This window comes from Benincasa hispida, chromosome 9 (assembly GCF_009727055.1).
Source record: "Benincasa hispida cultivar B227 chromosome 9, ASM972705v1, whole genome shotgun sequence".
NCBI lineage: Eukaryota > Viridiplantae > Streptophyta > Magnoliopsida > Cucurbitales > Cucurbitaceae > Benincasa > Benincasa hispida.
In genome coordinates this window covers 54,173,331-54,245,419 of record NC_052357.1, presented here as the reverse complement: position 1 = coordinate 54,245,419, position 72,089 = coordinate 54,173,331, and the positions used below count along the sequence as shown (strand labels likewise).

Sequence of the window (72,089 nt, the reverse complement as noted above, 5' to 3'; positions counted from 1 at the left end):
TAAATGAGATTTACTATAACGACCTGACCCCCTAGGACTTAAGTTAGGCCGTTACTAAATACATGCTTGCATGGAACTCAAAACAACATTCGTTCATGGCAAAATAAATGCTAATTAAATAAGGTAAGTTCGAAAGACTTTCATTAAATTCAAACACTAAAACAATAGTAGTCTACCCATAAATCATAAAGGTTAATAAATAAGTCTGAAAAACAATTCTTAAAAGTAAGTTTAAACACCAAACTAAAAGTTAATAGAAACATGAAAAGAACTTCAAATCTCATGATGCGGAAGCGTAAAAACTAGTCCCAGTGGCTCGATCACAAATTCCGCTTGTCCATCGCGGGTGCATCTCTACCCTTACCTAAAACAACAACATGAGAAAGAATGAGTATAAAATACTCAGTAAGTAACCCCACTATTGGGGTCAGGCTGGGCATCTATGTCCTCTAGATACCCACCTCTAGTGAAACACATACCCACCTCTGGTGAAACATATAAACTGCTCGAGTCCTATCCTACTGTAGTTAAGTATGCCCACTACCTCTGGTGAATCCTGAAGGAGAAACAAACTGGTGAATCCCGAAGGAAACACAAAATCTAATGGGCATCTAACTAATCGGTAAGGACATTTGCACAGTCTCAACATCATAATCATCACTGTACGAATCTATGACATACATATAAAACTCAACATCATGGCTCTACAATATACATATACCTCAACATCATGGTTCTACAATATACATGTGTACCTCAACATCATCAGATCAAATATAATCATATGGAAGCACATACCATCTCATACTAGCATTCAAATGTCTATGTGCATAAATAAATAATTCAGATCTCGTACAAGAACATAATTTCATCATATTATACTATCAGTCTATCATGCTAACATTCTGCCATAACGTAAACCATAGGCAGTTCCAGTAGTAAGATTACTTACTTTCATATTAGGTCGAACCAAGAAGCAATTGAATCTTTGTGAAATTCTTGAATCCTTAATCAAGCCTAAACGTAAACCAAACTTTAAAATTAATAGTTAAGGCCAAATTCCAAACACCCAAATATTACAAAATATTTTCAGATAACCTTACCTAAGGTGTGGTCCAATTCGAATTCACCTTCCAAACCTCCAATTTTAAGCCTAACAAAGTAATTAGCAAATCAAACTCTTCTTCATCTTGAATGAAATTCTTGAATCAACCCCCTAATCATAATTTGAAATTAGGCTTACAAGATTAAAGCTTGAATCAAATACATACTCCACTCAATGTCTCAAATAAATTATCCATATGTAGCTTTGTCAAAAAAAAAAAAAAAAATATCACTTCCAAATGACTTTACCAAATTTTTTTCAACAACCAAATTAATCCACAAGAGGGTCATCAAAGCATAAAACTTACCAAAACTTGCTAAAACAAACTCCAACTTCACTGAACAACACCTCAATACCTTTACAAACTTGAAATACAATGGGTATCAACCAATTGATGCAAAAAGTAAATGAGTGTTCAAGAATCAATCGAAAACAAACTCAAATGGCAGAAATCTTACCGATATCGATAGATCTAGTGACGGGAAAAGCGAACGACACTTGAGCAGTGGTGGACGGAGGTCATGAAGAGAAACTGAGGAAGAAAAGGGAGTAGGGTTTGACTTTTTATAAAAAAACAATAATAATAATAAAACGAAAAGGAAATAAATATAATTACATTTAATTCCTTTCCGTTTCAAAAGAAAATTAATTTCTGCCATTAGTTTCCAATTTGAATAATTTCATGCCAATAATTAAATTCTTGCACTTACACTTGAAGTCCAAAATTTCAAAAATGCCCTCCAACTAATAACAATTACTGAAATTCCAAATAAAAGTTACTGAAATTACATTATTACTAAAAAAAATGTGTGGGATGTTACCAATGAATAGAAAAAGAACTATGGTTTATATGTTTCATGAGATGAAATATTAAAACTATAGGTTACAAATATAGTACGATAAGTTGATTATCATTTATGTTTATAATAATATTAATTATTAGATAATTAATACTTTTTCTTTTAAATAACCAAAGTAGTGGGTGGTTATTAGATCATTGTAACCGTGAGTTTAAAAGAAAAGTGGTTTCCTATTTTGAAAAAGATGTTTTTACAAAAGATTGAAAAGAATTTTGAGTTTTCTCTCCAGCGAAAAGAAACTTATGTAAGTCGTCAAGTAAATACAGATTTACTAAATGACGGTTGGGCGAGCTAAACGATCGTGTAATTGCGAGCTAAACGATCGTGTAGTGTTTACTAAACGATCACATAGCTTTGCTAGACGATCACTGGCCCAAGGTAAATGATCGTGTAGAATCTGTACACGACAGACCGAGATAGATGATAGAACTAAACGATCGCATAGCTTTTACTAGACGATCGCATAGTTTTATCTAAACGATTGGACATTGACCTGTACGATAGGTCTACGACTTCTCCCACTTGCCCAGTCGTGTACGCGATCGTTGTTTCCTCTGTTCGTCTCCCTCATACCAAGTCCGAACAGAGCCCACCCTCTGGATTCTCACACCGAGAATACTAAGGTCACCTTATTGGTAGTGTCAGACTCAACTCGACACCGTCGAGGTTTTCTGGAGGCCGTTTGTGGTGCTGTGGAAGCCGTTCGTGTCACTGAGGACGAGCGCGATGTTCGTTCATGTTGCGGAGGAGTTCGTGACCGAGGAGATCGTTGAGGATGAGCGCGAAGTGTTCGTGTTGTGTTCGTGCGATGTTGTGATCGTGTAGATCGAGCACTCGTGGTTGCTGTTGTTCGATCAGAGTCATGCATCGGAGCGTGGAGACGCTTCTGCCTATGTGTGTAGAGTTTTACTCTCTGTTCCTTTGTATTTTACATGCTATAATTTCTGTATGAATCGCATAACCGTTTGTTTAAAGTCGACTATAAATGACTTGTTGATTCATGATTGTAATTTGAAATAGTCTTGTTCCGCTGCTCATGGAAATCATCGCTTTTGATTTCCTTCAATTGGTATCAGAGCCAGGTTCTCTAATATTCCAAATTACAGATCTGAATTGAACACTTTTTACAGTCGCGGTGGGTTTCTGCATTTGTAATTAACCATTTTTTGCATTTGTGAATGATTTTGGTGAATATTTTAGGTTTGATTGCCTTTTTGTTAAAGTTTTTGGTATTACAAAGTGTTAATTGTAAGGGCCTCTGTGTTTTCGGGGAAAATTAACTTTGCAATCAAGTTTGAAATTCGAAAAGTCTGAGTTCGTCGAGTCGTTCGTGATAAAGTTTGGCGCATGGCGATGCAGTTCTCAATGAAGAAGAAGATCAAGCGTTGGTTGGATCGTGTAGCTGTATGTAAACGATCGTAGGGATTTTACTAAGCGATCGTTTAGTTGATTTTTATAGACGATCGTGTAGTATTTTCTAATCGATCGTTTAACTAATGCTAAGCGATGGGGTAAATCGTTTACCATATTGCGTGACGTTGGTTTCGTGATCGCGTAGGTGCTGGAGGTAGGAAATCGTAGTGGGAGCATGTGATGCTCATCGTTTAGAAGGCGTGCGCTAGGCAATCGTGTTGTTAGCAAGATTCATTACTTAGTTACTACCTATGCGATCGTGCATATGCAATACGGAGGCGTTGGCTATGCGATCGCTTAGGCGATGTGCTTTGCGGCATCGTAGTCGCTTAAACGATCACGGAAGGCAAGCGCTATGCGGAGCGCGCTAAGTGATCGTGTACTTCAGGCTTCATCGCTTAGTAAAGGTACATAATCATGTTGTAATAGCTAAACGATCGTTTGGATTGTTCTGGACGATCGTATAGTAAAAGCTAAACGATCATTTAACTTTAGGAGCGCTGGTAAGGGATAGAGTAAAGCGTATGTTTTATCGTGTAGACGATCGTTGGGTGCTTAGTACACAATGGTTGGTGAAGCGATGCTTTGTCGAGCGGTTCAAGACCCGGTTTGCCTATTTGAACCGGAGACTCCTTATTTTTGTAATAGTTAGCTATCTATTTGAAACAGAGAGAGTATTTATAGTAAGTGGGTGAAGGGTGTGTGTCAACACGTCCTATGGTCTCTGTCATTGGTTCACACCATGAGATCATTTTGTACGCCCTCGTGTTGCCTTCGAAGCAGCCCCCTTCGGATGGGTTTTGTGCAGTTGGTCAATATCAAGGTGAACTCCAGAAATGGATAGGGTCGCTTTAGGTTTTGCCCCAATTGGATTTTTTCCCTTCGGATTGGCCTTTTGGGACAGACCTATAGTGCTTAAAATGGTAGGTCACACTTACGGGAGATTGTTAAGTAAGTTAATGATCTCTTGGCCAAATCAATGATGGCTAGTCGTTAAAGGAGCAAGAGTTGTTCTGGTATTAATGACTGGTTGAGATCTTCTCAATTCAAAGGAGGGATAACTGACCTCCCTTCGACGGCTTTTGTCCTAAACCTTTGAAGCGTCATTGCAAAACTAGATGTCACACGGGGTTCATGTTAGTTTTGCTAAAACCTTATTGGATATTGTTTTGTTTTACTATGGGTATTTGCTTAAAACATAACGTAGGTCAATGTGTTTTTATTTTCAGCAACTTGCAAGTATTTTCATTGAAAGCTTGTAAAAATGACCGATTACTTACAGTAGAAAGACTCATGTGAAACAAATTTCGTGGCAAACGACCTCCATTACTTATAGCGAAAAGCACGATCACAAGAAATCAACGGTCGAGTGCAGCGTTACCGCAAGGCTTTGCGGTGATTTGTGCTCACAAACATCTGCTCAAGAAGGATTGCCGCATAGAGCCGGTGCAACTTGGTGGGCGCATCAGGGTGAAAAGCATAATTAATCATGATGGGATAGAAAGCTGATGACGGTCGAGTCCGAATTAAGTCGACAAGCAGCTAACGGTCTACTGTAGCAAGTACACTCAGCATTTCGGTGACAAATATTCGACGTATTAGTAAGAGAATTAAAGCCATCCCATCTGTGCAATCATAAGAGAAAAGCCGTCTTTCACCCGAAGCTCTATAAATACCGAAGGCAATCTTCAGCAAAGGAGTTCGGACAATTAGAGAATTTTCCCTTAGAAAGAATAACTTTGTTCATAGTTTTCCTTTTTATTTTAGAAGGCGGAGCAAGAGAAGGGAAGAGACACTGGAAGATCGCTCAAGGCAACTTGAGAGAGAACCTAGAGGCGTGGAAAAGCAAAGAGCGGGCCGACTCTCGCGAGAGCGAGACTATCTTTTGAACAGAGTAGAAAAGACAGTGTAAAAGCCTTGGAAAGCAAGAGATTGCTACCAGGCTCTTTATTCTCATCTGGCATTGTTATTTTGTATTTCAACTCTATATCTATACAATGGATATAGAGATAAGCTCTGTTTGCAAACCTGCATCACATGCACCCTAGAAATAGGTTATGATATTATGTGGTCGCCTTATTTATGTGTGTGTCATTTTGTCATTGCATAAATAAGAATAGAGGCTTATGTGTAGGTCCTATAGGCTCATCGCATATATCGCATGCGTTCTAGTATTAGAAGTCGTAGCATTTGCGTCGAGAGATGATTTGCTATTGTATGTGTGTTGCATGATCGCATAACATGAACGCATCCTAGGAAGTGTTAGCCGAACCTCTTCTCAACCCATTCACTGCATACTTATCGCATCTCCCGTATTATCAACTCTTTTCATAACTTCGCCACATTCGTTTATTTTATTACCACAAACAAAAACCCAAAACAACTATTTGATTTCTTATTACCACCGTATATCGTTTTCCCTAGTCCCTGAGTTCGACCCTGGACTTACCAGGAAACTCAGTGGAATTTATACTTGGATTCTGCTGAGAAAACCTATTGTTCAACGCATTTTCATCACCGCATTTTGTTCCATAATTTCACCTCATAAAATAACGCTTCAAGTTTTTGGCACCGTTACCGGGGACTTCGGAAATTCTATGTGCTAATGGTAATTTTTTTTATTTCTTAACAGCTCTCAATCTCTGGCGAGTTATGTCCCGGAGATTGAAAGAACATTTCGATCATGATTAAAAGACAACTGCCAACAACAAGATAGAACCCTAAGAATGGCAGAAAAACCGGAAGAAATGGCTGTAAACACAAACAATATAATGGCCAACCCCATCCTTTTGGCGAATGACCGTAATAAACTCATTCGAGACTATGCGTCACCCAACCTCTACGATTTCTCTCCAGGAATCATGCAGGGCCAGCGTTAGACGGCGAGATTTGAAAATGAAACCGGTAATGCTACAGATGATCTAGACTACTGGGCAGTTTGGAGGGAGGCGTGGCGAAGACCCGCACGCCCACCTCCGGAGCTTCATAGAAATCTGCAACACTTTTGTATTCCCGAATATCTCCTAGGAAGTTCAACTCACTTTTTTCCTATTCTCCTTATGAGATCAAGCAAGAAAATGGGCGTATTCTCTCGAATTGGGGGAGATAACTTCTTGGGAACAAGTCGTCGAAAAGTTTATGAAGAAATATTTCCCACAACCGAGAATGCCAGGAGAAAGAAGTTAATAACAAATTTGTAACAAGAAGATGACGAATCGCTCAGCGATGCTTGGGCGAGGTTTAAGAGCTGGTAAGAGACTGTCCATATAATGGCTTACCAGACTGCTTGCAGATGGAGAATTTTTTTATCAAAGACTGAACCTGCTTTGTAGACCGCTGTGTATGAGCTATATGGGTTTGACTGAAGCCAAAACTTCATAACGAATGATTGGTCGAGGATCTGTTATCTTTTAAGAAAGCAATGAAGGATGTTGACAAAGATAAATCGGTCAAGACGATCCTCAAGTATATTTGGGAGAACAAGGGTCTACATGCTTGTGTATAGAGCTAGGGATCTGATCTTTATGGAATACAACGTTGCTGATCCCTTTACAAAGGCCCTCACGGCTAAAGAGTTTGAGGGTTACCTGGAAAGTCTGGGTCCGCGGAACATGCAGCATCTTGTCTAGGGAAAGTGGGAGATGATACTGGGGTATGCTCTAGTTTATTGTATATTGTACATTTTATTTTGTATTATACATTAGTCTCCCGAGTCATTTGGACAAGTGGGAGATTGTTGGAATTGGTGTCCTAATTCTCCTGGAGTCTCGTTGTTTTGTAAAGATACACATTGTTCAATGAATAAAATAAATGTTATTTAATTCTGGCATTTACTCATATCCAATAAACAAAGCTCCTAGGTTATCTTATGTGAACCTAAGCATGTATATGTGATATCAAGTGGATCATACCTTAAGTGATAACCTAAATCGGTCTGTAGTATAAGGATTAAGGTGGGATATACTGATCTTGATGACACTACGAATACGACCTGCTTTGTAGAGGTTTGCAAGTGTTGCAAACTACTACAGATGGTAGATTTCGACCATTCGTGTGAAGACGTGGAGCGGGGGTGTCCTGTATAAAGAGTTTGTATAAGACCTGGACCACAAGATGACTAGACTCTGTATATAACGCCATTGATACTAGAGACTTGTATCTCACCTAACGACCATAAGTAGAGAGATTGCTCCCTTAAGAGCTTATTTCGGGGCTTGAACATAGTGGCCACAACTTCTCTTTGGAAGAGAAGGCTCAGTCATAGTAGGACTATGATTTATGTTCATTAGAAGAATCAGTGGTAGGAGACAAATGTAACTACAGGGGCAAAACGGTTATTGGCCCAACTGTACTTACGAGCGATCTGTGAAGGGTTGTCACACTGCTGATTGGTTAAGATGGACACATAATATATCTGTAATGAGGAGAGTTCAGCCATCGGTTTTTAGTAAAGTGTCTGACAGTTAACGGATGGTGGATCCCATGACTAAAGATTTTAGTTAGTTATTCACGTACCATTGGAGCTTCGGATCTACAGGTCCATGAGGTCCCCTTGGTAGCTTGGATTATGTTGAGGATCAGTTCTTGGTGTTGATTTGAAATGTTCAAATTGACAAGAGGTATTTTGATTATATATGATATAATCAGTATGATGTATGAGATACATCTAGAGGAGGATTGATGTAAATGAGATTTACATTAAGTACCATGGAATAGAAAAAAAACTATCGTTTATATGTTTCATGAGATGAAATATTAAAACTATAGGTTATAAATATAGTTTGATAAGTTGGTTATCATTTATGTTTATAACAATATTAATTATTAGATAATTAATACTTTTTCTTTTAAATAACCAAAGTAGTGGGTGGTTATTGGATCATGGTAACCGTGAGTTTAAAAGGAAAGTGGTTTCCTATTTTGAAAAAGTAGTTTTTACAAAAGATTGAAAAGAATTTTGAGTTTTCTCTCCAGCGAAAAGAAACTATAGATTTACTAAACGACGGCTGGGCGAGCTAAACGATCATGCAGTGTTTACTAAACGACCGCATAGATTTGCTAGACGATCGTTGGCCCAAGGTAAATGATCGTGTAGAGTCTGTACGTGATAGACCGAGATAGACGTTAGAGCTAAATGATCGTATAGTTTTATCTAAACGATTGGGCATCGACCTATACGATAGGTCTCTGACTTCTTCTATTTGCTTAGTTATGTACGTGATCGTTGTTTCCTCCGTTCGTCTGCCTCATACCAAGTCCAAACAGAGCCCACCCTCTGGATTCTCACACTGAGAATACTAAGGTTGCCTTGTTGGTGGTGTCAGACTCAACTCGACACCATCGAGGTTTTTTGGAGGCCGTTCGTGGTGCTGTAGAGGTCGTTCGTGTCGTTGAGAACGAGCGCAGTGTTTGTTCGTGTTGCGGAGGAGTTCATGATCGAGAAGATTGCTGAGGACGAGCGTGAAGTGTTCATGTTATGTTTGTGTGGTGTTGCAGTCGTGTAGATCGAGCGCTCGTGGTTGCTGTTGTTCGATCAGAGTCGCGCATCGGAACGTGGAGACGCTTCTGCCTATGTGTGTAGAGTTTTACTCCTTTTTCCTTTGTATTTTACATGCTGTAATTTCTGTATGAACCGCATAACCGTTTTTTTGAAGTCGACTGTAAATGATTTGTTTATTCATGATTGTAATTTGGAAAAATCTTGTTCTGCTGCTCATAGAAATCATCGCTTCCGATTTCCTTCAAGGGTTTCTTGTATTTAATATAAATGTTATATTAAATGTTGAATGCCTTATGTATGGATGTTTAGCATGTCTAAAGTTTTATAAATTGTTATAAAATTGGGTTAGACATTTAAAATCCATAAACAACAGCTTCATGCTCACATAGGTTTACCACCTGTCTTAATTGTTAAAACTTATAAAACCTGGTTATAAACTCAACCGGTATATAATCCTATCTAAGGCTGGGGTACTTAAGTTGACAGATTATGGAACACCTCCTACCTGGGGATTATGGCCAAATAATTGAGCATTGGTAATCAGTTTTATGAGCATACGTGAGTGATATGAGGTAATAAAGTTGTTTATCACCTAGACATCGTAGGTTAAAATCCAATTATAAGAGTTATACTTAGATAAACCACATAGACTTAGGGTCGTTTTATTAGCCGAAAAGAACCTAAGTATAAATCTATCCAAATAGAACACTTCAGTGGTAGTTTAATAACTTCTATATGATAGAGTTATTAAAAAACTTCAGTGAGAGATTAATAATATATACGATACGATATTTTTAGCTTTCACGTGTCTAAGAGTTCACAATCCAGATTTAAGCGGTACTTCGTGTCACTCTGGGAGTGACCTCCCTACAGAGAGTATTTTTTAGCTTAAATCTAGATTTCGGTGAATAAGAGGAAGTTGTTCAAATATAAGTCTATTATACAATAAATATATTTCATCTACCACGTCTTTATATAGTTTACACCATGAGATTCATATGTCGCTTCGTGTCACCCTGAGAGTGACCTCCTTACGGAAAGTGTTTTGTATGAGTCAATATCAAGGTAAACAGAGGAAGTAGTTCATAGTAAATAGGTGAAAGATATGTGTCAATATATCCTACGGTTTTCTCAATTAGTCTGAATCGTGAGATTCCTATGTTGCACCTGCAGGTTAGCTTTAAGCGAACCTTTGCTAGTCGTTTAGCGACGGCTATCCCTACGGAGGGTTGTAACATAGGATTCGGAACAACCTAGGTTTCGGTAAAATGAATAGGGTCTTATAGTTCCGTCTTGGATGTTGTCTTCTATTTTGGAGGCAAATTCATACCGTTCTATAGGATCTGACAATGGCGGGTCACACTTACAAGAACTACTAAGTTGTTAATAAAGATCTTGACTGAAAAACGATAATTAAACGACCATAGGAATAAGAGTTATTCTAGGGATAGTGTTTGGTCAAAATTGTTTATTTTAGTAAAGGAGTATCTGACTGCCCCACAGTAGTACATATTCTGACTCACTAAAGTATCATTGCAAATACATGATGGTTATGCGTACATTATTATTTTTTTTTGCTAAAACTTGATTTTGGATTTAGTTACAATTTGCTAATTAGAATTTGTATGAACTTTATCAGCGTGTCGAATTCTAGTATACTCACTTCTGATGTACGTAACAGAAAATCAAATCGACAAACAAATTACTAGCGGCTAATTATACCAACAGAGTTTTAATAGAGGATTTTCTCTATCTCCCAACTCATCTGGAATTATGAATTATGTAGATGAGAATGCACAATTTGAACAATAAGATAAATGTGATTTACTTGTTATCGAAGCATGTTTAGTGGAAAAACGATAAAATCTGGATAATTGATTCAGGTGCCGCTAATCATGTATGTACTATCTCATAGGAAACAAGTTCCTGGAGACAGTTGACAGAAGGTGAAACAATTTTTAAGGTAGGGACCGGGTAGATTGTTTCAGCCAAAGTAGTGGGAGATATGAAGTTATTTATAGAAGATAAGTACACTTATTTGAAAAATGTGTATTATATTCCTTTTATGAAAAGGAATCTAATTTCTGTCTCCTATTTGCTAGAACAAAATTATAAAGTTTATTTGGAAATGGTGTAGTGTTCATCAAAATGGAAAATAAACAGATTTGCTCTGCAAAATAAAAAAATAACTTGTACATGTTAAAACCAACTGAGGTCAAAGCTGTTTTGAACATAGAGATGTTTAAAACTGCTGGGACTCATAAGAAGAGAAAGATTTCTCCAAATGTCTATCTTTGGCACTTGAGACTGGGTCACATAAATCTCAACAGGATTGAGAGATTGGTTAAGAACGGTCTTTTAAACAAGTTGGAAGACAGTTCATTACCACCATGTGAGTCCTGTCTTGAGGATAAAATGACAAAAAAATATATTTTTTCTGGAAAAGGTCTTAGAGCCAAAGAAACCCTAGAGTTGATTCACTTAGAACTTTGTGGGCCTCTAAATGTTAGAGCAAAAGGAGGGTTTGAATATTTCATCAGTTTTATAGATGATTATTCAAGGTATGGGCATATTTACCTAATGCACCAAAAGTATGAAACTTTTGAAAAGTTCAAGGAGTATAAGGCCGAGGTTGAGAACCAATTAGGTAAAAAGATTAAAATACTTCGATTGGATCGAGGTGGTGAGTATATGGACATAGAATTCCAGAACTATTTTATAGAACATGGAATTCAGTCTCAACTCACAGCCCTTGGTACACCTCAGTAGAACGGTGTGGCAGAGAGGAGAAACAAAACCTTGTTGGACATGGTTTGTTCCATGATGAGTTAAGCTCAGTTACCAAATTCTTTTTTGGGACACTAGTTGAGACAGTGGTGTATATTTTGAACATATTTCCATCAAAAAGTGTTTCTAAAACACCTTACAAGCTCTGGGGAGGATGTAAAGGAAATTTATATCACTTCAGAATTTGGGGTTGTCCAGCACATGTGTTGGTGCAAAATCCTAAAAAGTTAGAACACTGTTCAAAAGTATGCCTATTTGTAGGCTACCCAAAAGAAACTAAAGGTGGTCTCTTTTATGATCCTAAGGAAGATAAGATATTTGTATCGACAAATGCAACCTTCTTAGAGAAACATTATATAAAGAACCATCAACCTTGCAGTAAGCTAGTAATAGAAGAAATGTCCAGAGAAACGACAAACGTATCAACAAGAGTTGTTGATCAAGCACGTCCTTCAACAAGAGTTGTTGATAGAGTAGGTCCATCAACAAGAGTTGTTGATAAAACTGATACTCCACATCTTTCTCAAGAGTTGGGAATGCCTCGTCGTAGTGGGAGGGTTGTGCAACAGCCCGACCGGTACATGGGTTTAACTGAAACTCAAGTCATCATACCAGATGATGGTTTAGAGGATCCATTGTCTTTTAATCAAGCAATGAACGATGTGAACAAAGACCAATGGATTAAAGCCATAGACCTTGAAATAGAATCTATGTATTTTAATTCTGTCTAGGATCTTTTAGATCAACCTGAAGGGGTAAAACCCATCGGTTGTAAATGGATCTAGACTGTGGCAAAAGGGTTTACCCAAAGAGAGGGGTTAGATTTTGAAAAAACCTTCTCTCTAGTTTCCATGATAAAGTCTATTAGAATACTCTTGTCAATAGCCACATTTTATGATTATGAAATATGGCAAATGGATGTCAAGACAACTTTTCTAAATGGCTATCTTGAAGCGAGTATCTATATGTCTCAACTAGAAGGGTTTATACAGCAGGGTCAAGAGAAAAAAGTTTGCAAGCTTAATCGATTCATTTATGGATTAAAACAAGCTTCTAGATCCTTGAATATGAGATTTGATGTTGCGATCAAATCTTATGGCTTTGAACAAAATATTGATGAACCCTGTGTCTACAAGAAAATCGTCAACAAAACTGTCGCTTTTCTAGTGTTGTATGTTGATGATATTCTACTCATTGGGAATGAGATAGAATATCTAGCTAACGTTAAGAGATGGCTGACTTCATAATTCCAAATGAAAGATTTGGGAGAAGCACAGTATGTTCTTGGAAAATAGTTCGGAATCACAAGAACAGAACATTGGAATTATCTCAAGCATCTTATATAGACAAGATGTTGTCTAGGTATAAAATGAAAAATTCTAAGAAAGGGTCTTTACCTTTCAGGCATGGAATTCACCTGTCTAAGGAACAAAGTCCTAAGACACCTCAAGAAGTTGAGGATATGAGTCGAATTCCATATGCATCTGCAGTTGGGAGTTTGATGTATGCAATGCTATGTACTCGCCCCGATATATGCTATGTCGTAGGAATTGGCAGCAGATTTCAGTCCAATCCTGGTCATGACCATTGGACTGCTGTTAAAAACATTCTCGTGTATGGTCCTATGGATCTGATCCTTACTGGATACACTAGTTCTAACTTTCAGAATGATATTGATTTAAGGAAATAAACTTTGGGGTCAGTATTCACTCTTAATGGAGGAGCATCAAGTAGAGTTGTATTACAGACTCCACAATGGAAGCTGAGTATGTAGCTGCAAGCAAAGCAGCAAAAGAAGCAGTATGGCTCAGAAAGTTCTTGACAGATCTGGAAGTAGTTCCTAATATGCACCTGCCTATCACTCTTTATTGTGACAATAGTGGAGCAGTTGCAAATTCAAAGGAACCACGAAGCCATAAAAAGGGTAAACATATCGAACAGAAGTACCATTTCACCAGGGAGATTGTACACAGAGGAGACATTATTGTCACTCAGATTGCTTCCCAAGACAACTTAGCTTATCCATTTATGAAGGCCCTCTTGATTAAAGTGTTCGAGGGTCACCTAGTAAGACTAGGTCTACGAGTTTTGTATCACTAGGGCAAGTGGGAGAATTTATGGGTATTGTAATGCCCTAGTTTATTGTATTTGTTCATTTTATTCTCTCCATGTAAACTCAACATTGTATATATTTCTATATATTGATCCACTGGAGTTTTAGTCCAAGTGGGAGTATTGTTGGGTTTTATGTCCTAAAAACTCACAGTTTGTAAAATAATAAACATTTTCTATTATCAATATACTTGTTATTGATCTCATAAATTGTATCAAAGTCTAAATCCAATAAACTAAGACCCATGACTATTGTATGAGACATAAGAGTGGATCGGGTTCGAGTAAATAATCAAAATAATCTATGGTACATGAATAAGGTTGGGTACCTTATTCTAGTAACACCATTAGATGCGGCCTACTCTGTAGTTGTTACAAAGAGTTGTAAAGTGCTACATATGATGTGATCCTAACTCGTATATTTTATGACATGAGGAGTGGAAGCGTCCTATGTAATGAGTTTGCATAAAATCAGGACCAAGAAATAAGTCACTCTTACGTTATAACGTTGTTTACTGTTTAAGATTGACTATTTCACCTAGATGACCTAGGTAACTCGATCTTAATCCTGAGCTAACTATGAACTCCTGTTTATTCGGGATTGTCCTTAGATTTGCATAGTTGAGGGTTGGCTCAACAGCACTGGCTCAATAAGACTCCAATTTCAAGGGTAAGACCGGATAGATAGCTGTGGACATAGGATACAAGATGAAGTTCACGCCTACCCGATTTAGGGATAGGAGAAAGGTTGTTCTCTCAAGTACTGAATCCAGGTCTTGAACAAGGGGCCCCACCCTCTCATTGGGTTAAAAGAGTTTGGTTTGGTGATTGAATCACAAACCAGTTGTTCATTAGAGGATCAGTAGGGACTTGAGGAATAAGACGAAATCTCGAAGGTAAAACAGATATTTGACCCAGCCGTTATTACGAACAACCTGTGACGGGTTGACTTGCCGATTATGGTTAAATCATGTGGATATAATATATCTACAGTGAGGGGAGTGCAACTATGGGTCGTGTTTAATTTAACAATTAAACGGAATAGGAGAATTTATATATATGTAAATATGATTTAAATATATAAAGATGGATATATGTTAAAATTAATTTAATATTTGATATTAAATTAATTAAGTTTTGTTTAATAATTAATTTATGAGATTAATTCATTTTTCTTTTTTAAAATCAAAATAGATTTTATAAAATCAAATTTTTATTTTTGAGATAAAATTGAAAAAGGAAAAGAAAACAAAACATTTAAAAGGAAAATGAAGATTTTCCATTATCCATCTTTGAAGTAGCTCACACATATTGCATCTTATTGGCTTTGTCTTCTCCAAGCATGAGCTGCAACTCATGCAACTCATGCAACTCACTTCTTTGCATGTTGATCTGCAATATAGTGAGGAGATTGGAATGAAAATCGGGTATGCAATCTATAGAATTTTTTAGAGAAAATTGGATTTGAAGAAAGAGTTCTTCAGGTATTTTTCTGCAGTGAGCATTTCTTCTTCTACCCTTGATTCAATCTTGTTTTGAGTCCCACAACTCAATCTAGAGCACTAAGAGAATAGTGGGGAAGATCTTGAGATGGTCTACAACAAGATTTGAAGAAGATAGCAACTGGTGAAGGAGCTTTGAAGAAGTTCTATAAGAGGTATGTCTTGAAACTCACTTGTTTCTGCAAAAGCATGCTTTATATTTTGCCAAAATTAGTGAATTTGAGTGCTTAAATGATCCTTGTGCTTCCACTATTGTTGATACAATCCTACAGTTAAGAACTAGCTAGTGACCCAATTCCAAATGAAAGATTTGAGAGAGGCTCAGTTTGTTCTAGAAATCCAAATCTTTTAAGATCAAAAGAATAAAACGCTAGCTCTGTCTCAAGCATCGTGCATTGACAAAATGCTTGTCAAGTATTCGATGTAGAACTCCAAGAGAGGCTTACTGCCTTTCAAGCATGGAATGATATTCTCTAAGGAACAGTGTCCTAAGACACTTTAAAAGGTTGAGGAGATGAGATGAATCCCCTATGCATCGGTTGTTGGCATCCTGATGTATGTGATGTTATATACGAGACCTAACATCTGCTATGTGGTGAGGATAGTCAATAGATATTAGTCTAATCCAAGATTTGATCACTTGATTGTCGTTAAAAATATCCTCAAATATCTGTGGAGAACGAAGGACTACATACTCATGTATGGTTCTAAGGATCTAATCCTTACTGGATACACGGGCTTTGATTTTCAGACCGATAAGGATTATAGGAAATCCACTTAAGGATTAGTGTTCACTCTTAACGGAGGAGCAATAATCTGGAGGAGCACCAAGCAAGGGTGCATTATTGACTCCACTATGGAAGCTGAGTATGTAGCAGCTTGTAAAGCTACTAATGAAGCTATTTGGCTCAGAAAATTCTTGACGGATCTAGAAATCATTCTAGACATGTCAAAGCTCATCACACTTTATTGTGATAATAGTGGTGTTATGGCTAATTCTTGAGTCACAAGTGCGGGAAACACATAGAGCGAAAGTATCATCTCATCCGAGAGATTGTGCATTGAGGGGACATGATCATCACGCAGATATCTTCGAAGCAAATGTTGCTGATCCATTTACAAAGGTCCTCACGGCTAAGGTGTTTGAGGGTCACCTGTAGAGTATGGGTCTTATAGGACAGGCCACGTTTAGACTAAGGCAAGTGGGAGATTTTGTACTGGGCAGTTTGTGCCCTAGTTTATTGCTTTGTGTACTTTGTATTACAGTTTGACTTTTACACTGTACACCCCACTAGCTTTAGGTCAAGTGAGAGATTGTTGGGGTTGATGCCCTAAATCTCATAGAGTCCTAGAGTTTGTAATTGTAATGTACAAACTTTTTATTTATGTAATAAAATATTTGATATTTTATTTCAAAATTAGTTGCATTAACCACAAACCAATAAACTAACATCCAAGGTTATCTTGTAGCTTAAACATGTATGTAGAGACATACGGGTGTATCATGTTTAAATGTAACCTAAATAGTCTGTAATAGATGGATAAGGCTGGATACCTTATCCTGGTGACACTACGAGTATGACACGTTTTGTAGATGTTACAATTGTTGTAAAGTGCTACAAATGATCTGATCCTGATCATTCATGTGGAGACATGTGAGTGGGGATATTTTATACAAAGGAGTTTGTATAAGACCAGACCACGAAATGTTTAGTCTCATTACATAAATTCGTTCATAATATAGACTTACATTTCACCAGGATGACTGATGCATGGAAAATGGAGAGTAAATATATGTGTTCATCTTATGATATGCGTTCGTTCTCCATATGCCACTGGTCATGCATTAGACTAAGGGATATGCAATATGCGTCTAAGAACCTACGTGATGACCATGTATTCCTGCCACAAGTTTTCTTGCTCTCTCGCCAAGTATAACGAGCTCGCAAGTTTCTCGGGGTGATCCGAGGTCGAACTCAAGGACTTGTAGCTAAATGTTGTGAAGTGATGTGTTTGCGGCAAAGAATAAAAGAATAATGAAGTTTAAGGACTATGCGCTACTCCTACTCCTAACTAAACAGATTAAGCAATGGAAGTAAGACAATGAGAGTTGGTAGAGACACGACAACTGTTAACGCATAATAAGATGCAAGGAAAAATAGATAAAATGGTGGCGGGGATGACTTCACCGCATCACTAAGCTTGGTCGCAAGAGTAACCCCAGCTAGCACAAGTTATGCGATCATGCTATACACAATTGTCTAGGACGCATGCGATGCATATGCGATAATGTCGATAGAACTTTTGTCTAAGTCTTTATTCTTGCTTATGCGAGCTAACACACATAAGACAAGGTAACCGCATACCACCATATCCTTGTTTTAGGGCGCATGCGCTATGTAATAGCAAATAGAACTTATTCCTAAGCCTCTACTCTTGCTCATGCGATCCAATCTGACTCTCTCAAGCCTAGATTTGGTTTTTAGACTACTCTCTCAAGTATGTCCAAATGATGAATGATGCACTCATAAGACAAGATGATCATATAAAGCATGGTTGACATAAGTTTATTCCTATCTCTAGGAACACTGCTTACTTTGCTCAGTGAGTTCTACTATTTACCCTCTCGAACAGTAGCCGCTGAGCAGCTCATAGACAAGCATTGCGACCGCTCATAGACAAGCGTTGCTACAGCCTCACACTAAGCAAAGAGGATTTACTCACTATACTCGTGCAACACACACCTCTTGGTGGTTTGCTACATGCTTCATATATCTATACTGCATGATTAAGTATGCGATACTCTAGCAATATTACTTAGTTGTTGCAATGAAAGTAACAGATGATAAAGAATAGGTAAATGAAGATGGAAACGAAGGAAATAAAGAGATGCATTGATTACAAAATGATTGATGTCTTAAGCTAAAATGTAATACAATACAGATAGAAGAGAGATGGAGGGCCAGATGTAGGCAATATCTTACTTCCATCAGATGTGTGTCAAGGCTGCCAGTGGTGCCATGGAAGGCGGTGGAGTAGTCTCCCTTGAGATCTATCTTCGGCAAAGCTTCGGTCATCACTCGGAATAGTTGAAGGAATGAAGAACTCTTAAAGAATTTCTTCTCATGCTCTCATCTGTGATCACAAGGATCTGCCTTAAGGCAGAAGTTCAGATGATTTCAAGTTGGGCTCTAAGACTCTATTTATAGAGCTCGATCGCCTATAGCATTAATGGTCTGCTCTGAATTTTTGCTACTAACGGCGTGGTAGGTGAAATTTCAACATCATCTTTTAATACTCCCAAGGTATGCGTTCATGCTTGGTTTCCGAAGTACCATCGCATTCCACCACCTTTGCATTCATCCCTTTATTATGGTTATTACTCTGTAGCCGCAATCTCTATGCGATGGACGCATGCAGTTAATGGCCGCAACATCCATGCGACGAAAGTATGCGATCGCTTTTGTGATGGTGGGATTCTTCGTATGCGATCAATACCTGCGATAGCTACAAAAGATAGACATTTTGACGCAGAATAACGCATAATATTGGATTAGCCGAGACTTCAATGTTGATCGACGCAAGCTCACTTTTCATATGAATTCTTAGTATAATCACTGCATATTCTACTTGTTAGCCTTCATAATTCTAAATAAAATGCTATAATAACTTGCATTTCTACCAGTTATCAATGACCATAGGTAACATGACCTGAATCCTAAGTGAATTGTGAACTTCTGCCTATGAAGGCGGTTCTTTAATTTGTATGGGTGAGAGTGGCCAGATCGCTGACTCAATAAGCCTAGCATTTTGAGGATTAGTTTGATTAGGAAGCTGAGAACACAGCTACACAAGAAGGAATTCGCTCATTCCCCAATATCGGGGTAAGTAGATAAATTGCTCCTTTAAGGGCTGATTCCGGAGCTTGAACAATATAGTGTCACACCCTCTCTTAGCCCGAGGGGGGTACGATCATAGTTGGACTATAATTTATTGTTCATTAGAGGAATCAGTGGTACTTTATAGGGGCAAAACTGTAATTTTGGCCTAGCTGTACTTACGAGCAATTTGTGAAGGGTCATTTGTACTGTTCATTGGTTATATCCAATGGACACAAAAATATATCTATAGTGCAAAGAGTGCAGTTGATGGTCTTTAGTGGAGTGTCCATCAGTTAACAGATGGTGAATAATTTAAATTAAAGAGTTTAATTAATTATTCACTATTCACATACCATTGAAGCTTCAAGCTACAGGTCCATGAGGTCCCCTTGGTAGCGTAACGGGTTTTAATGAGAATCAGTTTTTGGATTAATTTGAATTGTTCAAATTAATTGAGGGAATTAATTATATGTGATATAATTAATTTAATTTAATTATATATGATATAATTACTATAACACATTTGATACATTATAATATTAAGTTTTTGTGAGAGGAAATAAATATTTGAATATGATTCAAATATTAATTATATGAAATGGATTCATATAGTTAAAATTAATATAAACGTGATTTATATTAAAAGCCATTGGTGAGAGAAAGATATATTATATTTGATATAATTGTTGAGGTTGATGCCCTAAAGTCTCGTGTCTTGTAGTTTGTAAACAGTTTGTACGACCTTAATATGTGATATTTACTTCACATCTTGTATTATTGTTTAGTTACTTGTTTTATTTGCTTTACCACAAACCAATAAACATAAAATCCCTGGTTATCTGTATGTGACTCAAGTATGTATGTGGTGACATACAAGTAGATCATGTCTTGAGTGATAATCAAAATGGTCTGTAGTATATGGATATAGGAGGGAAACCTTATCCTGGTAACGCTACGGATGCGGCCCGCTTTGTGGAATGGTCACAAGTGTTGTGACTTATCACAGATGGTCTGATCCTGATCATTCATGTTGAGGACATGCGAGCGAGGGCGTCCTATACAAAGAGTTTGTATAATACCTGACCACGAAGTGTTAACGTCTCGTTATATAACACCATTCATGACAGAGACTTTACTTCACGAGGATGACCATAGGTAACATAACTTCAATCCTGAGAAAGTTGGGAACTCCTGCCATTGAGGGTGGTCCTTTGATTTGTATGGGTGCGAGTGGCCAGTTCGCCGATTCAAACCTACCATTTTGGGGATTTGTCTGATTTGAGAGCTGAGAACTCAGCTACATAAGATGGAATTCACTCCTTCCCCGAGGCAGGGGTAAGTAAATAGATAGCTCCCTTAAGGGCTGATTCTCGGGCTTGAACGATGTGGCGCCACACACATTCTCTTGGCCCGAGAGGTATTCACACATAGTTAGACTATGTTGTATTGTTCATTAGAGGAATCAGTGATACTTAAGAAGTGAGATGTAACTATAGGGGTAAAACAGTAATTTGGCCCAGTTATACTTACGAGCATTTGTGAAGGGTTATCGTACTCATTATTGGTTATATTCAATGGACATAGAAATATATCTGTGGTAAGAAGAGTTCAGCTGTTGGTCTTTAGTGGAATGCCTGATAGTTAATGGATGGTGAATCTCCTGGCTAAAGAGTTTAGTCAGCTATTCACGTACCGTTGAAGCTTCGAGCCATAGGTCCATTAGGTCCTCTGGGTAGCTTGGATAAAGTCGAGAACCAGTATTTGGGTTAATTTGAAATGTTCAAATTGACAAGAGAAGTTTGATTATATATGATATAATTGAACTGGTTAATTATATATGATATAATTGGCAAATGTATAAGATACATTATTTTGGAGGAAATTAGATATAAATATGATTTATATCAAGTACAGGAGAAAATACTATAGTAGATATGTGAATCAAACTATAGGATAAAAATATAATATGATTATATTAATTAATTAATTAGTTAGTTAATTATAAGATAATTATGCCAAATTTCACGTTCGGACGTGGGTTAGTGGGCAGCGGCGGTTATTGTAACTGATGAGTTAAAATGAAAATTGTTTTCATTTTTGTATCGTTCGTCATTCACCCAAAAGGTTTTTGATAGCTCTTCTCCACCTAAACGATCGTCCTTTGCGCACCTAAACGATCGCACACTCTCGCCTACACGATCGGATAGCTTCTCTAAACGATCGTATAGTATGCCAGTTTTACTAAACGATCGTGTACTCTTTCCTAAACGACCGTTCAGTAAATCCTACACGATCGTGTAGCTCCTCCTAAACGATAAGCACTTCTGCTATGCGATAACATCGTTTTCCCTCCCACTTGCTTATCGCCTACATGATTCTTGTTTCCTCCTTCCTCTATCAAATTCACCAAAGCCCACCCTTTGGGTTTTCACTCTGAGAATACCGGGTCTCTTTAGTGGTGGTGTCGTCCCCGTTGCGGTCGTGAGTTTACTTTGTTCGTGCTGCTGCAGTCAACGTTTCCATCGGGCGTTGGTAGATCTCATGGAGGTTTTCCGCTGCGTTGGAGTTTCGAAGTGTGAAGATTATCTTCAACTGGTATGGAACTCTATCCCTTTATTAATTTGTTGTTCGTAGCATGCCGTTAATTTGAGTTTATTTGCATAACTATATGTGTTGAATGTATAATATGATATTTCGGTCACGGTGAGATCGGAGCGATCCGAACGCGCTTATGGAACTCTTAGATATGAAATCCTTCAATAATATATAGTTTAATATATATTATATGATAAGGTAGTTATCATATGAATATATATCAAATAATTTATTAAATAAATAAATAAATTTAATTTAATTTAATTATTTTTGAATTAATGTTATTTGGGAGGGAGTTGTAACTCTCTCCCCCCCTTTCTCTCTAGATCGTGTATGTGGGTTAGTTACACTTTCTTCTTATCAGTGTGGTGAAGAAAGGAAACATAGAAAAATCTCACAAGGGGTTTTGAGATTTAAGGCTCTTCCTCTTTTCTCCTCTCTCAATCCCTTCCCTCACCAAAATAGTCAGAGCCCACTTCTCCTGGATTCTTATCCAGAGAATACTGAGGTTGTTTTTGTGGTCGTGCCCTTTTGGTGTTCGTGATTTTTACAGTGAAGAGGAAACGTGAAGTTTTTGTTCTTTAAGTGTAAGTCTTCTATTCCCTTTTTTATCTTCTTAGTTTCTCAAGCATGTTGTATGTTTTGTTTAATTAAATACTTGATCTGTTCTGTTACTCTGTAAAATTGTGTTCAGTAAATTTTTTAAAATTGGGACGATCCGCTTCCACTGTGCTCCTTTCACAATAAATCATAGTCCAACTATGACCAAACCCCTCTCGAGCCAGGAGAGGGTGTGGTGCCACATTGTTCAAGTCTTGGAATCAGCATTTAAGGAAGCAATTTATCTACTTACCGTGACCTCGGGGAAGAAGTGAATTCCTTCTTGTGTAGCTATGTTTCCAACTCCCCGATCAAACGTATCCACAAAATGGTAGGCTTGTTGAGTTGGTAATCTGGCCATTCTCACTCATAATAATCAAGACCGACTTCATAAACAGGAGTTCCCAACTCAGTCAGGATTCAGGTCATGTTACTTGTAGTCATCCTGGTAAAATATAAGTCTCTATTATGAACGACATTATATAATAAGACTAAACAATTCGTTGTCCAGTCTTATACAAACTCTTTTGTATAGAATATCCCCACTCACATGTCTCTACATGAATGATCAGGATCAGATCATTTGTAGCTCTTTATAATAATTATAACATCTACAAAGTAGATCATACTCGTAGTGTCACCAAGATAAGATATCCAGCCTTATCCATCTACTACAGACCATTTAGGTTATCATTTAAACATGATCCACCCGTATGTCTCTATATACATGTTTAAGCTACAAAATCATTTGTAGCTCTTTATAATAATTATTGATTTGTGGTTAATGCAACTAAAAATGAAATAAAACATCATATATTTTATTACATAAATAAAATATTTGTACAATACAATTACAAACTATAGAACCCTACGAGATTTAGAGCATCAACTCCAATAATATTTTTGGTCTTTAGTGGAGTGACCGATAGTTAATGAAAGTTGGTTAATTTAATTAACAAATCTAATTAACTAATCAAATACCATTGGAGCTTCAATCTATAGGTTCATAAGGTCCCCTCGATAGCTCAACTGGGATTAATGAGAATCGAATTAATCTTGGATTAATTTGATTTATTCAAATTAATTGATGAAATTAATTATATATGATATAATTAAAATAAATTAATCATATATGATATAATTAATATAATGTATTTGATAAATTATAATATAAAGTTTTATTTGAGAGAAAACAAATATTTGAATTTGATTCAAATATTAATTATATGAATATGATTATATAAAATTATAAGTTAGATTTAATATGGATGTGATTCATATTAAATATTATAAATAAAATGAGAGAATATCAAACTATAGGTTATATTATATTATATATTATATATATATTATATAATATATATATATATATATATATATTATATATATATATTATTTAAAAAAAGTATTTCTCTCATTAATGGAGTATGTGGGAAGGTTTTTTTTTTTTTTTCATTCATTGATCTTCTCATGCATTCAACACATAACTTGAATTAGCTATCAAGTAAACTCTCTGAAAAACTTCTCCTCTCAAACAAAATTTTCTCTCAAAATTTTTTTCCCCCTCTGCCAAAATTATACGAAGCCCACACATTTTCGTAAGATTTTCACCCTTCGAGAATACAAGGGTTTCGTTGTAGTGGGGTCTGCCCATTTGCCTTTTAGTTGTTATAACTTTTGGGTGTTCATGTTACAAGGAGAATTCAAGGAGTTCATGATTGGAGAGGAATTTCTGAAATGATTGATCTTCAAGGGTTAGTAATTCCAAACCCCTTAATTTTCTCTTGGTATTTTCTTGTTAATAGCATGTTGTAATTGAATGCATATGTATCTTTTCCGTATTTTGAATTTCATGTTTCTGTAAAAAATAAAAATGGGATACAATCCACTTCTACTATTGTGCTCGCATCCTTTAATAAAGAGAGAAGTTAACCTAGCAAAATGTTCAACCTCCTAAGAAGAAATTTGGGGGAGAAGGGAAGGGGGAGGGGGAGGGGTGTTATGCCTCATACAATATGCAAATACTATACATTCATCTCAATTTTCAGCAAACCCAACAAGCCATAAGGAGAGAAGTAAACTTAACAAAGTATTCAACTTCCTAAGAAGACATTTGGGGAGGGGGGTTGTGCCTCATACAACATGCAAATACCATACATTAAAAAACTATACATATATCTCAAAATGCAGCAAACCCAACAAGCCATAAAGAGAGAAGTTAACCTAACAAAGTATTCAACTTTCTAAGTATACATTTGGGAAGAGGGAGGTTATGCCTCATAGAACATGCAACTACCATACATTCAAGAACTACACAAACATCTCAATTTTCAGCAAAAAAAAAAAAAAAAAAAAAAATCTAACCAGAGTGTCATCGACTTGCAAGTTAATGAGTTTTCCATCTTTCTTCACATGAAAGGACATAGAACCAAAGACTTCTGAAAAACATTAAATCTTTCAAGAGGAGCAAGTAATAGAAACTCAAATCCATCTAACATAGTTTTCAAGCAAGCAAGAAAATAATCAAGACCTCTCCTAATTAAATAACTATTTTCCCAAAGGACCACTGATCAAATACATAACCTGCAAAGGAATTGTTGAAGGTCGAAGAGCCTGGAGTGGTTTAAAAGGGGAAATTTTCCAATTTCAAACTATAACAGTGAACAAAGGAAATGACATAAATGTTGTCTCAACAAAGTTGTGGCAATAAAATATATGTTACTTGTATATGTCTTGTTACATAAGTTATTGATTTTTTGAGCTAATCCTAATATAGAAACATTTCCAACATTTTAACATATCAAAGTACTAGTGACAAAACAAATTTGTTTCCTTTAAAACTACAACTCTCCGTGCTCAGATAACAAAAGAAATAATCTTGTGAGCATCAATGACCATTGAAAATTAATAATCCATAACTACACTAGGTCATTCAAGTAACACCTCCCTGCTTTATCTAACCTAAGCAGAAAAGCTCAATCAAGTAACACAACATCATTCATCACAAATTGAAAGCAATTAGACAAAGTTGCGGATATCAACATACCACACCAAACATCTATTTGTTGTTGTTGCTTCTTATCATTAACTTTCCCCGTGGCTTCACTATTGAAAATGAGTGTATAAAGAGAATTATTGTACGAGTGAGTAAACTTAAGCATCTCTATTAGTCAATAGTCTGAAAGATATGACTAATTTTCGTTAGATATCTAAAACTAAAAACAGTAACAATTGATTCTTGCATCTATAGTCTAAAAACTATATTATTAACAGAGGGACAAATATAGTCTAAAAACCATTCTAATAGAGGGGAAAATATAGTCAAATGTCAAAATTTTCTTTATTTTGACATTTGAAGTTAAAAGCTTGCAAGAGTTAGTTGAACAAAAAACTAACCATAATCATAAAAACAGTGACAAAATAATGAATATCTTAAATGGAGATGGAAAAGTTTGAGATTAGACTGAAAGGACATGGAAAAGTTTGAGTTTGATATTTGAATTTCTAGTGTGTCAAAATTCAAAAAGTCTAGAGATTGAGAGGGAATTTTTACTAAAGCTGCCTAAAAAAATTGATAATAGATATACTAGGAAGAATAAGAAGGAAGAACCTAGGTTTGCATTTTAGACTTTGACAACTTAGATATCCATCAAACAAAATATATTGTCTTTATCCTATCAGATTCTCACTCACCTAATTTTGGTCAGTTCTTACCGTTGTAAATACAAATTCCAAAGTCATATATGTAACATCTCGAAATTCAGAAAAATTTAAGTTAGTTATATAAAATTATTGAATTTTAGTTTTTCTTTCATTTTTAGAAATTGAGATTAAATTGAAATAATTGAAAAGCTTTTATTTATTATATTTAATTTAATTGATTAGATATTCCAATTAATTATCTTGAAAATATTGAATTTTGCCACCATTTGATTTTGGAATTTGGAGCCAACTTAAATCAATTAAGGAGTTTTTATGTGGTTTAAATTGATTTAAATATTTGAAAAAATTTAATTTTATCGGATGGGTCTTATGCCATTTAATTTTGGTTCTTGAAGCTAAATTAAGTTAATTTGAGAAGTTAATTGATTTATTAATTTAATAGAATCTTTGGAGATTTTGGAGATATTGTAATAAAATATTTAATTTATCCTTTTAAAATTTAAAAATAAAAAATAATTGGGATTTCTTTGAAATTAGAGGAGAGTGAAAAGAGGCAGAAAATTGGGGAGAAAGCACTAAAATTTGGCCAGTTTGTTCGGAACCTATAAGGTTTTATTTTGAATAGTTAGATTATTGTTTGAAGCTAATCGCTTCTAAATATAATCTGTAAAACTGGATATTCCCCTCTTCAATCACTCTTGCAAACCCTTCTCATGCAAGACCCTCACTACCAGCCACTAGCCTAAACAATTTGTGTTGTTCGGCTGCAACACCCACTGCTTGTCTATGGTTGCCACCGTCGATGGCGCCATTGTCACCAGAATTGATATCTTAAGTAAGTTATTTGGTATTTTATGGATTTTCTTGGAAGATCTTGAATACCCATCAAATTTTGGTTTAAGTTTTGACTCACCCATATTGTTTTGATGTTGAAATTGGATTTTACACATACTCAATATGCTTTTTGATAAGATTACAATTAAAATATAACAAAATATTTTCACATATGTGGTAGGCCCCTTTAAAAAGATACCTAGCACAACATTGATATCCAGCCTTTGGACAAAAACCCAACATACTAATCAAAGTATTGATAATTAACTCTGTCAAAAAATAGTCTTCTTTATAATTATCACATACTCATTATTACATGCATACACACAATTTGGCCAAACAATTATGCTTAAATTCAGGAATATGCACATCTTATATTTTAAAATTAAATTAATCTAGATAACGGAGACTACTTTGGTAATATATTATTTTAACCAATCCAATCTAAGATATAAGATATAATAATATGAGAATATTATATTATCGTACAAAAATAGAGGAAGAACACCAAATAGTCTTTACCAATATTCACTTAATAATTGCATACACATAATATAATTAAAGTAACATAAACATGTGAATATCACCAAATATCATTAATCAAATTTAAATTTAAATTAACCAAAATTGCAATCAAATTTAAATTAAGTTCACCAAAATATCAATGAAATTTAAATTTAATCCACAATATGATCAATTAATTTTGAATCCACAACCTGATCAATTAATCTTGAATCCACAATATGATTAATCAAATTTAATTTAAATTCACAATATGTTTAATCTAATTAAAACTTGAATCATCAATCAAACTTTAGATTCAAATCTACGAACTAACTAATTTTAAAAATAGATTTAAATTTTCTCAATTATTAACTGATTCAACTTTATCAAAGATCAAAGTAAACTTATAAACCAATGCATGCAGCCTAATTTTGATTGCAAACCAATCAAATTCACCAAATTAAAGCCAGTAACTCCCATTATTAAGTTAATGCACGACGACAAGATGGTGTACCAAAATCAGAACTCAAAAATTGAAGTGCAAAATTGAATTGGCCGGTAATGGATTTCTTTGGCCGTGTGTGAAAATCTTTTTTCCTAAACACATATCTTCGAATTGTGGCACTAGATCACTGTAGGGTCAAATTAATTATCGCATGGATACACTATCGTCGATTGAGGTCTGAAAATCGGTGCAGTGTTTCTATTTATTTTAATTTTTTAAACTTCTTTACCAAAAAAAAAACTGAATCAAGATCAATGCTAAACAAATTAAAAAACCTCACAATCTAACATGAAATTCAGTCTCTGATACCATTTGTTAACATAAATACTTTAAATCTATATCAAATAGATTTAACCCTAGGATCATTTACGTCATTATTCCACTGTGATTCATGATGGCTACAAGATGGCACGACTTTAAGATGATTATAGTCTTCTCAACCAAAACTCTGAATACCCTTAGTGGGATCTCTTGGGATTCAAAGACTGAATGCTTTGTTTTGGTAATTGTGGACCATAGCCTAAGATCTCTTTATATAATAGTTCAATTAGGTTTGCATTAAACCCTAATTAATTAGGAATGAGCTTTTATCCATTAAGTCTATACTCAATTAGGAATTAGGGTCTTAATTAATTAGATCACATAATAGGGCCTAATCTAATAAAATAAGTCAATGTGATAAATTATTATCCACATACATAGTTCATACTTTAATTAAACATATTATTATTTAAATATGTCTAATAGATAATACAAGTTTATCTAAATTAAGTTATGCTCTTGTTGACGATAAAATATTGTGATTGACACCCAATATCTATTATTGTCACATAACATTTCTAGAAATTGTATGAGTATATAGTGTTATCAAAGAGTCCAATTGACGTAAACTCAATCAATTAAAAAAAAAGTTACATTTTATTAGTCATTACAATTTACTCGATCCATTGATTTGATGGTAAAAATGAATCTTTTCTTCCAGTGAATATGAATCTCTTACCAACTTAATTCACAAAATTTGAATATAATACATCATTTAACTTTTAATTTAAATGTTAAGACATCAATATCGTTAATATTAGAGATATCTAATTTCCCCACGGACCCATCCCGAATGGGTTAGGGATTCTCCGATTAGGTAGAGAATGGGGGAGGGAGTGGGGAAAAAAATTCTCATGGGACGGGGACAAGGAATGCATTCCCCGTCCCCATTCCTGGTCCTGCCACATTCCCCGTCCTCACTCCGATTACCTTTTACATATTTATTTTGTATAGTTATCTAATGTTATGTTATTATTATTATTATATAAATATTGCATTTAAATTTCAAATTTGATTATTTATTGGGAAAGATAATGAATATGTTTGAATTGAATGTTTAAATTTTGATTATATGTGAATAATTTGATTTATATTTACTTCTTTCTACTAAAAAAATTAATTAGCTTTTTAGGCTAAAATTTGAGTAATTTATCTTTAAATTCAAATTGTCATATAAAACTAACCATAATAAACAATTTAGTGATAAAGTTAATTATTTAATTAAAATTTGCTCACATTAGTGATTTAAATTAATTGGTTTTTTACAAAAAAAAATGGTAACGGAAAAAATTCCCCACGGGAACCCAATCCTCGCAAATTTCCCGCGGGGAATTCCTGTCCCGATCCCCATGGATAATTTCACGGGATAATGGGGAGCGGAGACGGGAATGGGGAATGACATCTCCAGCCCCGCCCTATAGACATCTCTAGTTAATACTATAACTCAAATATTAAAATTATTTACTTATTAAACCTAAATAAATGATGATTTAACATGATGTGACAGATCTATATACACAAACTAAAAAAAAAAAAAAAAAGAGAGAAATTAATATAAAAAAATGTGATGTGATAAATAAGCTTAAATACATTTTAAACCAATTCTTTTAGTTCTTTATTATAACAAAACATTATTTTCAAGTCCAATTAATAGAGATCACAAAACAATGAAAGAAAAATTGTCGATCAAATGCTTATAATGGAGGTTTGTAATTGTGTATATATAAATAATACTCATATGGGCCAAGAGAAGCCCAATTAAGAACAGAATTTGGGCCATTTGATACAAGAAGCCCATTATATAAGGACTAATTTGCAATTTAAGTGATAAAGATGAGACAAAAAGTGGAGTTAGAAAGTCACAACTCACAGTTGCGTGACTTTATCAATCTTCACATGTCAATACATTTCTTTTTTTCTTTTCCTTTTCTTTCCCATTCAAATTTCACGTAAGAATATTTCTTTTAATTGTTTAAACTTTTTCTATTTTTTCACTTTAAATCAATGATTAAAATATTGATATCGGTGAATTTTAACTTTATGAATATATCGATGAATATGTAAAAAAAATTCTAGTACTATACTAGTGTGGACAAATTTTCATAATATCTCCATTCATTGCATGTAGAAAAAGAAACATTAAAGAATTGTGTGAGACCTATTAAATAAAGCAATAGACCGACTGTCGTTAAATGACGTATCAAATATTGAAATGAGGGAATATGTACTATGTTAGTACTATAATTTTTCATGTACCAAGGCTACAGTTTTTCCCATGGATATGAGAAAAACATATAAAAAATTACTTAAATTTGTTAAGTGAATAATTAAGTTGTTTATACTTATATCCTACCTTTTTTAAATCTTATTAGTAGGTTTTGAATCTAGTTTTTATTTTGGTCTCTAGATTTCAAAATGTTACACTTTTGTTCCTTGAGTATTAAGTTTAATTTCAAAATCTCATAATTTTACATTTTAGGTTTGAATTTTGTTTCTTTTTTATCCGTAAGTTTCAAGATTTGCATTTTTAATCTCGATTCTTTTCGGTCGTTACTATTCATGTTTATTAACTAATGTTAAAGAATTAAATGTATTATAATTAAATAATTTTTACTATTTTTTCCCATCACTATTAAAATTTCACCTCACGAGTATTTTAAGTTAATTAATAAACATTAATGTCATACTTGCAAGTGAGTATATATTTAGTGAAAAATCAAAGTTAAAAGTGTAAATCTTGAAACCTAAAAATCATAGTAAAACAATAACTCAAAACTTAAAGATTAAAAATGTAACACTTTGAAACTTAGGGATTAAATTGGTATCAAACGCAAAACTTAAGGATTAAAAAGTAATATTTTGAAATATAGGGACCAACTAGAAACTTGATCAAAACATACGGACTAAAAATGTATTTTTTTTATCTTGTCATTAGTGTATATCTTTACATTGGAATTAATAGATGTTTTTTTTTTAAATATATATTTCACTTTTTTTTTTGTTTTAGGTATATTTATAAGATATATCATATATTAATTAATCTAACTCTCCTATTTAAACTAGTCCATTTTATTAATTCAATGTTTTTTTTAGCAAAATTGAAAGGGTTGTAAATTAATATAAAAGTTTAGATTTAAATTGATATACAATTATTGGTTAGTGATTGTAATTAATACAATCTCAAATTGAGTAGTATAAATTCACTTGTTAATTTTATGCTTTTGTTTAGCTAAACAGTAATTGACATGACCTCATTCCTTAAAGGTAGGTTGGAGGTTTGATCCCCATCCTCTATTTGGGTTCTTTAGGTTAAAATTTTATCCAACCATAGGCACTACATTTTAATTATAAACCATTAAAACTAAATCTTGAAGGAACCATTCAAGTGTTGGGATTGGTGTCATAAATCTCTTATATTCTCGTAGTTTGTAAACATTATATAAACAAATTGTTATTAATAAAAGAATTTTTATTTTATGACCATACACTCAATCCAATAAACTAAGATCCTAGGTTATTTTATGTAATTTAAACAAGTATGTAGAGATATACAGGTGGATCTTGTTTAAATAATAACCTAAACGGTCTGTAGTAGATAGATAAGGCTGGGTACCTTATTCTGGTGACACTACAGATATAACCCACTTTGTAGATGTTACAAGTGTTGCAAAGTGCTACAAATGATCTGACCCTGATCATTCATGTGGAGACGTATGAGCGGGGGTATCCTATACAAAGAGTCTATATAAGACCGGACCACGAAATGATTAGTTTCATTATGTAACATCGTTCATAATAGAGACTTACATTTCACTATGATGACCATAGGTAATATGACCTAAATCCTGAGTGAGTTATGAACTCCTGCTCATGAAGGCGGTCTTTTGATTTGTATGGGTGAGAGTGGCCAAATTGCCAACTTAATAAGCCTACTATTTTGGGATTCGTCTGATTGGGGAGCTGGAAACATAGTTACGCAAGACGAAATTTACTCCTTCCCTAATGTTGGGACAAATAGATAAATTGCTTCCTTAAGAGCTGATTCCGGGGCTTGAACAATGTGACCACACCCTTTCCTAGCATGAGAGGGACTTGGTCATAGTTGGACTATGACTTATTATTCACTATAGGAATTAGTGGTACTTAAGGAGTTAGATGTAACTATAGGGGCAAAATCATAATTCTGACCTAGTTATACTTACGAGCAATTTATGAAGGGTCGACGCATTGTTGATTGGTTATATTCAATGGACACAGAAATATATCTGTAGTGCGAAGAGTGCAACTATCGGTCTTTAGTGGAGTGACCGATAGTTAATGAAATTTAGGTAATTTAATTAAAGAGTTTAATTAATTATCCAAGCACGATTGGAACTTCAATCTACGAGTCCATAAGGTCTCGTCTGTAGCTCAACAGGGATTTAATTGAGAATTAATTTTGGATTAATTTGAAGTGTTCAAAGTAATTGAGATAATGAATTATATATGATATAATTAATTAAAGTAATTATATATGTGATATAACTAATATAATGTATTTGATACATTATAGTATAAAGTATTTTGAGAGGAATTTGAATATGATTCAAGTACTAATTATATGAATGAGATTCATATAGTTAAATTTAATATAAATATGATTTATATTAAATACCATAAATAGTTGAGAGAAATTAAACATATGAATATGATTCGAATATTAATTATATGGATGAGATTCATATAATTAAATTTAGTATAAATATGATTTATATTAAGTGCTATGCATTGTTGAGAGAAAATAAAATTATAGATTATATTGTATCTGATACAATATAAAACTATAGGTTATGTGTTGTATTTGATATAACATATAGTATATATATATATAATTAGGTAGCTATTATATATATTATTATTAATTTAATTAAATTAACTTAAATTTAAATTTAATTAAAGGGAGGAGCCCCTTAATTTCTCTCAAGAGACATGCAGTGTGTGGGAGTGAATCAATTCAGTCATCTTCTTCCACTAATTGTGGATCTGAAAACTCTCCCTATAATTCCTCTTTGCAGAAAAATCACAGAGAAGAAAATCTTCTTCTTTTCATCTCATCCTCTTCTTCCTTCTTCCAAATATTGGGCAGAGCCTACAACTCCTGCCAATTCTCAACTCTAGAGAATATAGAAGGTTCATGTTGTGTTGGTGTCCTGATCGGAGAAGAGATCGTGATATAGATTGAGGGAAACGTGAAGAAATTGGCTTCAAGGGTATGTATGTTTCTTCCCCAATTTCCCTCAATGCATGTGGTAAATTTTAGATATAGTGCATAATTTCTCTGTCTTTTATTCTGTAATTCTGAAATTCTGTGAAAATTGAAATTATGATCAATACCTGCTTCTACTGCAAAATCACCAATGGTTTTCCTTCGATTGGTATCAGAATGGTGGTTTCAATCCTAATTTTTTTTAATTCCAGAATTTAATTGCAGAATTTGTGGGTGCATTCTGTGATTTTTCATATGATGAATGTTTTATGGAATGTAGATTAGCGATTATGGATGTTTCGGGATTAAGCTTTTAAATTTACAGCTTTCTTTTACAAATTTTGATTTGTAAGTGCCCTTTTTTTGGGCATAATATGTTATCAAGTCTGTAATTTGTTGTCTTGAGTCGATCATGTTGTTCTCGGTGAATTTCGGGTGAAAACGGGGCTCAAATCGGATAGAATTCAAAGAAGATCAAATCTATACAATAGCATCGCGACGTTGTGCCCTAGCGTCGTTACGCTATGATGCGGCGAATGGAGTTCTTCTCAGTAGCGTCGCGATGTTAGGGCATGGCATCGCGACGCTCTAAGACGGGGAAGAAGCGCAGTTCAGCATCAGTTCGCGCACGGTTCAGATCGATTTGGAGCTGGTTCAGGTCCAGTTCGTTTGGTTTGAGCGATTCAATGGCGGTTTGGTTGCTGGATGGTCTGATTCAAGCTGTTTCAAGACCCAGTTCACTTTTTTTGAGCTGATCGAACTATTTGTTAATGTAGTAGGTAGTTTTTTATTAATTAAATTAATAGAAACGTTATATTAATTTAATTAATGCTTTAAGAGTTCAATCCCGATCCATAATTGCTATTTAAATTATGCATATGATGTATGGTTTAATTGTTTTATATATGTCATAAAGTTTGTCATATAGTAAAATCTCACTATAGGTTATGCATTATTCATGCATCATTTATATTATAAATGTTATAATATATTTTTGCTTGATTTAATTTTATAGCATGTTCATGCATCATATAATATATGTGTTATACATATAATATAAGTGTTATACTATATGCTTGCATGTATAAATAACATAGTCATGCATCATTTATATTATAATAGTTATAATATATAGTTTGGATGTATGAATGAAATGTATGTTATCTATTTCATTACTTTAGTATATAAGTATTATATATATATATATAGAGAGAGAGAGAGAGAGAAAGAGAGTAATGAAATGGGAATTGCATGATGCATGACATTACTTTAGATAATTTTATAAACATGATAATTTTATAAAGTATGTCATTCGATGCAATGTATGATTTTAATTTGTTTCATTTTTTGTTTATAATCGTTATAATAAAATGAAATTAGAAATTAAAATTAATATTTCAAAATTGTATGCAAACTTAGGTAAAATTATTTTTTTAAATAGTTTTAGAATATCATTCACATAGACCTAAGGTCACAAATTTCTAATAAGATTAGAAATTAGATTAATATGTTTAATTAGTTTAATAGGATTAAATTGGTTCTAATAAAAGATTAAATTTGTAGCAAACGTATCTATAAGGAATCTTTTATCTAAGACTAGTTCTGTCTAGGCTGGGGTATTTAAGTTGATGGAAACGTAACACCCCTACCTGAGAATTGACCTGAGAAGATGAATTAGATAGATTTGCTACAAGCATGCAATTGTTGATTAAGGTTTGTTAAAGTGTTTAACGAACATTAATAAAAAAAAATTTAACTATCCAAAGTAAGCGTTACTTTTGAGCGAACTTAAACAACCAATTAGTACAAATAATCAACCACATTTTTCCTAAGTTAATTAAACTCTAGGTTATTAAAATACTCAATGGGAGAAAAAAAGATGTGTATGATACATTTTTTTCCACTCACGTTTCTCCCTTAATGTTCACACCGTGAGACTCATGCTTGACCTTGAGGCTCTTAGGTTTGATGCCCCAAATCTCGGAGGGTCTTATAGTTTGTAATTGTAATGTACGAACATTTTATTTATGTAATAAAATATTTGTTGTTTTCTTTCAAAATTAGTTGCATTAACCACAAACTAATAAACTAACATCTAGGGTTATTTTGTAGCTTAAACATGTATGTAGAGACATACACGTGGATCATGTTTAAATGATAACTTAAATGGTTTTTAGTAGATGAGTAAGATTGGATACCTTATCCTAGTGACACTACAAGTATGACCCACTTTGTAGGTGTTACAATTGTTGTAAAGTGCTACAAAAGATCAGATCCTGATCACTCATGTGGAGACATGTGAGCGGAGATATTCTATACAAAGGCGCACTACAAGAAAATGGAGTTTTCATAGCCTTTGAGTATAGCCTTTTTCATTTTAGGGTATAGAATAGAAAGTAAAAAAATAATGAAAAGGCGAAGGCGGGAGATGGGGAAAAGGGATAGGCGAGATTTGTAATTATCTTTTCTTCATTTTTCTTTTTTCCATTTGCTCTCTCTCATTTCTTTCAATTATCTTCCTTCTTCCCACTTTTCTCTTCTTTTTCTCTCATCTTCCTTTTTCTGCTCTTCTTCCTTCGCTTATTCTCCTCAAGCTTCTTAAGCTCGTTCACAAAGAAAACGCTCTTCATCCTCGTCGAATCACTCATCTTCTCCTTGTTCTTAAGAAAACCAAGTGTCGATTGCGAATCTCATCCGACATGTTCTTGAGTTAGGGCTTCTTGTTCTCTATTAATAAACCACATCAAAACATAAGTTGTCTATTTTTTGGGTGCTGATTATAGTGTATGCTTGTTGCTTTCAAGAAATTTGTGAAGGAAATCTAAACAGAGATCTCCATGAGTGGAAACAAGATCTTTCCAAGGCCAATGTGCAAGAATAAACGTATTCACAAACATACTAGAACAATTATGCATTATAAAGAAAATTACAGCATGCTATCTCAACTAAATACAACAGGAATTGAGAGACATACCTTGAAGAACTCTTCTTCTGGAAATCTCTCGCTCTCCTAAGCAATCGCACGACAATATCTCGCTCTCGTAAGCAATCTTCTAGCCAACCTCTTGCTGCCAATACAATCTGAATAGTCTGCTTCTTGAACAACAACCCTTCGACACTACCACTCGATAACCTTGGTATTCTCGGAGTGAGAATCCAGGAGGTGTGGGCTCTATGTGAATTTGGTGGAGGGAAGGAGGAAGAAAACGATCGAACTACACGATCAAGTAAGTGGGAGGAAGGTTTTGTATATCGCATAGATTGAGAGTATTTGATCGTTTAGTAAATCTCGCTCTCGTGAGAATCGTTTAGCTAATCTCGCTCGATCGTTTAGTCTCTCGCTAGATCGTTTACATGATCATTTAGTCTCTCGCTAGATCATTTACACGATCATTTAATCTCTTGCTAGATCGTATACACGATCGTTTAGCAAATCTCGTTCAATCGCTTAATCTCTCGTGAGGGCTATCGTGTAGTCTCTCGTGAGTAAACGATTAGTCAAGCAATTAATCAATCGATCGTACATAAAGTGAAAACTCTTTTCATTTTATCCTTCAGTTATTCAAAACTGAAATTAACTTCCCACTTGCACGGTTAATGGAAAAAATAAACAACTAAACAATTACCTCATAATTGTTTTTATTATAAATAAATATAATAACTAATTTATCATATTATATTTATAACCTATAGTTTTAATATCACATCATATGTAATATTTAAACCATAGTTCTTTTCTCCTTTATTTAATATAGATCATATTTATATCAATTCCTCCAATTAATGTATCTAATACATCAAATCAATTATATCACATATAATTGAACCAAATTAATTATATCATATACAATCAAATTCTCTCCTGTTAATTTGAACACTTCAAACTAACTCAAAAACTGATTCTCAACTTGAATCTATTGAGCTACCAAGGGGACCTTATAGACCTGTAGCTTGAAGCTCAAATGGTACGTGAATAAAATGACTAAACTCTTTATTCACGAAATCCACCATCTGTTAACTGCCGGTCACTCCATTAAAGATCGACAACTGCACTCTTCACACTACAAATATATTTCTGTGTCTATATAACCAATCAATAGTGCGACGACCCTTCACAAATCGCTTGTAAGTAAACTAGACCAATTTATCGTTTTGCCCCTGTAGTTACATCTAACTTCTTAAGTTCACTGATTTCTCTAATGAACAATAAGTCATAGTAGGACTATGACTGCGTCTTCTCTTCCAAAGAGAGGGTGTGACCACTATGTTCAAGACCCAGAATCAGCCCTTAAGGGAGTAATTTATCTACTTACCCCTGCTTCGGGGAATGAGTGAATTCTGTCTTGTGTAGTTGAGTTCCCAGCTCCCCAATCAGACGAATCCCCAAAAAGGTAGGCTTGTTGAGTTTGCAATCTTGCCACTTTCACCAATACTAATCAAAGGACCGCCCTCATAGACAGGAGTTCCCAATTCACTCAGGATTAAGGTCATGTCACATATGGTCATTTTAGTGAAATGTAAGTCTCAATTATCAACGGCGTTATATAAAGAGACTAAACATCTCATGGTCCGATCTTATACAAACACTTTATATAGGATACCTCCGCTCGCATGTCTCCACATGAATGGTCAGGATTAGACCATTTGTAGCACTTTACAATACTTGTAAAATCTACAAAGCGGGTTGTAACCGTAGTGTCACCAGGATAAGGTATCCCTCTTTTATCCTTATACTACAGACCATTTAGGTTATTACTTAAGGCATGATCCACTTGTATGTCTCACATACATGCTTAATTTACATAAAATAACCACAAATCTTAGTTTATTAGATTGAGTAAATGCTTATAAATAACACTTATTTTATTAATAACAATGTGTGTACAAAAAGATTACAAACTATGAGACCACTGGGAGAATTAGGACACTAATCCCAACAATCTCCCATTTGTCCTAATGCCTCGGAAGACTAATGGACAATACATAGAAAACAGTACAATATATAATAAACTAGGGCATACTCTATACCCCAGTATCATCTCCCACTTGCCCTAGACAAGGTGTCGCATGTCCCGTAGACCCAGACTCTCCAGATGACCCTCGAACACTTTAGCCGTGAGAGCCTTTGTAAACGGATCAACAATGTTGTGCTCCGACGTGATCTTCGTGACTATCACATCACCGCGATGTATAATCTCCATGATCAAATGATACTTCCGTTCGATATGCTTGCCTCTTCAATGACTCCGAGATTCCTTAGAATTTACCACAACTCCACTGTTATTACAATAGAGAGTGATCGACAAAGACATTTGGAACAACTTCCAAATCTGTAAGGAACTTCCTAAGCCAAACAACCTTTTTAGCAGATTCACAAGCGGCTACGTATTCAGCTTCCATAGTGGAGTACGCGATGCATCCTTACTTGATGCTTCGCCAAACTACAACCCCTCCATTCAGAGTGAACACTGGCCCTGATGTCGATTTCCAAGAATCTCTATCAGTCTGAAAGTTAGAGTCCGTGTATCTTATAAGGATCAAATCCTTATCTCCATACACGAGCATATAGTCCCTCGTTCTCCAAAGATACTTGAGGATCATTTTGACTGCTGTCCAGTGATCTAATCCTGGATTGGACTGATATCGATTGATAATCCCTACTGCATAGCAAATGTCAGGTCTAGAACATAACATTGCATACATGAGGCTTCCAACAGCTGAAGCATAGGAAATTCGTCTCATTTCCTCAACCTCTTGAGGTGTCTTAGGACATTGTTAAACAAAATAATTCCATGCCTAAAGAGTAGTAAACTCCTCTTGGAATTCTAAATCGAGTACTCGATCAACATCTTGTCAATGTACGATGCCTGAGACAAGGCCAACTTCTTGTTCTTACGATCCCGAATGATCTGGATCCCTAGAACATATTGCGCCTCTCCCAAATCTTTCATTTGGAATTAGGCGACTAGCCATTTCTTAATGTCAGTCAGAAAACCTACATCATTCCCAATGAGTAGAATATCATCCACATACAGTACCAGGAAAGCTACTAAGCTATCAAATCTAATGTTCCATGATCTAGATGCTTGTTTCAGCCTATAAATGGATCTATTAAGCTTGCAAACCTTTTTCTCTTGATCTGGAACAATGAATCCTTCTGGCTTAGCCATGTAGATGGTCTCTTCAAGATTACCATTCAGAAAGACAGCTTGATGTCCATTTACCATATCTCATAATCATAAAATGTGGCTATGGACAGGAGAATTCTGATAGACTTCAACATGACAACAGGTGAAAAAGTTTCTTCATAGTCCACTCCTTCAACTTGGGTATAACCCTTTGCCACAAGTCTAGCCTTAAAGGTCTTCACCTTTCCATCTACACCTCATTTTCTCTTGTAGATCCATTTACACCTTATAGGTTTTACCCCATCAGGCCGATCCACAAGTTCCCAGACAGAATTGAAGTACATAGACTCCATTTCCTGATTCATGGCTTTAATCCACTCATCTTTGTCAACATCCTCCATTGCTTGTTTATAAGACAATGGATCTTCAATGCCATCATTAGACATGATGTTTTGGGCTTCAGTCAAACCCATGTAGCATTCCAGTAGGTTCATAACCCTCCCACTACGTCGAGGTAGTCTCAACTCTTGAGATGGATGACTAGATGAACCGACATCAACAACTCTTGTTGATCTATCAGTCTATTCAACAACTCTTGTTGAACTCTCAGTAGTCTCATTAGAAATTTCATTTAAAACAAGCTTGCTTCATGGTTTTATGATCCCTGATGTGGTCTTCTTCCAAGAAGATGGAATTTGTTGACATAAACACCTTATTCTCACTTGGATCATAGAAGTATCCACCCCTCATTTCTTTGGGGTAGCCTACAAAGAGGTAAACTTTCGAACGCGGTTCCAACTTTTTAGGGTTAGCCACAAGTACGTGGCTGAGCATCCCCAAATCCTGAAGTGGCATAAACTACCTTTACGACATCTCCATAGCTTAAAAGGTGTTTTAGAAACACTTTTCGAAGGAACGTTGTTCAAAATATAACATGCAATCTCCACTGCAAATCTCCAAAACGAGTCTAAAAGATGAGCATAACTCATCATAGACCGAACCATGTTCAACAGGGTTCTGTTTCTTCTTTATGATACATCATTCTTGAACAATCATCTATGAAAGAGACGAAATATGCATACCCACCTCGAGCTCTAACATTCATCGAACCACAGAGGTCTGAATGTATAATCTTCAAGGTTTCCTTGGCTTTATAACCTTTTCCAATAAAAGCTCGTTTGGTCATTTTGCCTTCAAGGCATGATTCACATACCGGCAAGGAGTTTTCTTCTAAACCTTTTAGAAGTCCACATTTCACCAACTTTTCAATCCTATTGAGGTTGATGTGACCTAACCTTAGATGCCAAAGAAGGGCGTTTTCCTTAGGAGAAACCTTTAGTCTTTTTGCAGTTGTCACTATTTTGAACATTTCTGTATTAAGCAATGCTTTTATGACTAACGACCTTAGTACATATAAGTTATTTTCCATTGAACCAAATACAACCTCTATACTATTCTTGAAAATAAACACTTTATTCTCAGAAAAGGAGACGGTATAACCTTGTTCAGTCAGACAAGAAATTGGAATTAAGTTCCTCTTGATATGAGGAACTACATAAATATTATCCAGTAATAGATAATATTTCTTGTCCAAAAATAACTTCAGCCTACTGTTGACTTGAGATTTGATGAGTATGTAATGTGCATGCATGATGATGTGTTATAAGATCATGTTGCCATAAACTTGTAACGCAAAATGTAGTCTTATGCCGTGTTATTTCTCATGCACATTTTATGCGATACCACTTCTAGATATATGCGTTGTTAACTATATGCTTGAAGTATGTTATGGAGTAATGTGTAGCCATAAGTTTCCTTGCGCTTAAACCAAGTACGATTCCAACGCAAGTTTCTCAGAGTAATCCAAGGTCGAACATAGGGATTGTTGTTATTAATGTGTTACATTCGTGATATATACCACCGGTTCTTACAATTAATAAAGATTATGTGTTTGTACAGGAAAGTAAATTGCGGTAAAGTAAAATTGTGTAGATAAACTAAAGTTGCGTTAATGAAATAAATTGCGATGAAAATAAACCTAAGCTAATGTGATGCAAGATATAAGATACATGATATACATGATACTGAGTTCGAGACTGACTGTGAAGTTTATACAAAGGATCATGGTATGCGATGGCAAGTCTTTATGGATGAATCAGAAGGAGAAAGAATAATTAATACAAACGTTGCAAGTTTGTTAATTGCGTTAAAGATGTAACTAAGGTTCCGCTTTCCCTTGGCGTACACCTATCGGTGATTGGCTGCGTTCCCATATCTCTATGGTGAAACAGGGATGAATGTGGTGAATGCAAGGTTGCTTCCATCTCTAGAAGTACTTCTTGCTTTAGCTAACGCATTCTTCCAATCCTCTCTCGATAGGCAGAATGGCATCTTCACTTCTGCTCTCACAGGTGAAGATGCCGTCTAGCATGCCTTGACTAAACTTAATTATTTCCTTAACCCAATTAATTTACTTGTTTAATTCTTCCTAATTACCTATGGGATTAAGAAAACGTCATGGAGAAAATGAATTATGGGTGAATGGAAATAGACAGAGAAATGATAATGGAAATGATCATAACATTCAATACTATGATTTTAGCGTCTGATACATAGTGTGAATGATAGGGATTAAAAAGATGAGTACAAGTGATGATAAAGAGATAGAAAAAAAATACAGAAGAGTGTCAACGTCTTGACACAGATCTGAACGAAGGTTTTGCTTGCCGGCGTGTGGAATGGATGAACAGAAGAGCTTCCCTCTCGGGCTTGGTCGTCTAGTAGAGGTGACCTTCGTACAGAGCTTCGACAGCGGGGATCAGAACAATTCTTTGCCCAGAGTCTCACCTCTGGCCTTGTCTCTTAATTCTTCCCAGATCTACTCTGATTAGTCGTTCAACCAATCTCTCTCTCAGATCAGTATATACACTTTTCTATGTATTCAAGCATCCCCTTTCAGTGGAATGGCCGGAGCTATTTATAGGCTAAGCTTTGACTCTCTGACTTGTGGTCCCCACTTTATTGTTAAGGCAGTTTCGGAAATGGTGGAGTGAATATTCCTTCTGTTGTGCAATCAATCCCGTCTGAAATGCACAACGGTCAGCTGTACACGCGTCAAAATCCTCTGCATTTACGTTGCTCTTCACATCTTCGATAGTTTGCCCGTATGCGGTGTTGTTTTTTATTACCGCATGCGGTTGAGTTTCCATTGATCGCTTAGCTCTTGATCGATTGTCGCATGCGCCGTCATTGCGTTGATCTTCTATTCATTCCTGAATGATGGGCGCAATGCTAGATGCGTTGTTCAGTTTATCTTGAGCCATGAACGCATGCGGTGACTTGATTTCCTGCAAAACAGACTTGAAATATCATTTTCTACCATCACAATGATGTTAGTGGGTGTATTGACGACAATTTATAATTCTCGCATTTCTTAGCCAATTTCTATACAATTGACGCAACTTTCCTTTCTTTTGGTCGCAATATCTAAATAAAACAGTAGAAATAACTTGTATTTCTACAAGTTATCACCTATTTATAGCAACAGCTAAAACAACCTCACTAGTACCGACTCAAAGAGTCAACTCCCCATCTTCCAACTTTTTCCAGGAACTAAATCCTTGATAGGAAGAACTTACGTGATTAGTAGCACCTGAATCGAGTATCCAGGCAGAATCATCATTCTTTACCAAACACGTCTCCAAGACAAATAAATCACATGTACTATCTTTAGACTTCTTCCTCTTCTGAAGAGTAGTGAGATCAGTATCAGAACCTAAATAAGCTCCAAGTTCCATTTCAGAGAATAATTCTCGTCGATGAACTTCATCAGAGTTAGCAACAATTGCTTTCTCTTTTAGTCCCTTGATGTTCAAGAAAGACTGAAGATTATCTTGGGAACTCATACTACTGGTTTCTTTTTCATCCATCCCTTTTTGCTAAAAAAGTGAGAACTAACGTTCAAACAATTCTTGCAACGAGTCCATGATCTTACGTGCAATGACCATGTTCTCAACCGTTTTGGCCAATGCATCAGGTATGCTAGCCAAAATGTGAAGTTGAGCCATCAAATTAGCCTTCATTCACACCTTATATGCATTACGAACATTTCACGATGCATTAAGGGTGGGGACTTAAGGACACTTCTTAACCATGATAAACTCGAGGTCGTTTACCACAAAATATGTTTTAAGAGACTCTTTCCAATGTATGTAATCCGTCAAATTAAAAGAGGCAACTAACAGAAAATCATACATGTTGCTGAAAAAACAAAAACATTGATCTACATTAGATTTTAGCAAATACTCTTGAAAAACAAAATCCAAGCTGGTTTAGCAAAATCTAAATGAACCCTATGTGACATCTAGTTTTGCAATAGCGCTTCAGTGGCTTAGGACAAAAGCCACCGAAGGGTAGTCAATTTATCCCTCCTCTGAATTGAGACACTCTCAACCAGTCATTAACACCAGAACAACTCTTGTTCCTATAACGACTAGCCATCATTGATTTGGTCAAGAAATAATTAACTTGCTTAACAATTTCCCGTAAGTGTGACCCTTCATTTTAGATCTTAGAGTTCGGCCCCAAGCAGCCAATCCGAAGGAAAAAATCTGATTGGGGAAAAAACTAAAGCGACCTATCCATTTCTGGAGTTCACCTTGATATTGACCAACCACACAAACCATCCGAAGGGGGACGTTCCTAGGGCGCCACGAGGCTGTGCAAGAAGATCTCACAGTGCAAACCAATGAAGGATTTTGCAGGACATGTTGACACACATCCTTCACCCACTTACTATAAGTACTCTCTCTGTCCACCTTGATATTGACTCATACAAACACCATCTGAAGGGGGATGCTCCCAGGGCACCATGAGGCCAAGCATGAATCTCACAGTGTGAACACTCAAGGAGAAACGTGAATGGAATTGATATATCATATATATCTTTTCCTCTCACTGAGTATTTTATAACCTAGGGTTTAGTTTACTTAGAAAAACACGGCTAAGATTTTAACTAAGTGACTTTTTAGGTTTGCCCAAAAGTAACTCTTACTTTGGAAAGTTAAACAACTTTTGATCATCATTCATTAAACTCTTTAACGAAGTCTTTGATCAACTGTTGCATGCTTGTAGCAAATCTATCTAATTCACCTTTTTAGGTAGGTTTCTAAGTAAGGGTGTTCCGTTTCCGTCAACTTAAATACCCCAGCCTAGCCAGAACCAACCTTAGACAAAAGGTCTATTATAGATAGACTTAATACAAATTTAACCTTTTATTCAAATCAATTTAATTATATTAAACCGATTCAAAAGATTAAACTTAGGTATCTAATCTCATTAGAACCATGAACTTAGTTCTATCTCATTCAAATTTTAAAACCTTTTTAAAACATGAGTTCACCTAAGTTCGAGTGCAACTCTTTCTTATTGATTTTAGTTCTAATTTCCATTATAACACTTATAATAGGAAACAACTAAAACCAACCACAATGCAAAGCAACACATACAAGGCATTCATTACTCTTATAAATAGGCCTAAGTGTCATACTCCATGCATTGTTCATTCATTACTACTTTTATATAACTCTTATATAATTAAAGTAATGAAACAAGCATACAAGCTCTCATACACCCTTATACTATAACTCTTATAATATAAAGATGATGCATGAATATGCTTAATGCATGCATAAATATAACTCTTATATGATGCATGAGCATGCTCTTATGTAATTTAATCATGCAAACTACTATAGCATAACTCTTACAATATAGAGATGATGCATGACAAATGCATAACCTATGGTAGGATTTAAAACTATATGACATACTATATGACATATAATTTAAACATATATCTCATGTGCATTCACCAAAATTAATGGACCGGGATGATTAGCCTAAAAAATTGGAAATAAATCTATCTATTACATTAAACCATCGAGTAAACCGATTCGACAAGCAAACCGGGTCTTGAATCGTCCAGGTGAAGCTTTCTTTGTGATCTTCTAGCAAAGTTGGTCGAGTAACCACGATCGTGTAGCAATGATCGGGTGCCTTTGACTATGCGATGAAGCATGAAGGCCACTCGATCGTGTAGCACACCAAGTTTAAACGCAAGCCTTAACGATTGTGTAGACGACTACTATACCATGAAGCATGATTGTCTAGACGCTCGAAGAGCAAGCGCCATGTAACATTTATCGAGTGATCATGTAGCCAGTGACTATGCGATGAAGCATGTTGGCCTACATGATCGTTTAGTGCGCGCGCTTTACCAGCAACGAGTACCATATACTCAATGATTGTTTACCCCTATCGTTTACACGATCTGACCAACTCTTGGTCTTCTTCTTCCTCGAAGTAAATTAAATCTCCATGCCTTGAAACTTCATCACGAGCGACTCGAACTGACTCAAACACTTTGAATTACAGACTTGATAACAAGTTAATATGCCCAAAACATAGGGGCCCTTACAATTAACTTTTAAAATGTAAAAGAAATCATTAACCAGAGGCAATCATCCCAGAAACTCCATTAATCCACATCCACAAATACATTTAACACTTAAACATAATGTAGACATGCTTAACACCTACCAAGAATGTAAATGCAATTAATACAACAATGGCTTTAAAATATCAAAACTTGTCTCTGATACTAATTGAAGGAAATCTAAACAGAGATCTTCATGACTGGAAGCAAGATCTTTCCAAGTCCATTGTGCAAAAATAAATGCATTCACAAACATATTAGAATAGTTATGCATTAGAAAGAAAATTACAACATGTTATCTTAACTAAATACAACAAGAATTGGGAGACATACCTTGAAGAACTCTTCTTTTGGAAATCTCTCGCTCTCGTGAGCAATCGCACAGCAATATCTTGCGCTCGTGAGCAATCGTCTAGCAAACCTCTCGTTGTCATTACCATCACGAACAGTCTGCTCCTTGAACAACAACCCTTCGACACTACCACTCAGCAATCTTGGTATTCTCGGAGTGAGAATCCAGAAGGTATGGGCTTTATGTGAATTTGGTAGAGGGAAGGAGGAATAAAACGATCGAACTACATGATCAAGTAAGTGGGAGGAAGGTTTTGTCTATCACATAGACTGAGAGTACTTGATCATTTAGTAAATCTCGCTCCCATGAGAATCGTCTAGCCAATCTCGCTCAATCATTTAGTCTCTTGCTATATCGTTTACACGATCGTTTAGTCTTTCGCTAGATCGTTTACACGATCGTTTAGTATCTCAATAGATCGTTTAGTCTCTTGCAAGATCATTTACACGATCGTTTAGCAAATCTCGTTCAATCGCTTAATCTCTCATGAGGGCTATCGTGTAGTCTCTCGTGAGTAAACGATTAGTCAAGCAATGAATCAAGCGATCGTACATAAAATGAAAACTCTTTTCATTTTATCCTTCAGTTATTCAAAACTGAAATTAACCTCTCACTTGCACAGTTAATGGAAAAAATAACCAACTAAATAATTACCTCATAATTGTTTTTATTATAAATAAATATAATAACTAATTTATCATATTATATTTATAACCTATAGTTTTAATATCATATCATATATAATATTTAAACCATAGTTCTTTTCTCCTTTATTTAATATAGATCATATTTATATCAATTCCTCCAATTAATGTATCTAATACATCAAATCAATTATATCACATATAATTGAACCAAATTAATTATATCATATACAATCAAATTCCCTCTTGTTAATTTGAACACTTCAAACTAACCCAAAAACTGATTCTCAACTTGAATCCATTGAGCTACCAAGGGGACCTTATGTATCTGTAACTTGAAGCTCCAACGGTACGTGAATAAAATGACTAAACTCTTTATTCACAAAATCCACCATCTGTTAACTTCCGGTCACTCCACTAAAGATCGACAACTGCACTCTTCGCACTACAGATATATTTCTGTGTCCATATAACCAATCAACGGTGCGATGACCCTTCACAAATCGCTCGTAAGTACAACTAGACCAATTTACCGTTTTGCCCCTGTAGTTACATCTAACTCCTTAAGTACCACTGATTCCTCTAATGAACAATAAGTCATAGTCCTACTATGACTGAGTCCTCTCTTTCAAAGAGAGGGTGTGATCACTATGTTCAAGACCTGGAATCAGCCCTTAAGGGAGTAATTTATCTACTTACCCCTACTTCGGGGAAGGAGTGAATTCTGTCTTGTGTAGCTGAGTTCCCAGCTCCCCAATCAGACGAATCCCCAAAAAGATAAGCTTGTTGAGTTTGCAATCTTGCCACTCTCACCAATACTAATCAAAGGACCGCCCTTATAGATAGGAGTTCCCAACTCATTCAAGATTAATGTCATGTCACATATGGTCATTTTAGTGAAATGTAACTCTTAATTATAAATGGCGTTATATAAAGAGACTAATCACCTCGTGGTCCGATTTTATACAAACTCTTTGTATAGGATACCCCCGCTCGCATGTCTCCACATGAATGGTTAGGATTAGACCATTTGTAGCACTTCACAATACTTGTAACATCTATAAAGTGGGTCGTATCCGTAGTGTCACCAGGATAAGATATCTCTCCTTTATCCTTATACTACATACTATTTAGGTTATTACTTTAGGCATGATCCAGTTGTATATCTCACATACATATTTAAGTTACATAAAATAACCACAAAACTTAGTTTATTGGATTGAGTAAATGCTTATAAAATAACATTTATTTTATTAATAACAATGTGTACAAAAAGTTCACAAACTACGAGTCACCTGGAGAATTAGGACACCAATCCCAACAATTTGACTTTACGCCCTTTATCAAAACCCACGAACTTGGTTGATCTGCTAGAAACTAGCGTTAGGGCATGATGGTGGGAAATTAGAAGTCAATTTTACTCGACAACCAACTTCCCTTGGATGCGGTATGCGATGCATATTCCTAAGATATACGTTGATAGTCATACGTCGATGGTCATGCGTTGGAATGAAAAATGCGTTAATCGAATGTATGCGATGACCATGCGTCCTGCTACAAGTTTTCTTGCGTTCACACCAAGTATAATATGAACATAAGTTTCTCGGGTAATTCGAGGTCGAAAACAAGGACTTGTAGCTATATGTTTGCGGTGATTGTGCATGCAGCGGTTGAATAAAAGAATGGAGGGGATATTGCTAAGTTAATCCTACTCCTACTCCTATCTAACAGACAACGCAATGAGAATTATGCATGAAAGGTAGAGATGCGACAAACTTTGACATGAAATAAATGTAGGTGAAATGTCAACATCAGCTTTGGATTAATTGGACTGCTCTGAGTCTGACGTTCGGTGCGTTAGTCCTTTTTTGAACCTCTGCCACTAACGGCGTGGTAGGTGAAATGTCAACATCAGCTTTGGATTTTCTCGAGGTAGATGCGTTGATGCGTTCATTCTACCTGCCTTGCTTTGATCCCATTAGAATGCATTGTTGTGTAGCCGCAATCACTCAATGGCCGCATTCGCTTAATACTGCAACTCTACATGATGACCACAATCGCTTGATGAGCGCAACTCCCATGCGATGGACGCATACGGCTGATTACCGCAATATCCATGCGTTTGCTTTGCGATGGAGTGTTTCTCCGTATGTGATCTATGCAATGGTTCGGTTCCCGCGTTTGCGTTCATTTCCTGCATTGACTACAAAAATAGAACATTAAACGCACAATTAATGCAAAATAACGAGTTAGCTGAGATTCGACATGTTGATCGACGCATGCTCATATTCTTGTGAATTTCTATCATGATCGATGCATATTCTGCCTAACAACCTTCATAATTCTAAGTAATAGACCATTGTTTATGAGAGCTAAACTTCATACAACTGTATGGGGACATGCTATTGTGAAAACTGTCAACATAGAAAAGATTGACTTCAGTGGAAAGAAACAATCGAGGCAGAATTCAATTCATTTTCAAAACATCAGGTTTTTGAACTAGTAGTTTGAACACCAGAAGGTGTCAAACCTGGGGGATACAAATGGGTATTTGTGAGAAAAAATAAAAAAAATGTGGTCACGAGATATAAAGCAAGACTAATTGCACAAGGTTTTCACAAAGATCTAGTATTGATTATGAGGAGACGTATTCTCCGGTGGTGGATGCAATTACATTAAGATATTTAATTGGTCTGACTTTTTATGAAAATCTAGACATGCATCTTATGGATGTAGTCATAGCATATTTATATGAATCTCTTGATAATAATATTTATATGAGAATCCCAGAAGAATTTAAGGTACCTAAAACATATAAATCAAATACATGGGAATTGTATTCAATAAAGTTACAGAGGTCATTATGTGGATTGAAACAATTAGGATGAATGTGATATAACCACATGAGTGGATATTTGTTGAAGGAATGATATCAAAATAATCCAATATGTCTGTGTTTTTATGAAGAAATCACAGTCAAGATTTGTTCTTATAACTGTATATGTTGACGATTTAAATATAATTGAAACTTCTAAAGAGCTTTCAAAGGCAATAGAATATTTTAAGAAAGAATTTGAGATGAAAGATCTCGAAAAAATAAAATTTTACCTTGGTTTACAAATTAAGCATTTAGTAGATGAGATATTTGTTCATCAGTCAACTTATATAGGAAAAATTTTGAAAAGGTTTCATATGGATAAAGCACATCCATTAAACATTTCAATGGAAATTTATTCACTAGATGTGACGAAAAATATATTTCGACCTTGAGATAATAATGAAGAACTTCTTGATCCTAAAGTACAATATTTTAGTGCAATCAGTGCACTTATGTATCTTGCTAATAATATAAGACCAAATATTGCATTTTCAGTACATTTATTAGTAAGATATAGTTATTCTCCAACAAAAAGAAATTGGAATGGAATTAAGTATAAACTTCATTATCTCCGAGGAACGACCGACATGGGTTTGTTTTATTCAAATAAATCAAATTTTGATCTAGTTGGTTATGTAGATTCTGGATATTTATCTGATTCACATAAAGCTAGATCTCAAACAAGTTATCTATTCACATGTGGAGGAATTGCTGTATCGTGATGGTTAATGAAATAGACCATAACGGCTACTTCCTCAAATCATGCTGAAATTCTTGCAATTCACGAGGCTAGCCGAGAATATGTATGGCTAATATCAATGACTAAGCACATTCATGGAACTTGTGGATTGTCTTCTAGTAAAAAATTTTCAACGATATTATATGAAAACAACACAACATGCATATCCCAAATTAAAGGAAGATATATTAAAGAAGATAGAACAAAGTATATTTCATTAAAGCTTTTCTACACTCATTATCTTGAAGAAAATGATGACATTACTGTATAACAAATTTTTTCAAATGATAACCTGGCAGACTTATTTACAAAATCATTACCAACCACAACCTTTGAGAGATTGATGCATAACATTGGAATGTGACGACTTAGAGAACTTAAGTGATGTTTTCATGATGGGGATTAAATATATTGTATTCTTTTTAAGAGTATCGGATTATATGAAATATGTACTCTTTTTTCCTTTACTAGGATTTTTTCCCAGTGAGTTTTTTTCCTAGCAAGGTTTTAATAAGGCATATTTCATATATAATGGGCATCTAAGGAGGACTACTATAAATATGTTAAATTAGGTGTAGATGCCCATTATTAGTGTCCGTTGGCCATATGTTACTTATCCATTACCCCATGTGTTGTCCATGTATCTCAAGATTATACACTATTAGTGTCCATGTAATCCACCTCCCACTTGCTAAATTTCCTATAAATAGTGGCATTTGATGGGTTTTAGAAAACACATATTGGTGATCAATCTAAAAAGATTAGAGAAAGTGGAGAAATTCATTTTTTATTGTTTTATTTATATTTATATTCTTTTATTTTATTATTATATTATATTTATTTTAATATTATATTTTATTGGCATATTTGTTCACGTCGTGCTCCTCAAGTTCACAACAACATAAAACTTTTTTTACCCGATTATAGTTTCATTAGTAATTTTTATTATTCTTGTAATTATACATTATAAATATAGAGTAAATAAAATGAATTATGTTAGGGCCAATTTAGTAACTTTGATCCAAGTTTCCTCGTTTCCTTTTTACTTATTTATTTATTTATTTTTATTTTAATTAAGAGTAAGCATAATAATTTTTTTAATTAAAAGAAAACGAATAAAATTACATTAATAACATGGTTGTAAATAATATATTATTTGTATCCCCAACTCCAACCATCTATATTTTTCTTCTAAAATCTTATATCACTTCTAACCTATTTTTGCAACCATTATTAAAAAATTTATTCTGGGTCATTGTTCATCTTTTAATTGTGGCAACAATTATGAACGTTTTCACCCTATTGACGATAGAGTCTCTTATTAGTCATATCAATGCAAAGGAAGCAATTAAGACGTAAGAGAAGATCTAATAAAATTTTCAAATCATAGATTATGTTTATCAAATTTATCAATGCAAAGGATAAAATAAAATACAAACTTAATAACCTACAATTTCGATGCAATCTCTAAACTTTATATGCTACGTTTTATCTTTCTACGGTGGGGATCGCATAATTCCCACTTGGCCCCTCTTTCCTTTTTCATTGGTGACAAAAATTTTGATGCCTCCCTACAAATGTTGTCCTATTCATATTCCCTAATGGTTAGAGTGAGAATTTGAAAAATTAAAGCTCCGTTTAGTAACCATTTTTGAAAATTAAACTTATTTCATCCATATTTCTTATAATGATTTACATCTTTTTTAAGTACAATGGTCAAATTCTCAGCAAATTCCAAAAACAAAAATAACTTTTTGAAAACTATTTTTTTAGTTCTCAAAATTTGGCTTAGTATGTTAGACCATTTGTGAAAAGTAGATAAAAACGGAAGAAATTTGGAGGTGAAAGTAATGTCCATAAGTTTAATTTTCAAAAACAAAAACTAAAAATAAATTTGTTACGAAACGGGCCTAAATGTTTGATTTTAATCCTAATTACACTAATAAATTCAATTTGTAACCAACAAAAAGTGGGGATTCTATTAAAAAGTAGTAGAAATTCATCGCAAAAGTTATTAATTACTTCAGTTACTAAAATGTTGTTTTTAATATTTCCTCAAGAAAAAACTTAATAGTTAATTTTTTTTTTTCAATTCTTGATTCATGAGTGTGGAATGTAAATAACGGTAGAAATTTAAATGAGAATAATATAGTTGTAATTAATTGAAATAAAGAAGGGTAATATGGTCTAAAAATGTTTTTCAAAATACTTTTAATAGTTAATAATAATAATAATAATAATACAAGCCCTTACATAATTTATTCAAATAAAAACTAACACAATCACATCATTGGTTAATCATATTTATTGAGTAAATGTAAATATAGAAACCTAACACAAAATAAAAGTGACAAAGTTTGAGTACCAAAATAGAATTTAAATTTGAGAAGATGTAGTCTAGCTTTATTATATTGTTAGCAAGTGATTATTTTGGCAGTCCAACTCCAAAAGATTAGTAGTAATTCTCAGCCTTTTTCTTTGGCCAAAGAATTCCAACTTTGGTATTTTTTTCCAAATTTGAACATCCAAAAGGTACATGCTGCTTGGATAAACAAGAAGTTGCAGGAATGACGAAAGATCTCACATGGAAAACACACACGTCAACTTGTTTGATGAAAAATCATGCACTTGTTCAAAGCAAAATTCCAATATAGGAATAGGAACATCTTTTCACTGTTGAGCAAAGTTGTGATAAAAAAAAAAAAAAAAAAAAAACTGATTTATTTTTCAGGATATCGTTAACTCTGTCGCTATCACAACTTGTTTTGTTTCAGACAAAAAGGGAATAAGCAAGAAAGAACTACCTCACTAGTTCTTTATAAGCTCTATAGGCTGAAAGAAGGGACTAATTCCCAGTATGAACCTAAACTATATAGAAGACATAAAGGACAAGGAAGTCTGAAACTGTCGTCTCATTCAGCAACATATAATGTTTTACATAAATTTTCCATTTCATAAGCAGATTAGTTGGGTTTCCTGATATACTAATGCTAACAGAAAAACTAATTACTAATTAGAAGCAAAATGATATTTGATGAAGTTATCTGTACATGTTCTATATGACTCAAGTGGTTGTCATAGCATCCCAACGCCAAATTGTCCCATCTTCACAGCAGCTCAGAATTATACTGAAACAATGAAACCAATGTTCACTTTTCCTACATGTTTCGATGTCGACTGAAATAGAGAGAGTTCATAATTAACAAGCAAATTGCCTACCTTCCATCAAAGGACATGGCCGTCTGTCTAATGGGTGACTTCGACTGGGCATGAGACAATCTAGATGAGAAAATGAACAAGAAAACTTTGAGTCATAGAGGAGTTGAGCAAACCACTGTTAAAATGTAAAAAGGTTGAGCAAACCTTGCAATGAGAACTGGGGGGCTTGACTGAAGTTCCCAAACAAAAATTTTTCCTTCCCTGTTTCCTGGTGTGCAAAAAAAGGAACCGGAGAGATCTCCATATAGATAAGTTGGTAACTAGAATTCACAACAACTATGCTGCAATGCCTTGGCATGAGTTGGTTGCTAGGCATGACATGGAATTACCTATAGCAGCTGCATTATAATGAAAATCACAGGAAAACTTGATGAACCAAATATCACATTCAGGAACAGGGTACTTCTGAAGAATATCCACAGTACCCTAAACAAGAAAACATTGGTAGACTTTCAGAATAGAGGTATGGATAGAAATTCAGATTCATAGAAATTGGTATGTTCAGCACAAATAGAAGAAAATAAAATAATGTTTCAGAAATAAAATAGGGTTGAGGATCAGACCTCTCCAGGTGACTGTTCCTTCATTTTCGGTTCCCACAACACTATCTCGTTGTCAACACTCTGGAATGCACATAAATAATCCTTATTACAGGTCCTGATAATATTTTTTAAAAAAATATATTAAAAAAATCTATGACAAAAACAATATATCCACTTTCTTTTTGGCGCCAAGGGGACAGCCACACTGGCTTATGGCTTGGGGTCTAGAGAGTAGCCTGCCCAAGTTCTAGATTCCTAGGATCCGTCATTCTAGTAGGAAATTAGAAAATCCTAGATGTCTCTCAAAGTAGACATTAGAGCATGTGCATCTCTGTGGAATAGCAGGTTGAGGCTATGACTAACAAACAATCACAAACATATATAAATGTGTGTTCGTGCAGAAATTTCTAAACTTGCATACCAAAGTAGGTCTAATACTTTACTGACTTGATACTACAAAATATGTACTCCCTAAATTACAAAAATGATTTTGAGTAAACAAATAAACAGAACGTATCAAGGGTTCGTTGGGAGGTTTCTAGTTTACAATACTTTTAGCTTTTTTCAAAATCACTTCTACAGTATTCCCAAACATGAAACATGATCTTGAGAGAAAGCTCTTGGGTATGGCAACGGCTTTTGACATGACTAAAACACTCACGTACCTACTCTCATTATCAACAAACAACTAGCAAACACAATATCAATGGAAAGAGAAGCTTGTTGACCTTTGAAAGAATAAAATCACCGAGCCACCTACTGCAGTCAACATAATTTGAATGAACTGATGCAATGAACACCTGAATTAACAAAGTAAATTTAGATTCAGAGGATAAATGACAATCTGAAACATAAAAAGATGTGGTACTTACTGGAAATTGGACATACTTGGTGGGAAACTTTGATGGAAGATCTGTCCAGGTAAAAGATTTTTCCACATATGTCCAGAATTCTGAAGAAATCATTAAAAGAGGGGGAAAAAATTACCATAAAGAACTAGCCAAACAGAAACTGAAACTTAGCCTTTGGACAATTGAACAAGATGATGAAAAAGTAAAGAGAGGAGAAAATGGCACACAGTTGTTACGTGGAAAACCCTAGTATAGGAAGAAAAAACCACGATGTAGAGAATTTTTTATTATAATAATGTGTTGCAAAGTAATGCCCAGAGGCTACAGTTTAAATAGAAAAGATGAAACCATAGGGAACACATGAAAAGACAAAAATGCCCCTAGGGCAAATATTCTATTTTTCAACACTCCCCCTCAAGTTGGAGCGTAGATATCAACGAGACCCAACTTGCTAACACATGAGTCAAAGAGTTGTCGTGATAGTCCTTTTGTGAGTACATCTGCAATCTGTTGACTGGAAGGAACATAGGGAACGCAGATATTTCCATTGTCGAGCCTTTCTTTGATAAAATGTCTATCAATCTCTACATGCTTCGTTCTATCATGCTGAACAGGGTTGTTTGCAATGCTTATAGCAACCTTGTTATCACAATAGAGTTTCATTGGCCCATCATGACTTTGGTTAAGATCAATTAGGACCTTTTCCAGCCATATTTCTTCGCATATCCCAAGGCTCATGGCCCTGTATTCAGCTTCGGCACTACTTCTGGCAACCACCCCTTGTTTTTTACTCCTCCATGTAACAAGGTTACCCAAACGAACGTACAGTAGCCCGATGTTGACTTTCTGTCGACTACTGAACCTGCCCAATCAGCATCTGTATAGGCCTTGATGCATCTTCTGTCTGACTTTCTGAACATTAATCCCCTACCTGGAGAAGCCTTTAAATATCTCAAAATTCGTTCCACTGCCTTCATATGTTCTTCATAAGGAGACTACATAAATTGGCTAACCACGCTTACTGCATGCGCAATATCTAGTCTCGTATGGGAGAAATAAATGAGTTTCCCGACCAAACGCTGATACCTCTCTTTGTTAACTGGTGCACTACTACTCAGATCACTCAGCTTAGTATTTGCTTCCATAGGAGTATCAATAGGTTTGCATCCTGTCATACCTATCTCTTTAAGCAAATCTAGCGTATACTTTCGTTGAGAGACATGCCTTCTTTCGACCGGGCCACCTCCATTCCGAGAAAATACCTTAACCTTCCAAGATCCTTGATCTCAAATTCTTCAGCCATTCTTTTCTTCAATCTGTCTATTTCTGAAGCATCATCCCCCGAGATTACAATGTCATCAACATATACGATTAGAACTGCCATTTCCCCGGACTCAGACTTCTTTGTGAACAAGGTGTGGTCTAAATGTCCCTGACTGTACCCTTGCGATTTTACAAATGTAGTAAATCTGCTAAACCAGGCCCTCGGAGACTGCTTCAACCATATAAAGACTTCTTCAGTTTACAAACTTTGCGACTGAACTGTTTTTCAAATCCTAGAGGCGGACTCATGTAAACTTCTAATTCGCCATTAAGGAAAGCATTCTTCACATCAAACTGGTGTAAAGGCCAATTTTTATTAACTGCAATCGAGAGGAGCACACGAACTGTGTTTAAATTTGCTACTGGAGAGAAAGTCTCTGAGTAATCTATCCCAAAGGTCTGAGTGAAACCTCTGGCCACTAACCGTGCCTTGTACTGGTCGATTGTACCATTAGGTCTATACTTAACAGTAAACACCCATTTGCACCCAACTGTCTTGTGTCCCTCAGGAAGAGTGACCTGTTCCCATGTGCCGTTCTTCTCAAGAGCTTTTATTTCTTCCATGACAGCGGCTCTCCACTCAGGGATTTCCATAGTTGCATATATGTTGCTCGGTATCGAAATAGTATCAAGGCTAGTAGTTAACGTTTTGAACACCGGAGACAGGTTACTATAAGACATATAACTCTACATTGGGTATTGGTACAAGACCTCGTTCCTTTCCTTAGAGCAATAGAGATGTCAAGAGAGGCATCATGATCTTTCTGTTCTTCGGACTTCTCGTCACATTTAGTATCTTGCTTTGTCTTATCTAGGTCTTTCTGATCTTCTGACTTCTCATCATCATACTCAGTATCCTGCTTTGTCTCATCTGTATCTTATTCAACATTTTCAGTCTGAACCTGGGGTCCATTACTGCCTTCACCCATACCAGCCACATTCTCAGTACTGTCACTGTTACTGTCAGTACTATTATGGTGATTAATATCCACATTAGTCACATTCTCGATACTGTCTCTGCTTACACTACTTTCAACACAAGTATTATCACCACATATGTTATCATTATTAGGACTAGAAGGCTTCGTACCTGGAACTATCACTCATTCTGACTCATGTACTGGAGCCGGAGAAGTGATGGGTGGCACTATTTCCTTTCTAAGATTCCTCCTATAGTACGTGATCCATGGGACTTGCTTGGTAGGAAGAATAGGAGCATTGAGACTTGTGTCGGGAATGGGCTCAGGAATGTCTGGCAGGCAAAGACTTAGACCCCAATTGGACTCTTCACTTATACTCTCCCCCGGAAGAGGACTAAGGGGGAAGAAAGGACGGTCTTCGAATAAGGTGACATCCATGGAGACAAAGTACTTGCGGGAAGGATGGTAACATTTGTACCCGCGTTGATGAAGGGGGTATCCCACAAAAACACACTTCTGAGCCCGAGAGGTAAATTTGGTTCGATTAGGACCATGGGTATGGACAAACACAACACACCCGAACACACGAAATGGAACATCAGGGGTAAGGCGGTTATCAGGATATGACTCTTTGAAATAGTCAAAATGGGTTTGGAACTTTAAGACCCGAGAAGGCATTCGGTTTATTAAGTGAGTTGTTGTTAGAACAGCATCGCCCCAAAGATATGATGGAAGGGATGTGGATAGCATGAGTGACCGAGCAACTTCAATTAGGTGACGGTTTTTCCGTTCAAGCCGCGCCATTTTGTTTGCGGGGTATAAGCACAATGAAACTTGATGGATTATTCCTTTAGAGGCAAGGAATTCCCCGAGGTTATTATTAAAGAATTCCCGACCATTTATCGCCGAAGAATAGTGATTCTCGAGTTAAATTGGGTTTCTATAGAATTGTAAAACTGTTGAAAAAACAGAGGTGACTTCAGACTTGTTAGTAAGGAGGAAGACCCAGTTTCACCTAGTGTGGTTTTGTCTATGAAGATTTACAAACCACATTTTCCAGTAGTGGTATAACCGGAGAGTGGACCCACACATCACTATGAAAAAGGTAAAGGTTTCGAAGTTTATAAGGTGGGGTTTGAACAATACGCGAGGTTGTTTAGCTTTGGACACACACATCACATTTCAAGTTAGAAACATTAATATTATGAAATAGATGAGGAAATAAATATTCATATAATGAAAGCTCGGATGACCGAGACGAAAGTGCCATAACATATAATCTATCTCAGAATGGGAAAAACGGGAAGACAACAAACTAATCCTATAACAATCTAGAGGGGTTATCTTCAATAAGGAATAGAGTCCCCCATCATGCCGGGCAGTGCCAATCATCATCTCGGAGCTCAGATCCTGAAAATAGCAGCATCGGGTGAGAAGATAAATGACATTTCAAATCTCTGGTAATCTTACTGACAAATTAGCAAATTATAGGAAATTTTAGGCACATGGTACAACGTCTTGGAGGAAAAACCTCAAAGGGTGTAAAACAGTCTTTTCTCGGCCACAGGGGCGAAGGATCCATCAACGATCCTGATCCTCTCATTCCCAGCACTCGGGTAATAAGACAAGAAAATTGGTCAGACGTGCCAGTTAGATGGTCCGTAGCTCCTGAGTCTAGAATCCATGGTTTTCTACCGTTTATACTAACAAGGCACAAGAGTGATGCTACCTGATTGTGCGATGGCACTAACACCCACTGTACTAGCCATTCTGACTCGGCTCCTGATTCTGTGGTTGATGACCAGCTATAGATTCACTTACTAAAGCACGTCCATGTCCTGATTGTTGTCTTTTACCATTTGGAGGACGACCATGAAGCTTCCAGCATTGCTCCTTAGTGTGCCAGGGTTTCTTACAATGTTCACAGACCGGTGGAACCTTTCCATTTTGTTTGTCAGTACCTGACACTTTAAACGCAGCAGAATCTATTGATTTAGTTACTGGGTTATTCATGGCATTAGACCTATCTTCCTCAAGACGGATTTCAGAACATGCTTCCATCAAGGAGGGAACTGGGCGAGTTCCCAGAATTCGACTTCGCACAGCATCAAATTTTGGGTTAAGCCCTGCCAAGAAATCATAGATCCGGTCTGTCTCTTCGGACTGATAGTACAAAACTCCTCCACATGGACAGCTCCAATTAAATTCGCGACATAAATCCATCTCTTGCTATATCACAGACAGCTTATTGAAATAAGTTGTGACGTCCATGTTCCCTTGTTTACATTCATGGACTTGTTTACGGAGCGCATACAGACGAGCTCCATTTTGTCGTGAGGAGTACAACTTTTTCACGGCTTCCCATATATCCCTTGCAATAGCAGCATACAGCAGGGGCGTTCCAATCTGGGGTTCCATACTCCCTATTAACATAGATCGGAGTAGAGAGTCCTCTCTTTTCCATACGCGTTCCTGAGGGTCGCCTTGTCTAGGTTTTGGTATTTCTCCAGTCAAATACCCAAACTTATGACGACCCTCGAGAGTCATTCTCACAGATTGGGACCACGAAAAATAATTATGGCCATTTAATTTCTCTCTTACAATACAACTAGCAAGATTCCCAGAAAATAATTGAGCTGCAGATAAATTAGGGAAAGAGGTTACCGGGCTTTCTGAATAATTATGGTCATTTGGCATAGTTCTAAACGCCTCTCCAAGACTAGCCATCTGCTGCTGTATTGACTCATTCTACTGTTTAATCTGAAACTGCAATTGGGCCCAGCTGTTCTTGAACATAGTCAGATCCGCTTGGCTGGAAAGGATTAGAACCACTCGATTGGAAGGCATTGCGAGCGATTCTCGCAGCCATATGTGACGACGGCTTGAGAACATGGCTTGAGAGATCGAAGTTCGTGGCTCAGATCGGCACTGTCTCATGCAAAGCTTGTTGTTTGACTTCGTTCATCTCGTGCGGCTGGACAACATGGAAGAACGAATGATGGGCATCCGACCCATGGGTATCACGCAACTGGGTACCATCCGACCCATGGGTATCACGCAAGGTATCATCCGACGTCTGACCCGAGTGGAAATCGGATATTTGGGTTCGGCTGGGACTTCGGAAATCAGAAATCGAAATCGAAGGGTATCATCTTCGCGGGCGGCTGGACATCAGAAATCGAAGGGTAGAACTTCGCGTGCGGCTTGGACTTCGCAGATGGCTGGACTTCGAGCACCATTGGAACAACGCGAGCATCGGGCTAGAATCAGCAGACCTATGCAACCTGAAGCTTGATCCGTGCGGCTTGTCAATGGCTGATCCAATCATCTCTTGAAATTGGAGCATCATCATCTGAAAATACCGTTCCATGGTTGTTTTAACGACAACTTCGATTTCTGTGTTTGTGGTGCCAGATGGCCCTTGCGATTCTCCTGTTGGGTTTTCCTCAATTGTGGCCAGAGTTTCATCTTGCTCTGATACCATGATGAAAAAGTAAAGAGAAGAGAAAATGGCACACAGTTGTTACAGAGAACTTTTTATTATAATAATGTGTTACAAAGTAATGCCCAGAGGCTACAGTTTAAATAGAAAAGATGAAACCCTAGTGAACACATAAAAAGACAAAAATGCCCCTAGGGCAAATATTCTATTTTTCAACACAAGAAAAAAAAGCATAATTGATGCAATGAAAAGAGACTAATGTTCAAGAGATACAAAGGGGTAAATAAAAGCAGTAAAAAAGACTAATGCTCAAAACTTAGCCATTGAACTTTAGAAGCTTGGAATCAAGATTGTGGAACAACTTGGAAAATGAATAATTCATGACCTAGCGGATCGAATTCGGATGGAACGAAGCCACAGGGCATGAGAAGGGATATCTCAAGATTAATTACCCTAAGAAAAAAAATGGCAAAAGAAATCCCAAATTTTTGTTTTTATTTAAATCAAAATCCAATGAGGATCCCATAAAATTATGTACACCTAGTTACTTGTTGAGGTTCAATTGATTGAATGATCAATAATAATTGAACCAGACCAAGTCTCAATACTTAATCTTCATAGAATATATTAGTAATAGGTTTAAGCAAAGACATAAAATGCAATGCCATACCTTTCATTGACCAAATTTTTACAGTGTTGTCCATTCCACAGCTAGCAATGCGATAAATATCTGACGGATGGAAATCCTAAAGCAAATATATCGTCAGAACAATTTATATCCTAGGTTTCAAAACCAACCCAAAGATGAAGGCATAAAAGTTCACTTAACATACAATTGGAAGATGGTGTAGGAAATGGGAAAATTTACAGAAATAAATGTATATATTCTATCCTTACCACACTTAAGACCTCATTACGATGACCACCTGCACCAGCAAATACCAAAATGCAAATACCTGTATGAACATTCCATAATCGAACAGATTCATCCTGGACACTTAAAACCATTAATCAAGGCAATTTGAAGAGAATGTAATGATATATCTTATCCAAAACAAATCTGAAGATACAGTTTAGCACCGTACTTTGCTTGCAGAGATCACGAGTGATGGTTTCAGTGGCTGAGTCCTGATTTCATTTATGGAATCACCATGACCAACAAAACTCTGCAGAGAAGAGCAGATAAAAGTAGTTGGAAATAAGTTAAATACCCAATAGTAAATCATACAATTAAAATAGCTTTATGAACCACTACTATTAATATAAGGGACGCAAGTTAAACTCCATGGAAAGTTCAACTAGTTGACTACAGTATGCAGATATTATGTTCAACAGCTTCGACTTTTTCATGACCATCAACCATTTCCAGGTTTATGCGCCTCCCACCTTCTCTTTCCCATAGCTATCAATTGGATGGTGGTTGCAATTTGATGGATTATTCACTTCCCTTATGAATATGGACTAGCACTGGCAGTATGCTGCTCAGTGAGTAAATTGTTTGTCTATCTCAATTGTTTACTTGCTGCATATGCTGGGCTTAAGCTGCCCAATGAGTGGATTTCTTCTTGTCCACCTCTTCAACATCTTCAATTCTTTTTTTCTTGCCCGCACCCCCCTCGCCCCCCCCCCCATTTTTTAAAATACATATAAAATGGAGGGGGAAATAAGATATCTCCCACAACTGAATCAACAGGCAACAAGATGACAAAACATACCATTCATTCATATGCATATACATTCTTGATGTGTATGTAAAACTATTTTCCAATTTTTCATTGGAAAATGAAATTACTAAAATCTGATGATTGTGATCCAAAGCGATACCTTATATATCTTTTCACTGCCAGCATCGATAACGCGAATTATACCATTGATTCCACCAGCAACAACAAATGGGGAGCCATCAACATTGTATGCCCAGCTTACAGTGTAAAAAGACTCATCCTTCTGATCTACAAAGTACATGGGGAACTCAATGTAACTTGAGAATATAAATAAATCTGGGATTAAACTACAACACAGTCGCTCACATCTTCATCGACATAAGACTGCAATACAGCTATAACACCCCCTTCAAGACATTGGTAAACTGTAACCTGCAAAAGCATTAAGCATCATTAAAACAGCACCAAAGTTTGAAATTCGTCAACCATATCATTGATGAAGACAATTTCACAGCAATAAACACCTGAGTTTTAGGTAAAGTAACAAGCACCATTTCTCATTCAGTAAACCTTAAATTTACAAATATCAGAGGGCTACTCCATATACAATTGGAGATGGATGCAATTTAACCTAAACCATCTGGATTTTGCAGCTGTGACTGAAGAATCATGACTAATGGGTTAACTAAAACACAGAAATTGCAGATTTTGCAAGTATCACAATTAGGAATGCAAGACATCAAAACACAAACAAAATCCCACGTAACATATCAAGTAAAATCCACAAACTCATACACCAAGAACGCAATACTAATCGAAAGGCATAAAAAACTTCAAAAACGAAACATGGGTCACTCTTGAATTTGCCCCTGAATGCTGCACAATCCTCTCCCCGCAGAGTCGAACGAAATAAAGAACATATGAACGAAGGGCTCACCCGGTTGCCGCCAACAGTGGCAAAGACATTGAAGTATCGAGAGTCGATGAAGTTGAAAACTACAGCATAAAGAGGCCTTTTCCCCTCTTGAAGCCGGTTGGTGACTCTATACTCCCTCTTCTTCGATGGCGTTAACGAACCCACCACTGGTTCGGAGCCTAAAGCGTATTTTGCCATCGGAATCGCGCGAAATGCCAGAAACAGAGACGAGAGAAAATTTAGTTAAGCAGGCAGCAAGAAGAGAGGCAAAAGTGAGCACTTTGGGAAGAGATTTGCAAGTAAAGGTAAAATGGGTTTGATTGTTGTAATTTTTTTCTAAAATAATGTTATTTTAATATTTATTGACAAAAATAGGGTTGGTTTGAAAATATTGACAAAAATAAAGTTAAAATAGTGGACCGGGTCCACAAGTACCGACTCAGCAGATAAACTGTGTACCCAGTCCATGATTTTAGGCTAAATCATGGACGAGGTCCATGATTTTCTAGCCACCCTCTCCGATCAGTTTCTTCCTCCCTCTCAACTTTCTTTCTTTCTTCCTCTCTCTCCTAACTTGACACACCAGCCGTCTCCTATCGTTCGTCAGTCCGTCATGCTCTCCATTGTCCGCCATCATTCCTAAGTATTTTTTTTCCAGTATATGCGATTATGTCTTGAATAACCATAGATCTAATAGTTTGTTTACATGTATGGAGGAAAATCTAGAGTTTTGAATTAGTTTTGTTGAAATTTTGGAAGATCTAGTGTGTGAAGTTTGTTTATCTAAGATTGTATTTTTTTCCTGTAAAATTGGATTTGAAATTTTATTTTTGGATTGTTTGAGTTTGACTTGAAAATTTGTTGTTTTAATTTGGACTAATTTTGTTTTTTCTTTTTTTATGTTGGATTGGGCTGTAGTTTGAAATTGACTTTGTTATGTTATGGACTTTGTTACGTAAGTGACTTTATTGGAGTTTGTTATTGTATTTGGTTTTTGTTTATATTATTGCACTTTGTTATTGTAATTTGAAATTTTATTGTTGAATTGTTGAACTTTGTTTATATTCAAATAAAAAAACTAATGAAATTACATTTTATCTTAAGACACTAAATCAGTTAAATGCGTATGATATAAAAGAAGAACAAAACAAGTAAGGAAGAAAATTGTTAATTAAAAATTAAAGAAAACAATCTAAATTAAAAAACAATTAAAAAATAAAAATATGGAAATCATAGACTCCGTCCACGAGTTTGGTCTTCATTGACCCAAGTCATATGCTGATATGGAGGTGATGACTTGTTTAACAATAATCGTATAACGGGTACACAATTTTGCTACCTTATTTTTGTCAATACTTTTCTCTTCCACCTTATTTTTGTAATTTCCTTCCTATGTACATCATTTTTGTCATTACTTTCAAAAAATACATTATTTTTTATTTTACCTTCCTGATTTTATCTTTCAAGTGTAATTTTGAAAGTAGGTCATTTTCGAAACAAAAATTGAGTTGTTTGCAACCTTTTAAAACCATGTATTTTAAATCACTTTTATCAAAAGAATTTTTAAAAAAACGTCTTTTTCGAGAAAAAAAATTCTCTAGTCAATCCAAATATGTCTTTAATCTACACCTATCCAAATTAGTTCAGTTCTACTTCGAGATAAAACGATAAAAAATACATTAAACTTTCAAAATTCAAAAAATACCCTTTACGATTAACGCTCGTTTTGGAGAGAAATTTTAGTGTTTTACTCCCAAAATATCTTTGTTGAATGAGAAATTTTGAAACAATCACAAATTGCCACGTCATTTATCAAATTAATGATGAAATTACAACTCATCAAATTTTAGACCAATTAAACGTTGACATGTGTTCTAAATTGAAATTGAAGATATAGATTGACAATTCTTGATGATGCCACGTATTTTCTTCATGATCATTGGATTGAATAAAATTAGTTTGGTCGAATTTGATATTATTATTTGTGTTAAAGTCCAATAGAGCCCAAAAATAGACTTAATTTAATCCAAATACCAAATAAGGCCCAAATCCAATTAACTGGATTTGCGGTTCATGGACCAACCAAGTCCATGCCCACAAAGCCCATCTAAGAACTTAAATTAGTTCTCTTCATTTGTGAAGGTTAGAAATTCTACACTCCAGAGGGTCTATAGAGAATTCTTCAACAATCAAAAGACTCTCTAACTCCTAAAGCTGACCACACTTGAAGACTGATGTCCTTTGGAGATACAAGCATTCTTCTAAGACTTTAATTCCATGAACATCATGCGCTCCGCTTCCTCAAATCAAGCGTACACATTCAATTGTGAGAGAATTGGAGAACTTAGTACTAGAGATCAAATCACATCGCATTAAATCAACATAAACACAAGTTCAACTCCACGAAACAAGTTTCTTAGGAAACCTCATGCGAGTAAATTGGCATGCTAGTGGGACATCTTCACCTCTCATCTCTCCCTCAACATTCAAACAAGCTAATAACATCAAAGAAAGTTGCATCTAAAGTAACTGCTGCAAGTGACTCCTACATGGGACATGTCACCCGCAGTTGTTCAAAGGGGATTATGCAGAAGCAAGAGCAAGGTTCTACCATCGCGTATAACATCTTGAAATAGATCACAAAATCTTCTAAAGGTGGGATTGTCATCAAGGAAATCCCTTGTCTGACAACTTTGCTTCTACCTCCAGCAAGTCAAAGAGGGAATCACACCCTGATGTGATGTTTGTCATGATGGCGGATATAACAACTGAGGCAACCATAGAAAAACTAGAGAGGAAAATAAATCTTCTAATGAAAGCTGTTGAGGAGCGAGATCATGAAATCGCTGCTTTGAGAGATTAGATGCAGGCTCGCGAAACTTTTGAGTCGAGTCAAACTCCCACTGTCAAGTCTAATAACAAAGGAAAAACCGTGTTGTAGGAAAACCAGCTGCAACAATCCACCTCTACCACCTCCTTGTTGGTCCAACAATTGTAGGATATAATCATAAACTCCATAAGGGTTTAGTATGGAGGACCATTACAACCTTCTTTTATGTACTCCAAGTCGTACACTAAGAGGATCGACAACCTGAGAATGCCTCCTAAACCCCCAAAGTTCCAACAGTTTGATGAGGGTAACCTGAAGCAGCACATTACCTACTTTGTTGAAACATGTGAGAATGCAGGAACCAGAGAAGACTTACTGGTCAAGCAGTTTGTCCAAACCTTGAAGGGAAACATTTTTTATTGGTATACTGATTTAGAGCCCGAGATGATTGACAGTTGGGAACAACTTGAAAAACAGTTTTTTAACAGTTTTTACAACACTAGGAATACTGTTAGCATGATAGAGCTGACTAATGCCACGCAACGAAAAGGAGAGCCAATCATTGACTACGTCAACCGAGGGAGAGCTCTGAATCTTGACTACAAAGACCGACTCACCAAATTGTTTGCACTGGAAATGTACACCCAAGGCATGCACTAAGGACTTCTCTACATTCTACAGAGAATAAAACCCCAGACATTTAAAGCGTTGGCGACTTGTGCCCATGATATGGAGCTGAGCATCGCTAATAGGGGAACTAGCAATTTCCCAGTCCCTAAAGTGAAGAAAGATAAGAAGAAAGTAAAAGGCGCCAAAAAGATCGCAAAGAGTGCCACAAAGGAATCAATAGTCGTTAATATGACCATACTGAAGTTTTCTTCCAAAGGAAAATAGAACAAAATTGAGAAGAGGAACGATTGAGGCGAAATGCGTTAGCTAACACTAATGGTGCAAATATACTCGAGCAATTGTTGGAAAAGCAACTTATCAGCTGGGAGAATACAAACGACCAGAACAAGCAAGAAAAGTGGATGATCCTAACTACTGCAAGTATCACAGGGTCGTTAGCGACCCAATTGACAAATATTTCGTGCTGAAGGAGCTGATTCTAAGGTTGGGTCGTGAGAAGAAAATTTAGCTGGATTTGGATGAAGTAACTCAAACAAATCACGTTGCAGTGGTAGTGACTTCAAGTGCTCCAATATCAACTGCGTTTTATGATGAAAGAGAAAGCTTGGTCCAGTTTGGGACCCTCAAACTTATAGTTGTTCGATTTCAATAAGCGATTCAAATGACAGACTCCCACAACATGTTTTACTTCTTAAATTTCCATCGATTCAGTGATAAAAGCGTGCTATTTAAGGCCATGCATATAAAACCTCGGGTCAACGTGAAAGCTCTAGAAAAAGACCCTTAAACTTTTCCATAGAAGATGATCACACCTTCACAATCACGTTAATTGCTTCTTCAAGTCTATCACAATAGACCACTCAAAAACTGAGTTATGAAGACTTCACATCTAGTCCATACCAAGACCAACTTCATCAAGTCTGTCAAAGACAAACCACTAAAAAACTGAGCTACGAAAATTTTACAATTATCTATCAAGTCCATACTAAGACCACCCAAAGGAAGGGTATGGAATTTTTAAATGTTTTAGTTTTATCCATCAAGTCTGTACTAACACCACCCAAATGAAGGGCTATGGACCATCAAGTCTATCATAATAGACCATCCAGATAAAGGTTGTGAACCATCAAGTCTATTGCAATAGACCACCTAGATAAAGGGCTATGGACAATAATAATGGTTTGAGTCCCATACTTATTGAAAATTTTAGAATTATTCTTCGTGTTAGGCCTTTAGTGAGAGGATCTACAAAATTCCTCTCAAACCTTACAATGAAATAATCCTCCTTTCAGTAATTGTTTCACAACTCTATGCCTGAGGCGTATATGCCTCCTCTTGCCAACATACACACTATTCTTGGAAATTCCTGTGGCAGCCTGTGAATCATAGTGCAAAGAGATTGGTATTAATGTCCCCCAATCTCTTGTCCTACTAATTTTAGAAGAATAAATTCAGACTCCATGGTGGACCTTGCTATACAAGTTTGTTTTGAATACTTCTATGAAATAGCTCCTCTACCTTAATAAGATTTGAATCCTGAGCGAAAGCATGTGAACGCCTTGAATTCCGCAAATTGATTTTTACATAAACAAAATCAATGAACTAAAACAGAATATGTGTAGAATAAACATGTAAAATAGCATGCTTAGGAAAGAACCATTCTCACCTTTGTAGATTCCTAAGATCCTAGAACGATGCTCTCGATATTTTAATGAACGACTCCTCTAACGATCTTGAACACGAACGTCTCCTTGAACAATCTTGAACACAACCATAAGAATAACCTTGTTATTCTCAAGGATTCTAATAGAAGGATAGGTGGTATCCAACTATTGGAAAAAAGTGAGGAAGAAAAACCTTTGGGAGAGTAGAGAGGATTTCTTTTTGTGGCTTAAGGAAAAATTTGCACAATCAATGTCTTGCCCCAAAAGGGCCATAAGGAATACTTTATATAGAGAAGGGTCAAACCCCTTCTCCAAGTCTTCTTTCCAATTTTTTCTTGAGCACAATTAATTAAATAACACTTATTTAGTTAATTAGCACATTAATTAAATAACTATTTATACATTAAATCCAATTTAACGTGTATATATATTTAATTATCATAAATATCGTATGTCTATGTGCAACACTTCTCTATTTATTAACGATTTCTTTGTTAATCGAATTCACTTGAATTAATTATATGAATCTCATTCAAATGTTTCTTTCCAACTTAATTTGAATTATAGATCACATCCATAATCAATTACATATTAATCATATTAATATAAAATTTCCTCAAATTAATTTGAACAATTCAAATCATTTTTTTTTAATATCCTTTAATGATCTAACAAGGGGACCTGGTAAACCTGTAGATCAGAAGCTTCAACGATATGAGATTAATTGGGTAAACTCATTAACCAAGCTAATCAATATCTATTAACTGTGGATAGACTTTACTAAAGACCCACAGCTGCACTCTTCTCACTACAGATATATTTCTGTGTCCATGGATATAGACCAATAACAACAAGTTAGTCCTTCACAAGTGTTTGTAACTTCAACTGGATCAAATTACCGTTTTACCCTGGCTTACCTCTGACTCCTTAAGTACCAGTGCTCCTCTAATGAACAATTTGTTTATGGTCCAACCAATAAACATAAACCCCTCTTAGGACAATGAGAGGGTAAGACCCTTTGTTCAAGTCCCGGAGACACCACTTAAGGGAACATTCATCTACTTATCCTAAAGATGGGAAGGAGCGAATTCCATCTTGTATTATTATGTTCCCAGCTCCCAACTCAATCTTGACCCCAAAATGGTAGGTCTATTGAGTCGACAAACTGGTGAAAAGCATCTAAAAAGTGCTTTTATTATCTTCAAATTTAGAACTACTATTGCTAGTTTTGTTTAGTTTGATGTGGTTGATTGAGGATTTTCAGAAAACTAAGCATCATGAGCAATTTATGCAAAAATGATAAAAAAAAAAAAAAAAACCCGGGGCAAAAATCCTAATATGAGAAATTACGGGTTGACTATAGAATTAGGAAGAAACCAAGAGTCAAGAGGCAAGAAAAGAGGTAATTTTGGAAGACAATTCAGGGGAGCCAGCGTTCGATGAGCGTTGCAACGCTACTCCCTGATGTTGTAGACTCAAGAGTAATTTGAAACAGGGCAACATTGCAACGCTGCGACTTCTACGCGTGGCTGGCATGACGCCAGCGTTACAACACTAATTTACAACGTTGCAACGCTGTGAGGGCATTATAAATACTTTGTTGCGCCACCAGTTCCGGAGGGAAGCAATTTTAGAGAGTTTTACACAAAAATTCAAGTTCATACAAAGGTAAATCAGAAGGATTTCAAACCATTTATGCTGAAGACTCAAGATTTTGATTGAGGGTTTATCCGAGAGCGATTCTGGGCTGATTGTGACAGGATAAACAAGAACGTGCGTTTTGTTGAAACCAATCCAGAATTCGTTACGAGAGTCAAGGAGATCGTGATTGGGATTCTGTCCTATTGAAGGGAGATTGTTCTTCTACATTTATATTATTGTTTTGCCATGATGAATGATTATTTGTTGGTTGTTGGTGTTAGAATCATACGTGGCTAAACAATGCTTCTAGGGTGTTTGTGGATTTTAGGGATGTTACTTTGAGTATTTGAATTTACAATTGATTGATTTTACATAGATTTCTAAATTGTTTGTGCTTAATGTTTTCGATTAACTGGCCATTAATTGAATGAACTTAAGTTAATTAGATGTCTCTCGAGAGAATTTAATTTGCTAGACCCAGTAATTTAGATTGTTATTCGAAATTGCATGAGAATGAATTTAGAATAATAAGAGGTATGATTGAAAGGTCTTAATGCTGTAACTAATCAAGTGATAGAAGAGATTCGGGTCGATGGTTAGTTATTAGGAAGGTTTGAGCTCAAGAGAGGATTTTCTGATTTTAGAACTTCTAGTCTCAGTCTATCGATTTCAATCAATTGCATGTCATTACTCATTGTACTCCCTAAATGCAACAACACTCTGGATAAGTTCGCTTTGAATTATATTTGTGTGTGATTGAATTTTTGTTCTTTTTAGTCATTGATAGAAATCCTCTTTTGGGTGCCTGGATAAAATTGACAAAGAACTGCGATAGCTAAGTTGAGGAATAATTGCTCACGTCGGTCCCTGAGGACGATACCCTTTTTGGGAATTTATTACTTCAATATGTACACTTGCATCTATGCATCAAGTTTTTGGCACTGTTGCCGAGGACTGGCACGAAATTTTTTTCCCAAGCTTAATATTGTTAAGGATTGAGTTGATCTTAATTTGGCCGTTTTTGTTTTTTTTTTTTTTTTTAGTTGTTGCAGAATCCTATGTATGCGAAGAAGTCAACAAGCTGAACTTGTTCCTTGTGATCCAGAACTTGAACGGACTTTAAAAGAGTAAGAAGGAATAGGAGAGTTGAGTTTGACACCATGGGAGCTGTTAGAACTATCAAAGATTATTTCCAACCAGTCGTCCCTACAACCCAGATGGGCACTACTGAGGCCCCAACTAATGCCAATAATTTCAAGCTAAAATCAAGTTTAATTCAGATGGCATGGGACCTTGCATCCAGGGAAACTCCACATGAAGATCCACATAAGCACATCGACTCTTTTCTAGAAATTAGCGGGACGGTGAAAATAAATGGAGTCTCTTCTGATGCTATTCGATTGAGATTATTTCCTTTTTCTGTGCAGGACAAAGTTGAAGATCGGCTGAAGTCACTTACAGTGGGAAGCATAACCACATGGAATGAGTTAGCCCAAGCCTTTCTGAACAAATTCTTCCCTCCTGCGAAAACGAGAAGACTAAGAACAGAAATTAGCACATTCAGATAAAGAGAGGACGAGCAGTTATTCGAGGCATGGAAGCGCTATAAGTAGTTTCTGCGAAAGTGTCCCCAGCATGGATATCGTGACTAGTTACAAATCTAGTTGTTCTACAATGGGTTGACTAGTACAACGAAATCCATCTTGGATGCTACTGCAGTTGGCTCAATTTTTGCAAAAACTGCTGATGCTGCTCAGGCATTATTGGAGGACATGGCTACCAC

At 35.7% G+C, this 72,089-nt stretch overlaps 1 protein-coding gene across 1 annotated transcript; it reads right to left on the bottom strand.

The window, feature by feature from the left end:
- Positions 1–53,450: 53,450 nt before the first annotated feature.
- On the bottom strand, positions 53,451–63,834 carry LOC120086556 (polycomb group protein FIE1). The gene is made up of 13 exons (XM_039043266.1): positions 63,563–63,834; positions 62,992–63,057; positions 62,786–62,908; positions 62,047–62,127; positions 61,859–61,951; positions 61,632–61,707; positions 55,298–55,377; positions 55,154–55,225; positions 54,447–54,506; positions 54,213–54,309; positions 54,028–54,091; positions 53,884–53,943; positions 53,451–53,792 (listed from the first exon to the last, which is right to left on the bottom strand). Exons 1-13 carry the CDS (start codon positions 63,737–63,739, stop codon positions 53,729–53,731), a joined length of 1,113 nt encoding a protein of 370 aa, XP_038899194.1. The 5' UTR covers positions 63,740–63,834; the 3' UTR covers positions 53,451–53,728.
- Between the last annotated feature and the right edge of the window lie 8,255 nt (positions 63,835–72,089).

What these genes read in the sequence shown, in the direction of transcription:
- LOC120086556 (XM_039043266.1), bottom strand. Translation starts at nt 63,739, where the DNA reads ATGGCAAAATACGCTTTAGGCTCCGAACCAGTGGTGGGTTCGTTAACG. An exon ending in GCAGTGAAAAGATATATAAG is followed by an intron (nt 62,128 to 62,785) that starts GTATCGCTTTGG and finishes TCTTCTCTGCAG; the next exon opens with AGTTTTGTTGGTCATGGTGA. An exon ending in GTGATTTTATTCTTTCAAAG is followed by an intron (nt 54,507 to 55,153) that starts GTCAACAAGCTT and finishes TGTGCATTCCAG; the next exon opens with AGTGTTGACAACGAGATAGT.